Source organism: Oncorhynchus kisutch, linkage group LG28 (genome assembly GCF_002021735.2).
Source record: "Oncorhynchus kisutch isolate 150728-3 linkage group LG28, Okis_V2, whole genome shotgun sequence".
Taxonomy (NCBI): Eukaryota; Metazoa; Chordata; class Actinopteri; order Salmoniformes; family Salmonidae; genus Oncorhynchus; species Oncorhynchus kisutch.
In genome coordinates this window covers 41,683,102-41,755,190 of record NC_034201.2, presented here as the reverse complement: position 1 = coordinate 41,755,190, position 72,089 = coordinate 41,683,102, and the positions used below count along the sequence as shown (strand labels likewise).

General features: G+C 45.1%; 1 protein-coding gene across 4 annotated transcripts; it reads left to right on the top strand.

Annotated features, from left to right (window-relative positions):
* The first annotated feature begins 20,298 nt into the window (after nucleotides 1-20,298).
* LOC109872626 (cytoplasmic polyadenylation element-binding protein 4-like) lies at nucleotides 20,299-61,657 on the top strand. 4 transcript variants are annotated; one of them, XR_004205933.1, is made up of 12 exons: nucleotides 20,299-20,734; nucleotides 22,706-23,860; nucleotides 42,540-42,630; nucleotides 45,474-45,524; nucleotides 47,393-47,416; nucleotides 48,430-48,600; nucleotides 52,569-52,658; nucleotides 52,908-53,026; nucleotides 53,629-53,743; nucleotides 54,100-54,281; nucleotides 55,398-59,954; nucleotides 60,075-61,657. XR_004205933.1 is itself a non-coding variant. In XM_031807646.1 (11 exons), exons 2-11 carry the CDS (start codon nucleotides 22,751-22,753, stop codon nucleotides 55,623-55,625), a joined length of 2,181 nt encoding a protein of 726 aa, XP_031663506.1. In that variant the 5' UTR covers nucleotides 20,299-20,734; nucleotides 22,706-22,750; the 3' UTR covers nucleotides 55,626-61,650. The 4 variants fall into 4 exon arrangements, 2 of the variants coding, with proteins under 2 accessions (XP_031663506.1, XP_031663507.1); XR_004205934.1 differs by having other exon boundaries at nucleotides 55,398-60,161; nucleotides 60,628-61,657; XM_031807646.1 differs by having other exon boundaries at nucleotides 55,398-61,650.
* The last annotated feature ends 10,432 nt before the right edge of the window (nucleotides 61,658-72,089 follow it).

Here is a 72,089-nt window from a genome sequence, read left to right as displayed (position 1 = left end):
GTGTCTGAGTGCAATATGGAGACTCTCCTAGCTGTTATAGTGTGTCTGGGTGCAACATGGAGGCTCTCCTAGCTGTTATAGTGTGTCTGGGTGCAACATGGAGGCTCTCCTAGCTGTTATAGTGTGTCTGGGTGCAATATGGAGACTCTCCTAGCTGTTATAGTGTGTCTGGGTACAACATGGAGTCTAAGGAAAACAGACAACAGGAGCACCATGAACATTAGCAGCTGTACCCACGGCAACACAGGCAATTCTTTGAAGGTACAACACACAGACAAACACACTGATGTCCCCATGGCTCTATAGAGGTACAGGAGAGGGAGGGGGGGGCTATAGAGGAGGAGAAGGAAAGGGGTGGTAAGAAGAGAGAGGAGGAGGAGGGAGGGAGGGAGGGAGGGAGGGAGGGAGGGAGGGAGGGAGGGAGGGAGGGAGGGAGGGAGGGAGGGAGGGAGGGTGGGAGGGAGGGAGGGAGGGAGGGTGGGAGGGAGGGAGGGAGGGAGGTGGGGGCTATAGAGGAGGAGTAGGAAAGGGGTGGTAAGAAGAGAGAGGAGGAGGAGGGAGGGAGGGAGGGAGGGAGGGAGGGAGGGAGGGAGGGAGGGAGGGAGGGAGGGAGGGAGGGAGGGAGGGAGGGAGGGAGGGAGGGTGAGGAGAGGAGAGGAGGGGGGGGCTATAGAGGTACAGGAGAGGGAGGGGGGGCTATAGAGGAGGAGTAGGAAAGGGGTGGTAAGAAGAGAGAGGAGGGAGGGAGGGAGGGAGGGAGGGAGGGAGGGAGGGAGGGAGGGAGGGAGGGAGGGAGGGAGGGAGGGAGGGAGGGAGGGAGGGAGGGAGGGAGGGAGGGGTGAGGAGAGGGAGGGGGAGAGGGAGGAGGAGAGGAAGACGGAGAGGGAAAGGAGGAGGAGAGAGAGGAGGAGGAGGAGATGGAGGAGGATGAGGAGAGGGAGGAGGCGAGGAAGTGGAGGAGGAGGAGGAGGGGAGGTAGAGGAGGAGAAGGAGGAGGAGGAGGAGGAGAAGGAGGAGGGGGGGGTGGAGTGGTGATATAAAGGAGGAGGAGGGGAGGTGGAGGAGAAGGGGAGGAGGAGGAGGAGAGGGAGGAGGAGGAGGAGGGGGTGGAGTGGTGATATAAAGGAGGAGGAGAGGAAGTAGAGGAGGAGGAGGAGAAGGGGAGGAGGAGGAGGAGAGGGAGGAGGAGGAGGAGGGGGGGAGGTGGAGTGGTGATATAAAGGAGGAGGAGAGGAAGTAGAGGAGGAGGAGGAGAAGGGGAGGAGGAGGAGGAGAGGGAGGAGGAGGAGGAGGGGGGAGGTGGAGTGGTGATATAAAGGAGGAGGAGAGGAAGTAGAGGAGGAGGAGGAGAAGGGGAGGAGGAGGAGGAGAGGGAGGAGGAGGAGGAGGAGGGGGGAGGTGGAGTGGTGATATAAAGGAGGAGGATGGGTCAGTTGGGTGACAATAGTATTAGCCTGGTACAGCTGTCAATGGCAAGGAGCAGGTCATGGCTTAACCTTGAGATCCCTGTTGTTTCCACGGTAACGGTAGCTAGAGACTAGCCAGGACTCCTCTCTCTCTCTATCCAGTCACACAGTGCTGAGGTCACTACTTTTGTTGTGAACCAGATGGGCTTTAACACCACTCGACCTGCTCATTGTGTAACCACGCTCTTTAAGGTATGATACGCTGCTGGTGCTGTTACAAGTCACTCCTCACAAAACTGTTGTCAAGATGCCTGTCTTTGCCAGCCATCTTGCCACCCATCACTGTACCATGTATCCCTGCCAACAGAGAGAGGGTGGTGAAATGAAACTCTATCATGCCCTATAGTGGGAAGTCCACAATAGATTCATATAGGGTTCAGAGTAAAGGGTTGGAGAAATACTGTATGTACGAGACAAAACATTGCTGTCCCACATTTCAGCAGGGTTAAGTCGGTGTTGTTCTTTAGAACCTTAACATCCTCATTGTAACCATGGCAGCTATCTACTGTTTTGGGGAGTAAACAGAACAGCTGCGGATGGAATTTCTACAGGCCTGAAAATAGAGAGGGGGGTGCTCATCAAAATCACACCAGCATCAAACAGGACTCTGGGTGGTGGAGGGGGTAGTGTGGTGGGGGACATGAATGGGTGGGGATTGAGAAGGGGGACAGGAGAGGACACGTGGTGTGGTGTGAGTGGGGCGAGGGCCCTGCCGGCAGCGGGCAGGCTAGGCTGTGAATGATGGGGGTTCTGGAACACGCATTCCTGGGGGTTGAGCTGCCTGTCCAGCCTCAGTATGGATTTCATTGTTCCTGGGGGTTGAGCTGCCTGTCCAGCCTCAGTATGGATCTCATTGTTCCTGGGGGTTGAGCTGCCTGTCCAGCCTCAGTATGGATCTCATTGTTCCTGGGGGTTGAGCTGCCTGTCCAGCCTCAGTATGGATCTCATTGTTCCTGGGTGTTGAGCTGCCTGTCCAGCCTCAGTATGGATCTCATTGTTCCTGGGGGCTGAGCTGCCTGTCCAGCCTCAGTATGGATCTCATTGTTCCTGGGGGTTGAGCACACACACCCAACCGAAGGTTGGCCCAACCGAAGCCGAGTGCCCGGGTTGTTCGCTTTCACACCATGTTCAATTAGAACATGCCTTTACTTGATCGTTTTATCGTTAGCGCTGTGGTCACACAAAACAATAGAAATGTTGTCATTATTCCCTTTTCTTCAACCTCATTTGAATTGTAAGAGGTGGCTTAGGGTTGAGGCTTTAGTATACATGCTAAATTAGACCACTTCATCCACTTATGGAAACACAACATCGCTATCAGTAAAGATGACTGGTAATATGGACTACACTGTTATCCTTTCCACCTGCCTCCTCTCCTCTCCTCTCCTCTCCTCTCCTCTCCTCTCCTCTCCTCTCCTCTCCTCTCCTCTCCTCTCCTCTCCTCTCCTCTCCTCTCCTCTCCTCTCCTCTCCTCTCCTCTCCTCTCTTCTCTTCTCTTCTCTTCTCTTCTCTTCTCTCCTCTCCTCTCCTCTCCTCTCCTCCTGCCAGATGTGACCTATCACATGCCCCATCTGTCTATAGCGCATCCATCTCAGAGCACCAGCAGTGGCATCTCTATGACAGGGTCCAGGACACCTCCAACACACACACACACACACCCACGTGCACGCCCACGCGCCCACACACACACACACACTAAATGGATACTGTAGTCTCTTTAGGAACTCATCCTCTGGGTGTGGTGAGACTAAAGAACTTGTAAACCAGTTTAGGCTATCCACAGCATGAGATGCATAGGATTCATGTTATGAGCTTTTCCTGTCTCAAGCGTGTCTGCGTTGCCGTCTCTTGGGCAATACCGGGCAGCTATTTCTAAATCTAGATGTCCATCACTCATTGTAATACTTTATAATCATTCATCTGAATACCCCCCCTATATCTTCTTCTGGCCTGTTGTAGAGATTAATGTCTGGTGCCTTCATGTAGATAGCCGCCTCGCCAGCTGTGGTCCCAATACTCTCCACAGCACAAGATGAGGTCTCTCACTCCCACTGGTGCATCAACATGCCTGTCTTCCCTCTGTGTGAGCATGTTCTCCATCTCTCCTGCCCCACAGTCTTCATGTGTATTCTGTAATGCAATCATCACTGTTGCCATGGAGAGGGAGTACGGGCGGCGGCGACACGCACCATGACCTCGTGAGGAATAGCTTTGTGGAGGAGAAGCACGCTGCCTGACTATGATTCTGCAATGAGTCACCATGAGCAGCCCTTCCCAGAAATACCCTGCACCACTCTGCACTGCCACGTCGCTCCATCACGTTGTCATGGTAATTATTGTTTTCTTAGTCACCATAATGCATTGTTTATGTGGCATGACGAGGGACAGCACTAGAGGACTCTGGGTATAGGGACAGACAGTTTGGTGCACTTCAGTGAGCTGTATTGTAGCCTCACTCAGCTAAAGCTGCTCCATGGCAGGCAGCACACCACACCACATAACTTTGCTGCATACGACCTTCCTTTTAAGTCTGACCTTGTGCTGATGCACTGACAGAGAGAGAAAAGAGAGAGGGGGTGGGGGGGGGGGGTAGCTTTTAGACAGTCAGCTGAATCCAGCCCTGGGAGAAAGCCTGGCTTCTTCCTGTATGGGTAATTCAGTCCTGGGCTTGATACACTACACCAGCAGGCCTCTGCACCCGAAACAAAATGGCCCCGTTGTTGAGACTGTGCAATTTCTTCTCCATAGTGTGATCTATGAGGCAACAGTGGTGTAAAGTACTTAAGTAAAAATACTTAAAAGCACTATTTTTGGGTGGTATCTGTATTTTACTTTACTATTTATATTTTTGACAACTTTTGCATTTACTCCTCTACATTCCTAAAGAAAATTATCTACTTTTTACTCTTTACATTTTCTCTGACACCCTAAGGTACTCGTAACATTTTGAATGCTGAACAGGACAGGAAAATATTCTAATTCACACTTATCAAGAGAACATCCCTGATCATCCCTTCTGCATCTGATCTGGCGGACTCACTAAACACATGCTATGTTTGTAAATTATTTCTGAGTGTTGGAGCGTGCCCCTGACTATCTGTAAATTATTTCTGAGTGTTGGAGCGTGCCCCTGACTATCTGTAAATTATTTCTGAGTGTTGGAGCGTGCCCCTGACTATCTGTAAATTATTTCTGAGTGTTGGAGCGTGCCCCTGACTATCTGTAAATTATTTCTGAGTGTTGGAGCGTGCCCCTGACTATCTGTAAATTATTTCTGAGTGTTGGAGCGTGCCCCTGACTATCTGTAAATTATTTCTGAGTGTTGGAGCGTGCCCCTGACTATCTGTAAATTAAAAAAACAAGAAAATGTTTCTGCTATCTGCTTTGCTTAATAAACGGATTTAAAATGATTTATACTTTTGATACTTACGTATATTTGAGAAATTTTATTCACGTTTGATACTTACGTATATTTTAAACCAAATACTTTTAGACTTTTACACAAGTATCATTTTACTGGGTGACTTTCACTTTTACTTGAATCATTTTATATTAAAGGTATCTTTACTTTTACTCAAGTTTGTCAATTGGGTACTTTTCCCACCCCTGGAAGGCGAAGCAGGGCCTGTGGGGTTAGCAGGGGTCAGGGTGTCAGACAGGAGCCCCACTCTATGCCAGGACAGAGTGCTAATCTGTGCTGTGCTGAGCAGCTCTGTCGGGGGCTAGAGGAGCAGACTGGGACCCTTGTCAGGGCTGTGATGAATGGTCAACATCCCCTGCTCCAGTTGCCCTTTTCCTCCTCTCCACTTCTACAGAGAGCAAAGTTATATACTAAAGGAATTAGAGACAACCAGAGCAGGGCTTCTACTATATGACACAAGGATATCTATGTATTTTTATACATGGGGAAATTAAAACGTGTTTCCTCATTTGTGGACCATAAACGAGACTTGAGAGTGAGATGTAAACGTGGACCTGAATGTGACAGAGCTAATCATCAGGATGGGAGCACATAGGGTCTTGTGTTGTCAACTGTGCTGTTACTGGGGCAGCTTCCTGTTGGGAATTCTGGGAGAGGGGGTGTCCAACCCCCACTTAGATGAGACGAGTGGTGCGGCTGCGACCGAAGTGGAGTGGAACGGCACAGTCATGGCATTCCCACCCATAAAAAGATGATTGCAGGTTGGTGGATACAGCAAGCAGGCGAGAGAGAGAGGGCTGTTTTATAATGATGCTCCCTGGCCTCAATTATAGCATCTGAATTAGACTGCTCATCTATAGCAGCTATATCGAGATGCGTAAATCTTACAGATTAAACTGTATCACCATATGAAAAAAGAACATGCAGCTAAAAAAAAGATGAGCTCTCTTGTCTCCCTCCTCCTCCTCCTCCTCCTCCTCCTCCTCCTCCTCCTCCTCCTCCTCCTCTTCCCTGCAGATGATGTGGAGCCAAAGAGCAGGCAAGCGTTGTGATTTAATTGCACACTAGAGCAACCTCAGAGAATCTTGTATGGTGTGCATGCCAGAAACAGTTGGTGTTGTTTCTGTCTTTAATAAACTAATGGTATGTGGTGTGGTAACGGTACCTTGTTTGAGGCATGCAAGGCTCAGTAGGTCCGTTCCACAAACACATTGGGCCGTCAAACATCAGCTTGAGCTGAAGCCGTATCGTACAAGATTCTGTTTGTCTATTCCGTGTTGGTCTGACTGACTTGATAGTTTTTTACAATGCAGGATGCGGAGGGGGCTGTTCAATTGTGCTGTAAAACACATGACTGTGCATGCTGTGGTGCATTCCCTTTGTACATGACAGACACATTGCATACCAATGATTTTGGGTTATACAGCAAAAACAGGAGGTGGTGGTGGGCTATTCTTTTTTGAAGCGGAGCTCTGCAGCAATGGCAAACCACTTGGCAACACTCTCACTGGACCATGCCATGCATTTCAATGAATTGTAGTGGTGCTGCTGGAAAAGGACATTTGAATGGACACTGGGAGGCATTTAAAAAGTCATCATTATGTCTGTGGCTCTGTGCTGTCTAGCCTACCTGGTGGACAGAGTGTACTGTACTGTATTGTACTGTAGCAGGATGCGGCTGGGCCTGGGCTGGGGCAGGGTTGAGGAGGGCTGGGACAGGGGCAGGGCTGGGCCTGGGCTGGGACAAGGCTGGGCCTGGGCTGGGGGAGAGCTGAGGAGGGCTGGGACAGGGGCAAGGCTGGGCCTGGGTTGGAGCAGAGCTGGGGCAGGGCTGAGGAGGGCTGGGACAGGGGCAGGGCTGGGGCAGGGGCAAGGCTGGGCCTGGGTTGGAGCAGGGCTGGGGCAGGGCTGAGGAGGGCTGGGACAGGGGCAGGGCTGGGGCAGGGCTGAGGAGGGCTGGGACAGGGGCAAGGCTGGGCCTGGGTTGGAGCAGAGCTGGGGCAGGGCTGAGGAGGGCTGGGACAGGGGCAGGGCTGGGGCAGGGGCAAGGCTGGGCCTGGGTTGGAGCAGGGCTGGGGCAGGGCTGAGGAGGGCTGGGGCAGGGGCAAGGCTGGGCCTGGGTTGGAGCAGGGCTGAGGAGGGCTGGGGCAGGGGCAGGGCTGAGGAGGGCTGGGGCAGGGGCAAGGCTGGGGCAGGGCTGAGGAGGGCTGAGGAGGGCTGGGACAGGGGAAAAGCTGGTCCTGGGCTGGGGGAGGGCTGAGGAGGGCTGGAACAGGGGGAAGTCTGGGCCTGGGTTGGGGCAGGGTTGGGGCAGGGCTGAGGAGGGCTGGGTCAGTGGCAAGTCTGGGGCAGGGCAGGGGCAAGGCTGGGCAATGTGTGTTTGCACAGGGCCTGGCTGTTACATTATCCCCACTGGCAGAGTGCCTCACACCTCCTCGCCTCTGTGATGAGTGGGGAGCTGAACTAATTACCTTCCAGCAGAAATTAGATTACGGTGTGTTTGCCGGGCATCCCCTCCGTGAGATAATATCCACATCTGCTCTGGACTGCTCTATCCTGACTTAACCTATGGGGAGCGGGACATGGACAGTTTGTGGAGTAACATCCTCCACTGCAAGCAAGCTAGCACTAAACATTTTTTTGCTTGGAAAGCAGATATGTCTTTTTTATCATCCCCAGTATAACACGTTTTAACGATGCGTTCTAATGTAATTGCTATGTAATATAGTGTCCAATACGATACATTTAATTCCCCGTATCCAGGAGGACTTTCGTACGATAACAACATGCCATCCATAATTTTCAGTCCACATAAAGTGAGTATGTTTTACAGCAGCAATGTAGCCAGGCACCTATCACAAAGGTCAGCATGGCACTGGGCCAAGAAAATGAACCCCCCCCCCCCCCCCATATATTCCAACAGCTTTCTGGATTCTCTCCACCAATGGGAAGACAGGTGAACAGTCTAAGGTGCACTGACCTGGCCTCTTCTAAAGCGGGGTGAGCAGGTTTAAACCGCGATCAATAGCAATCAATGGTCATGTTTTGGCTTGAAATAGAACAGGACAGAGTGTCAAGTAGACTTTGTATTGAGAGCTGTTACAGCATTCCTATCTGATGTGATTAGGAGAAAGATGAGTAATAACTGAAAGGATAATAAGGCTATGGTTGACTTAGCAACCAGCACAGAGAACTGTTGTTTACGTAGAAACACATGCAGTACATATTTAGTTGCGCTCGAGAGATGTCTAACAGATACAGTGTAAATCTGCAGTGCTATCTAGATCAGTGTTTCTCGATCTTGGTTTTTGCCCTAGCACTAACACACTTGATTGAACCAAAGATTGTCTATTATATTGACAAGATAGTCAAGTGGCCGTTCTAACAATGGAAATACATGTCCTCAAAGATGGAAGGCAGGTGGGAGGGGGCAATATCAGATGGGACCATTCTAGCCAATGAGAAGGCGGATATGTGTGTGAACAACAGGCCATGTGCCATTATAGTGTCTGTGACAACATGGGCAGCGCCTTTGAGGCTATCACCATTTGAAAGTAGTACATTTTCTTCTTCATTGGCTGATTGCTCCCAGCTCATAGGAATCCCCACCCAGTTGACTACTTTAAAATGGTGGAAGCCCTCAATGGCAATGTCCATGCTAAAACGGGTTGTATAGCAATGATGAGTCCTCTATCGATCTCTATGACAACAGCTCATATAAAGTCGTTTAAAAAGAAAAAGTTGCCGAAATGCCACGTGCATCCACTTATATCAGTGCATTCATAACAACCTAACCATTAAGCAACTTCTATTTAATCTAATAAGCCTTATGTAGCAAATTAGCAATTTATAAAAACCTCTCGCTTCGCCTCTTCCTCTCTGATGGAACTAATCAACATATCATCAAGCTTGTGTGTTAGATGCTAGGGCAAAAACAATAATGTGTTCCCCTTTGGGTCCCCGGGACCAGGATTGAGAAACTCAGATCTAGACAAAGTAACATGTCTCTGGTATAGAGCGTCTATGTCTGTCTCTGTGTTATCTGATATCCCCTTATAGCTGTGTCTCTGTGTATGTGGCGCTGTGTTGGCCTTGCTCTAGGGAGTGGGCTGTGGCCTTCCACAGATGGCCTGGAGGAGAGCCTGGTGTAAGCTGTCCTCCACGGCTCAGTGCAGCGCCTTTAGCTGCCCACGCCCACGCACTGCTTGAGATGCAACACACTGGGGCTAAGGAGTCGCCATGAGCAGAAGGACAGAGGACGCCTTCTCAATGCCTGGCTGAATCAAAATCAGGTCACGAAAAAAGAAACACTGTGTCTAACCAAGATTCCTTCGTCTTATCTTTTCCACAAAACAATGTTTGATTAGAGTTGCTCCTAATCTGTATATAAAATACAGTAACTTCATAGATGTTTCCGGAAGAAGAAAAAAAGTGCTATTAAAAACATTACACAGACGGCTCCATGAATTAAAAACATTACACAGACGGCTCCATGAATTAAAAACATTACACAGACGGCTCCATGCAGACTGTCATGATTCAATGGACAAACTGCAATGTGTGTGTTTTGTTTCAATGTTTGTGGGAGAGTTGTTAGATAATCCCTGTGAGTTGCTGTGTTAGTGTGCACGTCTAATACATTTTATATGTGTCAATAGAGATCAATGGACAGCGAATGACAGTGATCAATCTGATAAGAGCAGATATTGGCCTGTAGCAGAATGCCCTGCCAGTGACCCAGCCAGACCTGGTGAGTGGAAACTGAAAGAGCGGGTGCCCCTCCACCCTAAACAACTCTTCAATTCCCATGAAAAAGAGAGCGGGAGCGAGAGCTCAATGGATGCAGTGGAGTACAATGGAAGGCAGTATTGATCAAAGCTAGCTACTGGATTGAAGTGAATTCAGTGAATAGAAGGGTCTCAGAGTATTGATGACCAGTATGCCTGTGTATTGTGGGGCTTCAAAGGGGAAGAGGAACACATAAACAGAGGCATCAAAAATGTATTCATAAAATGCATACGTAAAATGTATTCATAAAATGCATACGTAAAATGTATTCACGCATGAATAAGTTGCTTTGTAAAGAAGTGTCTGCTAAATGGCATATATTAAACTTCTCCAAAGTAGAGCAGATGCTGTATATGCTGTAAGACACTGCATCTCAGTGCAGGAGGCTTCACTACAGTCCCTGGTTCGGTATCCAGGCTGTATCACATCCGGCCGTGATTGGGAGTCCCATAGGGCGGGGCACAATTGGCCCAGCGTTGTCCGGGTTCGGCCGGGGTAGGTCGTCATTGTAAATAAGAACTTGTTCTTAACTGACTTGCCTAGTTAAATAAAGGTTCAAAAAAAAAATATTAAATTCTATATCTATATATCTATATATCTACCAAGCCTTTTCTCTCACACCAGTACCTGTATTCTCCATTCCCGTCCCTTTCATGTCGATCCATGGCGTCCCCAAGAGGACAGACAGTACGGGACGTGACACATGAAGGGATGTCCTGTTCCTAATGTTTCTGTGAAGGTAACTGGTAACAGGAGACCAGCAAGGCGTGTTGTCCCAGGGCAGGCAGCACAGGGCTGTGTCTGTCCTGCTTGCCCAGTAAAGGGGGTGGGATGGTGATGTAAATGTTTGATGGGGTTGCAGATTACTGCTCTGATATGCTGCATCATGCCATCTGTCCCCAGCAGAGCCTTGCGTTCTAAAGAGAGGGAGGAGATGGAGAGAGCGAGAGAAACAAACTGAAGGACAGTCATCAGTGTTTCCCTTCCTCTACTCATGGAACCGTTATAATAAGAGGTTCTTCAGAGGGCAGAATAAGTGATGATCAAAGGATATGTTAAATTGTTTCTCGTGGATTTTGTGCAGTATTGATCCTGCACGGTGCAGTGTATAGGTGGGGGTGGGGAGGGGAGAGCTCTCATACATTTACACTGCAGAGTCTCTTCTTTGGTTCTCTCGTTGTTATCTAGGCAGCAGTCACATTGTGCTGTGAGGCTTGGAGCAGAGAGAGAGATTTAAACAGATTGATAATATATGTGTTATACTTCAATCAATGGGACTAACTATCAATCAGGCAGATTGTGAACTCTGCAAACAGAAGTCAATAAACACAACAGTACTCTGGGGCCCTGGGTGGAAATCTCTTACCAAAGCCCTGCCTCCTTCTGGTCCTGATAAAAAAAAGGTCAACAGTCCTCTTCACAACATAACAACACAGTGAGGCTAATCATGATTTTCCCAGAAATGATATATAGAAACCTGAAAATAAAACTGAACAATAACACAGAGATCAATGTCCGTCCGTTTCTACTAACTCTTATGTGTGATGATTCATTCTATAAGCACGGCACACTTGGGAATATTAGTTTGAATCCTACAGTGCCTTGCGAAAGTATTCGGCCCCCTTGAACTTTGCGACCTTTTGCCACATTTCAGGCTTCAAACATAAAGATATAAAACTGTATTTGTTTGTGAAGAATCAACAACAAGTGGGACACAATCATGAAGTGGAACGACATTTATTGGATATTTCAAACTTTTTTAACAAATCAAAAACTGAAAAATTGGGCGTGCAAAATTATTCAGCCCCCTTAAGTTAATACTTTGTAGCGCCACCTTTTGCTGCGATTACAGCTGTAAGTCGCTTGGGGTATGTCTCTATCAGTTTTGCACATCGAGAGACTGACATTCTTTCCCATTCCTCCTTGCAAAACAGCTTGAGCTCAGTGAGGTTGGATGGAGAGCATTTGTGAACAGCAGTTTTCAGTTCTTTCCACAGATTCTCGATTGGATTCAGATCTGGACTTTGACTTGGCCATTCTAACACCTGGATATGTTTATTTTTGAACCATTCCATTGTAGATTTTGCTTTATGTTTTGGATCATTGTCTTGTTGGAAGACAAATCTCCGTCCCAGTCTCAGGTCTTTTGCAGACTCCATCAGGTTTTCTTCCAGAATGGTCCTGTATTTGGCTCCATCCATCTTCCCATCAATTTTAACCATCTTCCCTGTCCCTGCTGAAGAAAAGCAGGCCCAAACCATGATGCTGCCACCACCATGTTTGACAGTGGGGATGGTGTATTCAGGGTGATGAGCTGTGTTGCTTTTATGCCAAACATAACGTTTTGCATTGTTGCCAAAAAGTTCAATTTTGGTTTCATCTGACCAGAGCACCTTCTTCCACATGTTTGGTGTGTCTCCCAGGTGGCTTGTGGCAAACGTTAAACAACACTTTTTATGGATATCTTTAAGAAATTGCTTTCTTCTTGCCACTCTTCCATAAAGGCCAGATTTGTGCAATATACGACTGTTGTCCTATGGACAGAGTCTCCCACCTCAGCTGTAGATCTCTGCAGTTCATCCAGAGTGATCATGGGCGTCTTGGCTGCATCTCTGATCAGTCTTCTCCTTGTATGAGCTGAAAGCTTAGAGGGACGGCCAGGTCTTGGTAGATTTGCAGTGGTCTGATACTCCTTCCATTTCAATATTATCGCTTGCACAGTGCTCCTTGGGATGTTTAAAGCTTGGGAAATCTTTTTATATCCAAATCCGGCTTTAAACTTCTTCACAACAGTATCTCGGACCTGCCTGGTGTGTTCCTTGTTCTTCATGATGCTCTCTGCGCTTTTAACGGACCTCTGAGACTATCACAGTGCAGGTGCATTTAAACGGAGACTTGATTACACACAGGTGGATTGTATTTATCATCATTAGTCATTTAGGTCAACATTGGATCATTCAGAGATCCTCACTGAACTTCTGGAGAGAGTTTGCTGCCCTGAAAGTAAAGGGGCTGAATAATTTTGCACGCCCAATTTTTCAGTTTTTGATTTGTTAAAAAAGTTAGAAATATCCAATAAATGTCGTTCCACTTCATGATTGTGTCCCACGTGTTGTTGATTCTTCACAAAAAAATACAGTTTTATATCTTTATGTTTGAAGCCTGAAATGTGGCAAAAGGTCGCAAAGTTCAAGGGGGCCGAATACTTTCGCAAGGCACTGTACATTAATGCTACTGTACACTTACATTCATGTTTGACCTGGAAGGCTGAAACCCAACCTGGACTAGTCAGATACAGTTTAGCTCATGCAGAGCAAAGCCAGTTTCCCAGACCCAAGTAGGCTACTGTAGACTGAAAGCAGTGAAGAAAAGAATGGGGCCATGCCAAGCCTACGGGAATCCACCTCAGTCATTTTTGGTTCGGTGCTTAAACACATTAAGTTTATGGGGACACCAAAAAACTAACATCTGAAGTAATTAAGTCAGAACTTGAATTAAATCTCGGAAAGAGGCAGTCAAAAATATACATATCTTCCCTCCTCAGGCTTTCAAGTTTTTAATGATGATGATCTCAAGCACTGTTGTTTAGTGTTTAGAGTTTACTGACAGGGACAGCAATTTTTTCACTCTCTCTGAAATGTGGTTTGTGTGCGTCTGTAAGTTGTTGTTCGTATGTGTGATTTAAAACAAATGCTAATAATGACATGTGGCACACTGTTTAGACTGTGGTGTAAAAGACACTTTCACATGGGCAGCCACTGTATCACATCACCCAGACCCGTTTTTGTCAGAGTGGCTGACACATAGACATTACATTGTCCATGGGCTGAAACTGCATCAACTGATAAGGTTCATGTTGAAACTCCATCCTTCACCTGAGGAGAGGTGGAACGGTATACTGTAGGCTACGTCTGCCCCATCAAATACAGCTGAGGACTTTACATTATTGATGAGGCCACACTCCGCATCTCTGCTGGAGCGAAGGATGGCTCAGGTCGGTCTTACTCAGCTCTTCTGCGTCCAAAGCTCCAGGATTTTGGCCGTGTCAGCACTATGTGAACTAGAAGAGAGAGAGAGATAGGTGGAGAGCGAGGAGTGAGGAGATAGAGAGGGGTGAGGAGAGAGACGGGTGAGGAGAGAGAGGAGTGAGGGGAGAGAGAGGAGTGAGAGGGTAGAGGGGAGAGAGAGGTCGTTCTGGGTGGATTGGTAGTGTAAGTGAGCTGATGGTAAGGTAGCCATTTTCATTATTCACCATCGCAGTGAGCTGTGCCACTCGATATGGCCATTGTCAGATGTCCCCTGTCAACGGGCCAAGCTCATCAACTGTGGAGAGCTGCCCAGAAGGAAAGTGGCATCTCAATTGTTACACACACACACACACACACACACACACACACACACACACACACACACACACACACACACACACACACAGCTGGTCCACTGTAATGTATTCTGTACAGTACCCAAAGGACTAATGAAATCACTAAGGTCTCTCTGACATCCACCATTCCTCCCTCAAACGTAGAGATATTCCACTGGCTAGTCCTCTTTGGCTTCATTTGTATTTCATCCCTGGGAAAAACCCACCAGGACAAATACACAGAGAACAATGTGAACAAGCCCTGGCCTACTCTGCTGGAACACAGTTCATGACTATTATATTCCATTCCTTTCAAACAAAGTAGGGCAATACAGAATGGAGCAAGAGTCAAAGCTAGAGAGGCATAATGGAGGTATAGTGGAACGTGCTAGGGTTGGGTGCCTGGCACTTACATAGTGGTGGTGGTGGTAAACAAACATGTATGTTTATACTATATACAACACGTCAAACAGAAATTATGCCTTTGTTGATACTTCTGCCTTGCAGCTCACGAGAGAACTGCTGAGAACACAAGGCCAGGCACCCAGTAGCATGCCCAGTAGCATGCCCAGTAGCATGCCCAGTAGCATGCCCAGTAGCCCAGTAGCATGCCCAGTAGCATGCCCAGTAGCGTGCCCAGTAGCATGCCCAGTAGCATGCCCAGTAGCATGCCCAGTAGCGTGCCCAGTAGCGTGCCCAGTAGCATGCCCAGTAGCATGCCCAGTAGCATGCCCAGTAGCATGCCCAGTAGCGTGCCCAGTAGCATGCCCAGTAGCATGCCCAGTAGTGTGCCCTGACCCTGTATATAGCTTACGTTCTTCTTATTTCTATTTCTCGTGTGTTTTTGTTCTACTTTACTTTATAGTACAACTGATATTGATTACTGCGTTGTCGGGAAAGGAATTTCACTGTACTTGTGCACGTGACAATAACAATACAATGGTATTACACAATATAATGTGGCTTTGTTGTAGTCGTCTATTCACAGCTCTCTAGAAGAAATCAGTAGGGGTAATACATTTTTTAATGGATTTAATGTTTTATTCATAGCCTCGCCGGAACTGTTGCAATATATACACGTAAAAAAAGAGATACAAAACATGTCTGGATATGCGATTGGTTACGGTGGACAAACACTGTAACCAACCAGAAATACAGTAGGACACATATTTTAAAAGCTATTATCATCCGCCACACTGCTTTCTCTCATAAATATGGATGTTATTTCCCTGCTTTGCATTTTAGCATTTATTTCCCTGCTTTTCATGTTAGCATTTATTTCCCTGCTTTGAATGTTAGCATTTATTTCCCTGTTTTGCATGTTAGCATTTATTTCCCTGCTTTGCATTTTAGCATTTATTTCCCTGCTTTGAATGTTAGCATTTATTTCCCTGCTTTGAATGTTAGCATTTATTTCCCTGTTTTGCATGTTAGCATTTATTTCCCTGTTTTGAATGTTAGCATTTATTTCCCTGTTTTGCATGTTAGCATTTATTTCCCTGTTTTGAATGTTAGCATTTATTTCCCTGTTTTGCATGTTAGCATTTATTTCCCTGCTTTGCATGTTAGCATTGAGGGTGCATGGGATGGAAGATGAGTTGGGGGAGAAAAGGTGTTGTCTCTCTCTGTAAATGAAACCAGTAAGATCGGTTATTCTATCCTTCTGTAATCCATTTACCTACACTTCAACATCTCCACCCCACTGTGAGAGAGAAATATGTGTTTCAAATGCTCCTTTCCTCCACCTCTTCCCACTGTTGTCAAGATTAGTGAATTAATATGATGAATGGATGAATCAATATCCCTGGGATCATGTTTTGCTGAATTGGAGAGAAAATGGTAACAATAAGGAAATGTGTATAGGACAGAGAGCTGTGGAGGTGTCTACATTAACAGACACTACGCAATTATTACTGTGTTGCTATCTGTTTCTGGGTCTTTGAACGGGAAAAACTATGGACCATAAATAAACATTTATTCAGTGTAAAAGAGCTGATTCTCAGAACAGCAGCGGCCAGTGAAACAGAATGGTTACGTTTTACTCCTCTACAGAAATCCTGAAATGTTGGCAGAAGTGGATGAGGCCCATTTAAAGAGACATGACATACTGTATGTAATGCCATGTCAGAATGATTGGATTTTTGACTGTTAAATGATTGCTGATGTTGCATTATAACTGTGTAATGTAATCTGTTGCAAACAAATGCCTCATTGTATTTCAATTCAGCCGGCTTGTCAAACACTGCAGTGGCAACACAGGCAGATAATCACACACACATTTGAATTCAATTCAGTCAGAGCTGTTATCAGGAGGTTAAAGGGATATGGCCTGTCTCACTGAGTGAAGTGTGAGGTTAAAGAGAAATGAGAGACTCTCATACTCTAGTATCCATGGCTACCACCCGCATGCAGTTACACACGCTCTAGAACCCCCAGTATACCACACACACACACACACACACACACACACACACACACACACACACACACACACACACACACACACACACACACACACACACACACACACACACACACACACACACACGCACACACACACACACACACACACCTGAAAATAAAATTACAAGTTTAATTGAATGAGCACATTTGTAGACTTTACGTTTCATGAAAAGGCAATGAGAGATTGTCAGTTAGTCGTGACCCGAGCAGCCTAGTGAAAATGATCAGGCAGGAAGAGCTTGATTAGCGGGTGACAGAATAGAAGGCTAGGCAGCAGCTTGGTTTAATGAGATCTCTGTTTGTGGCCACAGCTGTTCAGAGCAGAGGCTCTCTCTCTCTATGCTCCCTGACCCATCATTTCACATCCGCACTGGTAATGAGATTGATCCTGCTGGCCCAAAAATGTTGAGAAGAGAGCAAGCAGGTGCCACCACCAATACCACCGACAGCAGACCTTTCCACCGTTGTCACAATCTGCCCTATCACATATCAATTTCATGCCTTAAGTATTTCCTTAAATATTGACTTTGAAATTAAATCATTTGTCATTTTTGCGGAATAGTGAAATAATGGATGTTGAGATCAAAAACCCAAAAAATCAAAAGCTAAATTATTTTAATTGTAAACAAAAAGAATGATATCAAAAGCAAAACCGCCAAAAATGTGCATGCAAAAAAAATGAAGTGAGATCAAAACAAATTGATTTCAAAACTAATGCTAAAAATATTTTTTTGTTAAATTTTCCAGCAACCAACCCTATTGTATCCATTTTTCCTGTGCTTTTTTTTGCCTGCAGTTACTATTTTTGGTTAGGTTACTCTGATATTAACTTTCACTGTCCGTTTCTTTGCTTTCTCTGCCAGTTTTATCAATTGCGAGTTTTGGCAATTTCTTTCATGAATGCGGGGTTTAGAGGGAGTGGTAGATAATGCGTCTCAATTTATCCACAGGTTTTGGAATGACAAGTCATCCTAACCCAATCCATGAGCAGGATAGACTGAGGAGGGTGGCATTTTTATATTGGCTACAGTACTTAATCGTCTGGGTCAGCACAGAGATGAGGCCGTGTGCAGCCGAAACCACCTCTGAATATTCTTTCTGCTGAAGACAAAGTGAACATTAGCTGGATATAGGGGCAACAAGGGAAGAGCATTGACCGACTTGCCCATGAAACAGCCAGCTAGTCCAGAACATCTTGTTAAGGGTTATTACGAATACAATCATACTGTATATGAATGACTGGTTTGACTGTATGCTTTTCACAAGCCAAGTAATTATTCTGTCCGTAAAGGGCGTAATGTGATTTCAATCTCCTTATGAATATCTCCAGCTAGATAAATAGCTAGCTAAATGGTATATGTAATCCAGAGGACTCGTGTAAGAGTGTTGATGTGTCAAAGTGGATACAGAAGTCCCTGGTCTAAATACATACTGATGCAGCTAGCTAGTTACATTTAACTGGAGACATTTGTCATGGAATTAAAATCACAATAGTCTATTCGTCCATAACAAGCACTATGGTTTACTAAAAATATACAGACAAACCTTTCCCTACGGCTGGTACGGGCTAGCTACAGGCATGCAGAGTCTTGCGATTCATTCCATTTGACTAGCTAGTCAGACAACTACAGTAAGACAACCAACTAAGCTACAAATGGAATAGGAATAGAAAGAAACCACCCTCTGTCTATCCTGCTCATTGATTGGTTTAGGATGAACCGTCACTCCAAAATTAGTGGACCAATGCAGGTGCATTATCTATGCCTCCCTCTAAACCCCGCCTTTACTTTTTTTAAAAAAGTCAAAACTCGCAATTGAAAAAACTAGCAGTGGCTACAACAGATTTTCATGCAAATATTCTAAAATCCACATAAAGAAAATATGCACAAACAGACTTGTTACGGATAAAAATCAGTGTGATGACAAAGTGCACACAACATTTTCTTTTTCACTTAATTTTCAGAATAAAAATCAGTGTTTTCATCACATTTTTAACTCTAGGCCTACAGATAGTTTTATCACAAAAACTGTTGTGTTAAATAGAAAGTGTGCCCACTCTGGTCTTGATACCTGCACTCTAGCCAACAGCTTGCAGATACAGTACAGGTAGGCTGTGAGGGTAGGCTAGTCTACTGTACATGATGAGATTATTATGGATAACGGCAGTCAAGCATCGATCATCATGGCACCAGAATAAGACCCTCCATATTTACTGGGAATTTGCATCAAGCACATTACCATGCACTTTCTCCACCCTGTGAAGTTCATTATTTTATCTGTAGGCTAGCCTAACAAACTACTGTACATGGTTTCCTGAGTCGTAGTGGGAGGACGCTAAGTTTACTTCGATATGATGGTTATTATATAAATATACAGTATACGCATAAAGGTGTTTCCACCAGCATTTCTCGCATAATTTTATTGACAGAAAAAGATTCCACCCATGTCAAATTAACAAATGATCTGTTGGCATTTATAAAATTAAACTGAAACATCCTGTTTCCATGGCAGCTGTTGTGATAATGTTTTGTGAGGTATGACTTTACTTGGATAAAAACTGTGGATGGAACATGGTTAGTGAAAGCAAAGAAACGGATGACAAAAGCAAAGATTAGAGTAACCTAACCAAAGGTAGTAACAGCAGGCAAGAGGGTAATTGAAATGGATTCAATAGGTTATTGGATGTTGGAAAAATTTTAGGCTGCAAAATTTGACTTTTTGGCCTACCCTACCAAATACATATAGAAAACTAAGTTATAGACCTGTCATTCTCATTGAAAGCAAGTATAAGAAACAGTATATCTGTTATATGTGCACTATTTCTATGCTTCCCTTTCTTAAGTTTCATTTTTGCGTCTGTACCTTTTGGTTTTGTACACCGGCTTTAAAAATGATTTGCTTGCAAGGTTTTTAATTGATCTTTTGATATTCTTTTTGCGTACAATTCTACACATTTTTGCTTTTGAACTTTTTTGTTTTTAAGCTCAACATCCATTATTTAATTTTTAAGCTAAAATATTATTTTTACATTTTCAACTGTTTACGATTTATTTTATTTTGAATTCAATACCTAAAGCATGAAATTGACACCATACTATAACCAGCATCTTGCCTTTCAAACCACTGAGAGATTTTCAGGAAGTTGCAGAAGATATTTCCACTACACAAGCTCCCATGCATATCACCTGCAGTAATAGGGCTGCATCCAAGGCACATCACATTATCCTCAGTGTTTGATGGTGAATATGTCTATGAACACTGGAAGGAGCAAGCTCTCTTTTCCATGTTGAACATTGAGCTGTACTGAGGTGTTCATGCTATAGCTAATATATAACCTCTAGCCAAAAACAAACAATAAGAGTTAACTTGACAAGCTATATGCATGAATGTAAGAATAAGGTAGGACTATGTCTATATTACAACTACAACCTGTTAAACGCTATATTTTTGCTCAGAATCCATATCGTTCACATTTTAAACCTTTTGCAGGAGGCTTGACCTCTTAATAACTTACAAACGATAGGGAGGGAATGCAATTTCAGCTGTTTTCTCTGATCTGAGCTATCATGATTCGACCTTACTAGGCGGAGACTTGGCGTAAAGAGGATATACGCATATCACGTTAATTGACCTTAAAGGGCGGGCACATCTTTAAGGTGGGTGAGGCTACTGGTTTGTATGACCAATTATACGCCACTATCTCACGAGGTGTGGGTGACTCCCAGTCATCCGTGGGAAGGTTTTATAAGGGGGCGGAGCTCTACCCGGAAGTGTCTCGCGGCTGAGCACTCTGTCATTTGGCCACGGTCGGTTCTGAGGAGAGGGACAGCAACGGCAAAGAAACGCAGGAACAAGTCAGTTGGATAGAGAGAAGAAAGAAAATAATACAGAAATCCTTTAAGCAACGAAACCGACCGAATAAGCCACTACAGTCAACTAGTATTGAATTCGTTTTAAACATTTAATTCAATGACATATTTTTTATTTTTATACAAGCAAGGTTAGCGGTCCGCGAGAGAGAGCTGTGTCATTGAGCAGGCAGGACACGTCAGGAGACGAGAGAAAAGCTGGTTAGCCATAACTAGCTACTATATGAGCAAAAGCCATAAAAGTACCCTATCGCTTGTCATAAACTTGATTTTCACAATTTTATCAGACACATCGAGATTGCCGATTGACTACAGGACGGATCGAGTCATCGCCTGGATCAAGGGTAACGTTAGCGACCAAAAGGTGAAAAATTGATTTTATTGTCGATGTGTGTGCAACGTCGCTTTAGCCAGATTATTCATACACTACTATAGCTAGCTAGTATCTGTGACTACCGACTTTGTCTTATCTGTTTAAGATTTTGCCTAAAACAATCAAACTGTTGGGGGAAGTGCCTAATACAGATTAAGAGTAAATAAGCCATTATTTTCTGGAATTAAAGGGTCGAATCCAAGCAACGGGATAGGCTTTGACAGCTGTCAGGCAAGCAAGGTCGCCTGTCTGTCATGATTTCGTTCAAATGTATCTAGCTTATGTTAGCTGGCTAGCGTCATTTTCCAAATACTGTTGCATAAGACTATTGCAACTGGCAAGCTAACTTTAGTATGTTATCGACAAAATGCTAGCTAGTTAATTGGCCTTAGACATGTCACCACTGCATTCTCCTGTCGACTGTCCGATATACACTACATTGCCAAAATAGTGGATTCGACTATTTCAGCCACACCCCTTGTTGACAGGGTCATAAAATCGAGCACCCATCCATGCAATCTCCATAGACAAATATTGACAGTATTGTGGCCAGTACTGAAGAGATCAGTGACTTTAAACGTTGCATCGTCATAGAATGACACCTCACCTGCCAGAGTGGCACAGCTCAACTATAAGTGCTGTTATTGTGAAGTGGAAACGACTAGGAGCAACAACGGCTGCAAAGTGGTAGGCCACACAAGCTCACATAACAGGACCGCCAAGTGCTGAAGCATGTAAAAGTAATCTGTCCTCGGTTGCAACACTCACTACTGAGTTCAAAACGGCCTCTGGAAGCAACGACAACACAATAACTGTTCGTTGGGAACTTCTTCATGAAATGGCCATGGCTGAGCGGCCGCACACAAGCCTAAGATCACCATGCGTGCAATGCCAAGCGTCGGCTGGAGTGGTGTAAAGCTTGCTGCCATTGGACCTTGGAGCAGTGGAAACATCTGGAGGTCCGACAGACGAATCTGGGTTTGGCGGATGCCAGGAGAACGCTACCAGTCCTACCTAATGCATAGTGCCAAATGTAAAGTTCGGTGGAGGAGGAATAATGGTCTGGGACTGTTTTTCATGGTTCAGCCTAGGCACTTAGTTCCAGTGACGAGAAATCTTAACTCTATAGTATACAATGACATTCTAGATGATTCTGTCCTTCCAATTTTGTGGCAACAGTTTGGGGAAGGCCCTTTCCTGTTTCAGCATGACAATGCCCCCATGCACAAAGCGAGGTACACACAGAAATAGTTTGTCAAGATCGGTGTGGAAGAACTAATCGCAAAACATCAGTGGCTGAATGGAAGCAAGTCCCCACAGAAATGTTCCAACATCTAGTAGAAAGCCTTCCCAGAAGAGTGGAGGCTGTTATAGCTTAATGCCCAAGATTTTGTAATGAGATGTTTGACGAGCATGTAGTGTAGCTTATCAGAAAACGTTAGCTAACTAGATAGGTAGACTAGTGTAGCATATTCTGTGGTAACGTAAAGATGGTGCTAGCTAACCAACTAGCTAGCATGCAATAAACCATTTAGCTACAACGTACAAGGTGGAACTGATGTGGCATCTGTCACAGTAGCAAGGTTATTATATTGGCAGCTATTCTCGACAGATAGCTTTAACTCATTCCATGAATTTGTGTCCATTAATACCTTAACCATAAGGTGAGAGGAGTTCCTAATGTATCAGTGACCTTAATTCATTAATTAGCTAAGTACAAGGGAGGAGTGTGAACCCGAGGCACTCGGTCCTCTGTGGAATAAAAAAAACATTGTTTTATTTATTTAACCTTTTATTTAACTGAATGAGTTTGCCACATGTGGACTAGCAAGATGGTTACTAGCAGAAAAGGGTCTGACGTAGCTAGCTTTCAAAGTCCATTACACTGGTGACTGCCTGATTCTCAATTACAACCATTGAAATAATAACTGGTGTGTTTTTTGTGTTTGCCCCTCTCTTTAGGACGTAAAGATCACGGGATAGCACATATTGTGTGGGTGAAAACAAATGGGGGATTACGGGTTTGGAGTCTTAGTGCAAAACAACACTGGCAACAAGTCTGCATTCCCAGTTAGAATTCACCCACATCTGCAACCTCCACATCATCATCAGAATGCATCTCCAAGTCCTGCTGCTTTCATAAACAATACCACATCTGGTAATGGCAGTAGCAGTGGGTCGCCTTGGCTTTTTTCAGCCACAGCTGCCCACAGCAGCATGCAAGATGAAATTCTTGGGTCTGAAAAACCCAAAGCCCAGCAACAGGAAATGCAAGAAACGCAAGAAAAGCAGCAACTGTCCCCTGGCCACCAGGAGTCTGTAATCATATCTGAGTTAGAGAAGGCGAGGTCCGAGGAGAACAAGGTGGAGGGCAGCCCCTCAGAGGGTAGCAATGGAAAGGAGAAGCTGCGCCTCGAGTCCCCAGTACTGACAGGCTTCGACTACCAAGAGACATCGGGTCTTGGGGCTCCGGCCCAGTCCAGTACCTCCTCGTCCCTGACCGGCTTCAACAACTGGTCAGCGGCTATTTCCCAGACACCCTCCACCATCATCAACGAGGATGTCAGCTTCTTCAACCCAGCTGCATCTGCTAACAATGGGGCCCTCCTGTTCCAGAATTTCTCCCACCACACCAGCCCAGGCTTTGGGGGAAACTTCTCCCCCCAGATTGGACCCATCTCCCAGCACCATCCCCCACATCCACACTTTCAGCACCCACACAACCAACACCAACAGCACCGCAGGTCCCCGGCCAGCCCCCACCCTCCTCCCTTCCCCCATAGGAATGCTGCGTTCAGCCAGTTGCCGCATTTGTCCAATAATCTGAATAAACCCCCGTCACCTTGGGGTAGCTACCAAAGCCCTTCTCCTTCTCCCTCTTCTACCTCCTGGAGTCCCGGCGGGGGCTATGGTGGCTGGGGAGGCTCCCAGGGGCGTGAGTACCGTCGGGGCCTCAACGGAGGCATGACCCCACTGAACTCAATCTCCCCACTGAAGAAAACATTCCCCAACAACCACGTGCCGTCGCAGAAGTACTCCCGCACCAGCCCTGGGTTCAACCCCAAATCCTGGATGGACGAGAGTGTGAGCAGGAGTGACAACATCTTTCCCTTCCAGGTCAGTCAATAATTCCCACTGGTTTTATACAGTGTCTTCTAACTGTGTACTGATATTAGAGCCATTCAGCGAGACGAAATATAATTGTGTGTACCCAAAGACCTTACTCTGCGTAATGAATTTGTCATGCTATTAGATGTTGGTCCTAATGCTTTAATTGCCAGAGGCCTCTTATGACTAGCGTAGCTGTACCACTGCAGTGATGTGTGCCACGTATATGACATACAGAAGCTATGACAGCATAGAAAATATCAGATCATTTTCTTCATCCAGAGAACACACTGTAGCGAAATAGATGGAACATCAATTACCTATCTTTCCGTGAAAGTGATTTTTAGGATTACAGGGCTATTAATAACCTGAGACTACCGGTCTACACATCCTTTATAATGCCACCTCATTTATAATGCAATTTGAAATTTGATTGATAGCACACAATGAAGATGACTTGTATAACGGTATGATGTGTTGGAAAACTCTGATAGGCTTGATGGAAAGGGCATGGAGATGATTTTATTGATCAAGCACAGGGGTGACAGCGTCTGGGGGGGGGGTAGGGGTTGGGCTAGTATACGTGCTGGAAGGCTTGATTTGAAGGCTCTGTGGACCCCCCCCCCCACCCCCCCAGAAGTGCTGATGCCACATCGACCATGTTAGATATAGCCTGACTGCTATGTTACTGTAGCACACAGCAGTGCTGTGCTCTTGTTGCTCAGGCTAGCTGGATTGTGGCACTCTGACCTCTAAATGCATTGGGGTTGGAGGGTGTGATTGGAGGTTAGCTTCCTGATGCAGGCTGTAATAACTGAAACACATTGTTTTTTAAATAATTAAGAAGCATTTTCTAGTCTACTTCAACGAGGGATGCTGAATATTCTCACATATCGGGTAAGGTTGGCCTGACAGGCAGCTCGAGATGTAGAAGAGTGTTCCATAGAGACTGTCGGAATGAAGTTGTGCTCTTTAAATCCATTGGAAATGAATACTCTGCAACGGTCTCTATATCGAAGGTTTGAGTAGTGAAAGGCTACTGTCGTTTGACTGAACTGATTTATCTGCCGTGGATCAAAATCCAATAGTAGGTTAGGCGTAGCTGTCCGGAACTGCTGTGGAATTATTACACAGATATTACATTGTTATTGTATAATCATGCTTAGTCACGCTAGGATTAATCACATGGGTATTCTATTTTTGTTCTTTAAAAAAAAGATCTGTTCTATGTAACCTAATGATTACTTTTATTATATTGGCTAATTACATTACTACAGTGCCAGTCAAAGGATTGGACACACCTACTCATTCCAGGGTTTTCCTTTATTTCTACTATTTTCTACATTGTAGAATAATAGTGAAGACATCAGCATTATGAAATAACACATGGAATCATGTACTAACCAAAAAAGTGTAGCCACCCTTTGCCTTGATGACAGCTTTTCACAGTCTTGGCATTCTCTCAACCAGCTTCATGAGGTAGTCACCTGGAATGCATTTCAATTAACAGGTGTGCCTTGCTAAAAGTTCATTTGTGGAATTTATTTCCTTACTGCGTTTCAGCCAATCAGTTGTGTTGTGACAAGGTAGGGGTGGTATAAAGACCAAGTCCATTTTATGGCAAGAACCGCACAAATAAGGAAAGAGAAATTACAGTCCATCATTACTTTAAGACATGAAGGTCAGTCAATATTGAACATTTCAAGAACTTTGAAAGTTTCTTCAAGTGCAGTCACAAAAACCATCAAGCGCTATGATGAAACTGGCTCTCATGAGGACCACAGGAAAGGAAGACCCAGAGTTCATTAGAGTTAACTGAACCTCGAGATTGCAGCCCAAATAAATGCTTGACAGAGTTCAAGTAACCGACACATCTCAACATCAACTGTTCAGAAGAGACTGCATGAATCAGGCCTTCATGGTCGGATTGCTACGAAGAAACCACTGCTAAAGGACACCAATAAGAAGAAAAGTCTTACTTGGGCCAAGAAACACGAGAAATGGATATTAGACCGGTGGAAAGCTGATGGGGGTGCTTTGCTGGTGACACTCAGTGATTTGTTTAGAATTCAAGGCACATTTAACCAGCTTGACTACCACAGCATCCCATCTGGTTTCCGCTTAGTGGGACTATCATTTGTTTTTCAACAGGATAATGACCCAAAACACACCTCCAGGCTGTGTAACACGGAACCCAAACTGGCTGCGCGCGTGTGCTATCGTGCATAAATGTATTTTGTTCCCCCACACCAAACGCGATCACGACACACAGGTTAAAATATCAAAACAAACTCTGAACCAATTACATTAATTTGGGGACAGGTCGAAAAGCATTAAACATGTATGTCAATTTAGCTAGGTAGCTTGCACATGCTAGCTAATTTGTCCCATTTAGCTAGCTTGCACATGCTAGCTAATTTGTCCCATTTAGCTAGCTTGCTGTTGCTAGCTAATTTGTCTTGGGATATAAACATTGAGTTGTTATTTTACCTGAAATGCACAAGGTCCTCTACTCCAACAATTAATCCACACACAAAACGGTCAACCAAATCATTTCTAGTCATCTCTCCTCCTTCCAGGCCTTCTCATCTTTGAACTTGTATGGTGATTAGCATCTAAACTTTCATAGTTTTACAACGACTACCAGCAAAACGGTTCGTCTTTCAATCACCCACGTGGGTATAACCAATGAGGAGATGGCATGTGGGTACCTGCTTCTATAAGCCAATGAGGGGATGGGAGAGGCAGGACTTGCACCGTGATCTGCGTCAGAAATAGGAATGACTTCTATTTTAGCCCTTGGCAACGCAGACGCGAGCAGTGTGGGTGAAAAACATGGATTTCTACATTTATTTTACAACGCTCGCGCACGCAACGTGTCTGGTCATCATGTAAGGGCTATTTGACCAAGGAGAGTGATGGAGTGCTGCATCACATGACCTGGCCTCCACAATCACCTGACCACAACACAATTGAGATAGTTTGGGGTGAGTTGGACCTGCAGAGTGAAGGAAAAACAGCCAACAAGTGCTCAGCATATGTGGGAACTCCTTCAAGACTATTGGAAAAGCATTCCTCATGAAGCTGGTTTAGAGAATGCCAAGAGTGCAAAGCTGTCATCAAGGCAAAGGGTGGCTACTTTGAAGAATCTCAAATATAAAATATATTTTGATTTGTTTAACACTTTTTGGTTACTACATGATTTGTGTTATTGTGTTATTTCATAGTTCTGATGTCTTCACTATTCTACAATGTAGAAAATAGTACAAATAAAGAAAAATCCTTGAACGAGTAGGTGTGTCTAATCTTTTGACTGTTACCGTACATAATAAATAGGTTCCCTGTCTCTCTGTCCCTGAATAAGCAATGTTTTCAGCTTAACTTGGACAGTGATAGTGAACACCAGCCCATTGATTGCATGACTTTCTCTTGTGACTGCCAGGCATGTCCAAATGGTTCTACATAGTTTCCATCTCATCACGGAGAGAACAGGTGGGGGGGGTTTGTGGTGTCCCTTTTGGAGTCATTTTTCTTCATATCCATACCTAACCTTATACCTGTTTTGAAGGGTATAATGCTTTTAGGCCAGGGGTCGGCAACCCACAAAAAATGTTTTTGAATTTTGTTTTTTGGTGAAAAAAGACTTCACCATTTAACAGGAATTCAGCAAAAAATAAATTGACTGTAGGAAATCTGTTCCCAAGCATTCCCATGAATACATTTTTATTTATTTAGTCAAGGTATAGAAATTATTTTCATCCCCCCCGACAGACCATCTGGTTTGACAAAACGTCCCGCAGCTGAATCTAGGTGCCTACCCCTGCTGTAGGCTATTTTGCCTCTCGTTATTTAGCATAGCCTACATCCATCAAGCTTGCACAACATTTACATTGCTCAAGTAACATTGTGTAGAAATACCTTACTGTCTACAATACTTCGACTTCATACTGTAGCAGCACCTTTTCATAGAAATCTTGGTTATGTTAGTCAACAGTGGATGCCTGTTTAACTTATTTAAATGAGCTTTTACTGACTGTTTAGGTGTCTGCCTTGGGGAGTTAACACATTAAAGTGATGTGATACTGAGCTCTTAGTTTAATGGTGCTGGAAGTTTCCATAGACCTGCTGTGTCTCAGCCAAGAATATCACATGTTCAGTGTGAAAGTAGAGGCTGTCTGATGGGGGGACTAGAGCACGCGCTCCATGCAAGCCGACACAGGTGAGATGTTGATGATTAACCTGTGTCTCAGGGAGAAAATGAGAAGGAAGATGCTGCTCCCACTTGGGAGAACAAAAACCGGTTTATGAGAAAATGGCGCTAAAAACAAAAGTGTTGCATAGAAAACAGACGGAATTATGGAATCCAGACATTAAAATGGAATTCAACAATATTCAGAAATGTTCATCATAAGTTTATCATAAGACTTGAACTAAATGCATCAGTGATTCTTTTTTTCTTCCTGCAACTTTCTGAAACTAAACAGCAATGTTCTTCTGTGTGTGTGTTTGCTTGTGTGCGCTCGTTGATATCTACACTTTGTGTGGCCGTTAGCGATGATGCTAATGATAACGTTTCCCAAAAAGGTTTTCAATTAAATGCTAATTATAAAGTTTTTTTTAGGCCTACCAGACAGAATATCATGACTGTTTGCATCAATCCAGTGGGCATTTGTTTTGCCAGCTCTGCAATTACATGAGCACTGCAGAAACTTGGCTAACCAAACAATGGCATTAAAGGGTAACTACACCCCAAAATCTTTTTTTCTCCCTCCCCCCCCAGACTTCAAGTGGTCTGATGCGGTTTAAGCATTTTTGTGGACTCATCCAATGTTGTTGTTTTCAGTTTTTTTCAGAGCGATACAATGAATAAATGGGAAAAACAAAATGGAGGTAACACAATCAGGCAAAAAAGACAACATTTTCTAGGGCCATAAAGAAGGACTCTTTATTTAGATGTGATGTTCATCCTGTGATGGCCTTGGGCTGTGCTGCTGCTGATCAGAGCAGGACTGTACTGGGAGACCTAACCTACATTTTTTAAAATTTAGCCATTATTTAACTAGGCAAGTCAGTTAAGAACAAATTATTATTTACAATTATGGCCTACCGGGGTTAACTGCCTTGTTCAGGGGCAGATCGACAGATTTTTACCTTGTCAGCTCGGGGATTTTCGGTTACTGGCCCAACGCTCTAACCACTAGGCTACCTGCTGCCCCAAATGAACAAGGAGGCTGTTTGTTTTTCAGGCTAGGTCTTCTCTCCGTTTGTTTCTGTATTAGAGCAGCTTTTGTCACTGGTTGCAGGTGCCATTGGCAAACAGTCATATGTTTCCTACAGTAGGTCCAGTGTCATCTCTCAGGGATTAGTGACTATGCCTCCCAGAGAGGGATGTTCTGATAATATAAAACATGGACAGGCCCCTGGTCCCTACTATAGGCTTACTGCCTTTGGGTACGGTACTAGAGCTCTGTTCTTAAGCCAAGCTCTCTGCACTGAGGCAGGGCCGGTCTTTCACTTTCTAAACCCCGGGCATCCTCTTAGCTCTGTGTAAGCTGCTCTACACACTTCTGTGACTGGGAGGGGACAGGGCCTACTGCTTGGTAATATGCCTGTGGATCTGGGGTTTGGCAGGCACCCAAAGGGCCACATTTAGCAATATAATGTATGTGGGAAATTGTTAGAGGTAGCCTACGGTTGTGATTTTTCTGGTTAACCTTTTTTAAATGAAGGACATATGTTTGCTTGCATTTATAACTGCTTCAAATCACAGTTGTTGTCATTAGGGCTGGGTGATATATCAAATGAATACAGTAGTATGGTTTAGCACAATATTCCCGTAAACAAAACGGTTTCAATCCACTATTTGTATTTGAGGTTTGTTCCAACTGAATCAGTCATATGGACACACAAAGACAGTGAGACATTATTTTACTGTAATAGAGGAGTAGTTAACCTTTCTAATGAGAACCTTTTTATGTATCAACTCAAATTTCGCACAGAGCAGTCACTACTAAAATGTGGAGTATCAATTAAAATTCATTCTGGAAAATTAATTCTCAGTTTTTCACTAGCAGCATTTGAGGTACCATGTACCACTAGCAGCATTTGAGGTACCATGTACCACCAGCAGCATTTGAGGTACCATGTACCACTAGCAGCATTTGAGGTACCATGTACCACTAGCAGCATTTTAGCCAAAAAATGTTATACTAGCTGTCTAGTCTGTGTTTTAGAAATGTGCAATTAGCATCAAAGATGGGTGCGTTTGTAAATTCACTCTGGCCATCTACTCCAATTTCAGAGCACTCTCGTTTGTGTGCCAGAGTGCAGAATAACTGATGAACGCTCAACACCTGTTGAATATGGCTGGTGTCGGTAAGCGTCAGCAACATTTAAATTGTTGCCAGCAGCCCAGTTAGTCACCAATGCTCTGGCTAACATGAAAACAGCCTAACCACCTCTGCTAGGGCGAGTAAAATCAAATCAAATGTATTTGTCACATACACATGGTTAGCAGATGTTAATGCGAGTGTAGCGAAATGCTTGTGCTTCTAGTTCCGACAATGCAGTAATAACCAACAAGTAATCTAACCTAACAATTCCAAAACTACTACCTTATACACACAAGTGTAAAGGGATAAAGAATATGTACATAAAGATATCTGAATGAGTGATGGTACAGAACGGCATAGGCAAGATGCAGTAGATGGTATCGAGTACAGTATATACATATGAGATGAGTAATGTAGGGTATGTAAACATTATATTAAGTAGCATTGTTTAAAGTGGCTAGTGATATATTTTACATCAATTTCCATCAATTCCCATTATTAAAGTGGCTGGAGTTGAGTCAGTGTGTTGGCAGCAGCCACTCAATGTAAGTGGTGGCTGTTTAACAGTCTGATGGCCTTGAGATAGAAGCTGTTTTTTAGTCTCTCGGTCCCTGCTTTGATGCACCTGTACTGACCTCGCCTTCTGGATGATAGCGGGATGAACAGGCAGTGGCTCGGGTGGTTGTTGTCCTTGATAGGTGTCCTGGAGGGCAGGTAGTTTGCCCCTGGTGATACGTTGTGCAGACCTCACTACCCTCTGGAGAGCCTTACGGTTGTGGGCGGAGCAGTTGCCGTACCAGGCGGTGATACAGCCCGACAGGATGCTCTCGATTGTGCATCTGTAGAAGTTTGTGAGTGCTTTTGGTGACAAGCCGAATTTCTTCAGCCTCCTGAGGTTGAAGAGGTGCTGCTGTGCCTTCTTCACGATGCTGTCTGTGTGGGTGGACCAATTCAGTTTGTCAGTGATGTGTACACCGCGGAACTTAACTTACTACCCTCTCCACTACTGTCCCGTCGATGTGGATAGGGAGGTGCTCCCTCTGTTGTTTCCTGAAGGCCACGATCATCTCCTTTGTTTTGTTGACGCTGAGTGTGAGGTTATTTTCCTGACACCACACTCCGAGGGCCCTCACCTCCTCCCTGTAGGCCGTCTCGTCGTTGTTGGTAATAAAGCCTACCACTGTAGTGTCGTCCGCAAACTTGATGATTGAGTTGGCCACGCAGTCATGGGTGAACAGGGAGTACAGGAGAGAGCTCAGAACGCACCCTTGTGGGGCCCCAGTGTTGAGGATCAGCAGGGTGGAGATGTTGTTACCTACCCTCACCACCTGGGGGCGGCCCGTCAGGATGTCCAGTATCCAGTTGCACAGGGCGGGGTCGAGACCCAGGGTCTCGAGCTTGATGACGAGTTTGGAGGGTACTATGGTGTTAAATGCTGAGCTGTAGTCGAACAGCATTCTCACATAGGTATTCCTCTTGTCCAGATGGGTTAGGGCAGTGTGCAGTGTGGTTGAGATTGCATCGTCTGTGGACCTATTTGGGCGGTAAGCAAATTGGAGTGGGTCTAGGGTGTCAGGTAGGGTGGAGGTGATATGGTCCTTGACTAGTCTCTCAAAGCACTTCATGATGACGGAAGTGAGTGCTACCCGGTAGTGGTTTAGCTCAGTTACCTTAGCTTTCTTGGGAACAGGGACAATGGTGGCCCTCTTAAAGCATGTGGGAACAGCAGACTGGGATAAGGATTGATTGAATATGTCCGTAAACACACCAGCCAGCTGGTCTGCGCATGCTCTGAGGACGCGGCTGGGTATGCCGTCTGGGCCTGCAGCCTTGCGAGGGTTAACACGTTTAAATGTTTTCCTCACGCCGGCTGCAGTGAATGAGAGTCCCCAGGTTTTGGTTCCAGGCCGTGTCAGTGGCACTGTATTGTCCTCAAAGCGGGCAAAAAAGTTATTTAGTCTGCCTGGGAGCAAGACATCCTGGTCAGTGACGGGGCTGGTTTTCTTTTTGTAATCCGTGATTGACTGTAGACCCTGCCACATCCCTCTTGTGTCTGAGCCGTTGAATTGTGACTCTACTTTGTCTCTATACGGACGCTCACCGAATCAGCGTATTCGTCAATGTTGTTGTTGGACGCAATGCGGAACATATCCCAGTCCACGTGATCGAAGCAGTCTTGAAGCGTGGAATCAGATTGGTCGGACCAGCGTTGAACAGACCTGAGCGCGGGAGCTTCTTGTTTTAGTCCCTGTCTGTAGGCAGGAAGCAACAAAATGGAGTCATGGTCAGCTTTTCCGAAAGGAGGGCGGGGGAGGGCCTTATATGCGTCGCGGAAGTTAGAATAGCAATGATCCAAGGTTTTACCAGCCCTGGTTGCGCAATCGATATGCTGATACAATTTAGGGAGTCTTGTTTTCAGATTAGCCTTGTTAAAATCCCCAGCTACGATGAATGCAGCCTCAGGATATGTGGTTTCCAGTTTGCAAAGAGTCAAATAAAGTTGGTTTAGGGCCATCGATGTGTCTGTTTGGGGGGGAATATATACGGCTGTGATTATAATCGTAGAGAATTCCCTTGGTAGATAATTGTTAAGGGAATGCGGACGACATTTGATTGTGAGGAATTCTAAGTCTGCATAGTTTCCTAGGAACGCGAAGCGAGGCGGCCATCTCTGTCGGCGCCGGAAATGTAATGGTCAGAGGGAAATGTTCTAATTTGTGTCGAAGTAGATAGAAAGCTAGCCAATTCGCTTGGGTGCTTGACTGCCGTTGTGAGATCAGAACGCTCGGATCAACCCTACTCCCAGGTCACAGCGTCCAGTGTGCGCTCAGAGCGAAGTGTTCTGAATTTACGAATGGACAATCGGACAACGCTCTGAATTTACGAACACACCCTAAATAAGGAATTGCGAACTCGTTCTCATTCTGAGAAATAAGGTATGCCACTCGATTTCAACTGAACAAAGTGAACAGGCTAGCATACTGTTCAAACGTATGGAAATGGACAGAAGGGTGTGTTCATGACAACGCTTCTACCTTGTTAGCTGGGAAATATGTCCAAGTTGGCTGAACTTGAATTATAAAGATTAGCTGGCTACTCACTAGCAAGTGGGCTTGTGCTTGTGATTGTTTTCTATGAACAAATCAAAATGTATTAGTCACATGCGCCGAATACAACAGGTGTAGGTAGACCTTACAGTGAAATGCTTACTTACGAGCCCCTACCAAACAATGCAGTTAAAAAAATATATGGATAAGATATAAAAGTAACAAGTAATTAAAGAGCAGCAGTGAAATAACAATAGTGAGACTATATACAGGGGGTACCGGTACAGAGTCAATGTGTGGGGGCACCGGTTAGTTGAGGTAATATATGTAGGTAGAGTTATTAAAGTGACTATGCATAGATGATAGCAACAGAGTAGCAGCGGTGTAAAAGACTGGGGGAATGCAATGCAATGCAAATAGTCTGGGTAGCCATTTGATTAGGTGTTCAGGAGTCTTATGGCTTGGGGGTAGAAGCTGTTTAGAAGCCTCTTGGAACTAGACATGGCGCTCCGGTACCGCTTGCCGTTTGGTAGCAGAGAGAACAGTCTATGACTAGGGTGGTTGGAGTCTATGACAATTTTCAGGGCCTTCCTCTGACACCACCTGGTATAGAAGTCCTGGATGGCAGGAAGCTTGGCCCCAGTGATGTACTGGGCCATTCGTTCTACCCTCTGCAGTGCCTTGTGGTCGGAGGCCGAGCAGTTGCAATACCAGGCAGTGACGCAAACCAGTAAGGATGCTCTCGATGGTGCGGTTTGGGGCATGTAAAATGTCTTCCTTCTGCTCTGGTACCACTTTACATTTTAAGGGATGCTTTGGGATTTTGGCAATATGGCCCTTTATCTATTTCCCCAGAGTCTGATGAACTAGTGGAAACCACTCATCTCTGTGTCCAGTATGGAGGAAGTTGGAGGTAGTTTTGCGAGCCAATGCTAACTAGCATAAGCACAATGACTGAAGTCTATGGGTATCTGCTAGCATGCTTTTTGCTTGCGAAACTACGTCTAACTTCCTTCATAGTGGACACAGAGTCAAAAATGGTATCCACTTGTTCATCGGACTCTGGGGAAGTAGATAAAGGTTCTCATTGCCAAAATCCCAACGTATTCCTTTAAGACCATGAAAGTAGCCTATGACATCTGTTGGTTCATGATACGGCAGGATGTCTTATCAAAACAGAAAATATCAACCCCAAAAGTCTCATGTTCACATCACTGTGTGTATCAGTTGATGGTGTACTAATGGGAAGATGTTTTGGGATGTGTAGACTGACTGTTTGACTGACTAATGTGCTGAGGTTAGTATCAGACAGGGCTATACACTGACCTTTTTTACAAGGAGCACATGTGCTCCTAAGATGAAAGATTTAGGCACACAGAAAGAAGGAGCACAATGAAAAATATTTGAGATATTAAAGCTATAATCCTTCAATTTTCTAGCCGCACTGGTGCTCTTAAATATAAATTATGGGTCACACAGCAAAAGATTTGGGTGCATATGCAAGTAAAATGGTCGCACTGTAGAGCCCTGTCAGATGTAGTCTTTTGTTCTATGGTTATAGTAACAAGCCTCATTCATTCATTCTCATTTAGCCCCCCATTTACGGCCAGCACACTTTCCCAGCTATTAAAATTTAGAGGGCATTAGCCAATTAGTCACGATCCTGATGGCGGTAAATGCCCCTTGAATAATGAAAGAATTGACCATCAGTGACAAGTGCACGACCGTGTTCTTATGTTCTCTAACCTTCTACCCTTGAATGGAGTTATGAAACAGGACGCGTACTGTGTGTTTTAACGAGCGGGAGAATGGGGGGGACGTGTCAGAAGTGTCACAGGCGTTTTAACTCCCAGTCTCTGATTAGGATCTGTTGCTGTTTTTAATGACTTTATCACCAAAGTAGATCTGTCTCCCCTGGGGAACCAGTCTGCACCCCTTGCTACCCCTCCCTCCCTAACCATGCTCTGGGGCTGGCTTCATGGGTTTGTGGGTGTTTTAATGTGGAAGCTTTGAAATACCTTGTCCAGCAACACAAAAATCAAGTGTCAAAGCTAAGCCTCCTTCCCTAGCTCCCTCCCTCCTTCCCTAGATCCCTCCCCCTTCCCTAGCTCTCTCCCCCTTCCCTAGCTCTCTCCCCCTTCCCTAGCTCTCTCCCCCTTCCCTAGCTCTCTCCCCCTTCCCTAGCTCTCTCCCCCTTCCCTAGCGCTCTCCCCCTTCCCCTAGATCCCTTCCCCTAGATCCCTCCCCCTTCCCCTAGATCCTTCCCCTAGATCCCTCCCCCTTCCCCTAGATCCCTCCCCCTTCCCCTAGATCCCTCCCCCTTCCCCTAGATCCCTCCCCCTTCCCCTAGATCCCTCCCCCTTCCCCTAGATCCCTCCCCCTTCCCCTAGATCCCTCCCCCTTCCCCTAGCTCTCTCCCCCCTCCCCTAGCTCTCTCCCCCTTCCCTAGCTCTCTCCCCCTTCCCCTAGATCCCTCCCCCTTCCCCTAGATCCCTCCCCCTTCCCCTAGCTCTCTCCCCCCTCCCCTAGCTCTCTCCCCCCTCCCCTAGCTCTCTCCCCCCTCCCCTAGCTCCCTCCCCCTTCCCTTTCCATTATTTTAGCCGTGACATTGTAGATTAATGTTGTGGCAGAAACCCATGTTTCATCAAGGCCTGTTTTAGCAGTGTTCTTCACGTTGGATAGTTTGGCCTTAGCTTCTAGCTATACTCCCAAACACAGGCTCTCTGCCTGGACCAAGTTGAAATACAAAATACTCCAGTTTGGTATTTCCGACTGTTTCTCGCTATTCTTTTGTCTCTTTATCAGGTGAAAAGAATTTTTCCTCATAGTTAGGGAATTATTTCATTACATTCCTATGTGCCACTCGCCTATTATTTAGCCTAAGCTTGACTTTAAAAAAAATTTTCCTTAAAGATTATTGTTGAGCTTGGTAAGGAAAATTATTTTTGGACCCGCCCACCTTTGTGTGTGTACTTTGGAGGTGAACCAAACTTGTCATGTGAGGCTGTGAGAAGGAAAGAGTTGAGCCTGCCTGTCCTTCAGTTCAACTGGCAATGCCGTACTCTTAAGGGCTATGTGTCTGTGTGCCTACGTACGTAGCCTTGTCCTGTAGAACCCATCTGCCACCATGACGACGCACAAGTATGGCTGCTGTTGCTATGCATCTGAATGGATTGGCAACCGCAGCGATTAAAGGGATATTGCAAGATTATGGCAATTGTGCTATTCTACTTACCCAGAGTCAAATTAACTCATGGTACCATTTTTATGTCTCTATGTGCAGTTTGAAGGAAGATAGAGGTAGTTTTGTGAGCCAATGCTAACTAGCGTTAGCGCAATAACTGGAAGTCTACAGGTACAGTAGCATACGCTAGGATCTGACTCTGGCTAAGTAGAACAGCAGCACAATTGTCATAATCTCGCAGTATCCCTTTAATCTCTACGGTTGCCAATCCATTCAGATGCATAACTACTGCAACAGCAGCCATACTTGTGTGTCGTCATGATGCCGAACGGCATCTCATTACCTAGTACTTCACGAGGACCCTTTCTGCTTCGCCTCTTAGGATAGGGTTATGTGCACACTGTTTTTTTGTTGAGTATTTATTTTGTAATTAATTAAGAGTGTTTTTGTGTTAATCTCCTATTTGACTTCAAGTAGTTCATCTCTCAGTGGATTGTAGAAAATACATTCTAGGCTACTGCATCCCCAGCCTACTGGTGATTTGTGTGGTTGTCACTCCTAAGGTCATGGTTGTTAATTCCGTTAGTTTACTGCTCCATGGCCACCATTTTAACGCTTGTTTCCATTCCCACTGCTTAGCATTAGGGCTGGTCGACATGGCCACAATATCGTATCACAGTATTCAAATCGTTGACTGTTTTATGTTTTTGAATAGTACAAGTTAAATGCTTTATGAGTATTGTGTGACCCTACATACATTCTAAGTGATTTCAATGGGTCTCTCTCCATTCTGATTGTTTTATACTGGTTATTAAACTTCAACCCAAAATAATTGTCTGCATTTTCATCAATCTCATTTGTGATCCTTTCCTCACTGCCACGTAGAACTGCACGATATGGGCAAAAAAATCAAGGCCTTATTTTTAACAAAATGTTGCAATTACGATTTGACTTGAGATTTATTCGGATTCTATCGTTAGATAATAGTAGTTGAATACAGTGTTTTGATATGACAACGGATTAACATACCAGGGAGAAGTTATTGCGGCAGGGTAGGAACCAAAGTGTTGGTGAGTGTTTCCTAGGGGACCTTATAATCTTTGGCTACATTAAATATGTAGCTAACATATGCTTTGCCTATTCCTCTTTGATTTAGAAGACACTGTTTCACAAGCAGCATGCTGATTTAGGCCTATACCATCACTGTTATCAGGCTGTAGTTAGTTGCGTTTTCTATCACTCGGTACATTTATTAGCTAGCTCGGTAGCCAGCTAACTAGCAATTAGCATTATTTGCTAACATGACTTAGCCACAACTTGCTAAGAAAATACAAATGACCTGTTTGCAAATGTAAGAAACACAAGCTAATAGTGTAGTTATAGAACACTTGTGGATTATATTAAGAAGCAAAGTTAAAACAGCATGGTAGTCATCAATGTTGTTGCATGTGCTGCATTGACCATGCAGACTGACCGCAAGTGTCTTGTGGTCGAGCAACAAAAACATGCACTCTGTGAGTAAACAGGGGCCGGGGCTAGGTCTGGAGAGAGATGACTCAAGTAGCGGAGTAAACTATAAAAATGTACGTTACACACAGCTTATCACATTTAACAAAACAAACATTCAAATATCATTATATAAGGTATAGTAAAACCCCAAACCGGTCTGTGCATCAATACTGGTATATCGTTTTTTTCCCAACAACAAGCAGGACTCACACGATATTCTCCAAACACCCCACAGGTCAGACATCCCAATTATTTGCAAAAGGAAGCGACGCAGAGGATGAAGAGCCGGATGCCTCGTCCAGACCCGCAGAAGGCGAGTAGGAAAGCTGCCGTTACAGTCAATATTACTGGCCAACGTGCAATCATTGGACAATAAACTAGACGAGGTACGATCACGAATATCCTACCAACGGGACATCAAAAACTGTAATATCCTATGTTTCACGGAATCGTGGCTGAATGACGACATGGATATTCAGCTAGCGGGATACACACTGCACCGTCAGGTTAGAACAGCACACTCCGGTAAGACGAGGGGGGGCGGTCTGTGCATATTTGTAAACAACAGCTGGTGCATGAAATCTAAGGAAGTCTCTAGATTTTGCTCGCATGAAGTTGAGTATATTGTGATAAATTGCAGGCCACACTACTTGCCTAGAGAGTTCTATACTTTTCATGGCTGTTTATTTACCACCACAAACAGACTGGCACTAAGACCGCACTCAGTCAGCTGTATAAGGAAATAAGCAAACAGGAAACCGCTCACCCAGAGGCGGCGCTCCTAGTGGCCGGAGACTTTAATGCAGGGAAACTTAAATCAGTTCTACCAAATTTCTATCAACATGTTAGATGTGCAACCAGAGGGAAAACATTTCTAGATCACCTGTACTCCACACACAGAGACGCGTACAAAGCTCTCCCTCGCCCTCCATTTGGTAAATCCGACCACAACTCTATCCTCCTGATTCCTGCTTACAAGCAAAAATTGAATCACCAGTGACACGGTCTATAAAACAATGGTCAGATGAAGCAGATGCTAAACTACACGATTGCTTTGCTATCACAGACTGGAACATGTTCCGGGATTCTTCCGATGACATTGAGGAATACACCACATCAGTCACTGGCTTTATCAATAAGTGCATCGAGGATGTCGGAAGCGTACAAGAAATCCCGCTATGCCCTGCGACAAACCATCAAACAGGCAAAGCGTCAATACAGGGTTAAGTTGAATCATACTACACCAGCTCCGACGCTTGTCGGATGTGGCAAGGTTTGCAAACTATTACAGACTACAAAGGGAAGCTCAGACGCGAGCTGCCCAGTGACACGAGCCTACCAGGCGAGCTAAATCACTTCTATGCTCACTTCGAGGCAAGCAACTGAGGTATGCATGAGAGCTTCAGCTGTTCCGGACGACTGTGCGATCACGCTCTCCGTAACCGACGTGAGTAAGACCTTTAAACAGGTCAACATACACAAGGCTGTGGGGCCAGACAGATTACCAGGATGTGTGCTCCGGGCATGTGCTGACCAACTGGCATGTGTCTTCACTGACATTTTTAACATGTCCCTGATTGAGTCTATAATACCAACATCTTTCATGCAGACCACCATAGTCCCTGTGCCCAAGAACACAAAGGCAACCTGCCTAAATGACTACAGACCCGTAGCACTTCACATCAACACCATTATCCCAGAAACCCTAGACTCACTCCAATTTGCACCGCACAAACAGATCTACAGATGATGCAATCTCTATTGCACTCCACACTGCCCTTTCCCACCTGGACAAAAGGAACACCTATGTGAGAATGCTATTCATTGACTACAGCTCAGCATTCAACAACATAGTACCCTCAAAGATCATCACTAGGCTAAGGAACCTGGGACTAAACACCTCCCTCCGCAACTGGATCCTGGACTCCCTGACAGGCCGCCCTCAGGTGGTGAAGGTAGGTAGCAACACATCTGCCACACTGGGGCAGCCGGGTAGCCTAGTGGTTAGAACATTGGACTAGTAACCGAAAGGTAAAAATAAATCCTCAACACTGGAGCTCCCCAGGGGTCCGTGCTCATTCCCCTCCTGTACTCCCTGTTCATCCACAACTGCATGGCCAGGCACAACTCCAACACCGTCATTAAGTTTGCAGACGACACAACAGTGATCACCGACAACGACGAGACAGCCTATAGGGAGGTCAGAGACCTGGCCGGGTGGTGCCAGAATAACAACCTATCCCTCAACGTAACCAAGGCCAAGGAGATGATTGTGGACTACAGGAAAAGGAGCACGGAGCACACCCCCATTCTCATCGATGGGGCTGTAGTGGAGCAGGTTGAGAGCTTCAAATTCCTTGGTGTCCACATCACCAACAAACTAGAATGGTCCAAACACATCAACAAAAAACTAGAATGGTCCAAACACACCAAGACAGTTGTGAAGAGGGCACGACACAGCCTATTCCCCCTCAGGAAACTAAAAAGATTTGGCATTGGTCCTGAGATCCTCAAAAGTTTCTTCAGCTGCAACATCGAGAGCATCCTGACCGGTTGCATAACTGCCTGGTACGGCAATTGCTCGGCCTCCGACCGCAAGGCACTACAGAGGGTAGTGCTTACGGCCCAGTACATCACTGGGGCAAAGCTGCCTGACATGCAGGACCTCTACACTATTGGTTAGAGCCTGTAAGTAAGCATCTCACTGTAAGGTGTTGACAAATAAACGTTGATTTGATAGGATGTATGATGCAACCACATGAGACTTCACACTAATATGTTTTTGGATTTGTCAAACTTGGACTCTGGCCTAGTTGAAGTGCTTCTTTAGTTCTTTGACAGGCAGCCAGATCTTGCCTGGGCTGAAAGATGCTGTCAATGGTGAATCATTTCCAGGTCTTGTGCAACAAGCCTCTCATTATTACCAAGTAGGACTTGTATTGTGTGTTGGCTGGCCTCTGGTATGCCATTCTGTGGAGGGTTTCAACTAGGTATGTAACATGGAAACATTTTCTTAACATTTTAAACTGGCTTTTTTCTGTTAAAACTATATAAGTATTTCAGAATCTAGACATACTCCTTATAGTAACATATGAAGTATTACACCAAGATGATGTCTGTCATGTACGGTTCACAGATCATAAGGTCTTACAGGAGGCATGTGTAGGTCTAAAATGGCCACTTTCATCATGATTTTCTCAAACATGGTTTGTGATACAAACCATTTAGCCTGGAAGTTGATAGTCTTTGTGCATACTATCATATAGACGGTTAGTTTGAAGTACTGTCATCCTGACAGATGCAGGATTTTTGGGTCCGATACCAATTCGTTTTTTTTTTATTAATACAAAAAAAAGGTTTTAATGTGGACAAATTACTGATATACGGTGCATTTGGAAAGTATTCAGACCCCTTGACTGTTTCCACATTTTGTTACAATACAGCCTTATTCTAAAATAGATAAAACATGTTTTTTTTCCATCATCAATTTACTCACAAGACCCCATTTGGGGAGTTTCTCCCGTTCTTCTCTGCAGATCCTCTCAAGCTCTGTCAGGTTGGATGGGGAGCGTTGCTGCACAGCTATTTTCAGGTCTCTCAAGAGATGCTCGATCGGGTTCAAGTTCGGGTTCTGGCTGGGCGACTCAAGGACGTTCAGAGACTTGTCTCGAAGCCACTCCTGCCCTGTCTTGGCTGTGTGCGTAGGGTCGTTGTTCTGTTGGCAGGTGAACCTTCGCCCCCAGTCTGAGGTCCTGAGCACTCAAGGATCTCTCTGTACTTTGCTCCGTTCATCTTTCCCTCGATCCTAACTAGTCTCCTAGTCTCCCAGTCCCTGCCGCTGAAAATATCCCCACACCATTCTTCACCTTAGGGATGGTGCCAGGTTTCCTCCAGAGGTGACGCTTGGAATTCAGGCCAAGGAGTCAGACCAGAGAATCTTGTCATTATGGGGTGTTGTGTGTAGATTGATTGAGAATATATTTTTAAATCCATTTTGGAAGAAGGCTGTAACGTAACAATGCGGTCTGAATATTTTCTGACTGTATTGTATCTGCCGATACATCTTTTTTTTTAGATACATCGTTTTTTTTCTCACTCAAATTACGCTCCAAAGGATTAACATATACTCTAAATTATGATTTCTTACCTAATATTAAAGTATTAAATTATTTAGCAGCATTTTTTTTGTGGTTTACATAACCACAAAAGCAACTACATCCTCTATAAATACAGTACACAGTATACTGAACAAAAATATAAATGCAACATGCAACAATTTCATAGATTTAATTATTTTTTGGCCCTAATCTATGGATTTCACATGACTGGGAATGCAGACATGCATCTGTAAGTCATAGATACCTTAACACATCAATGGACCTCAGGATCTCGTCATGGTATCTCTGTGCATTCAAGTTGCCATCGATAAAATGCAATTGTGTTCGTTGCCCGAAGCTTATGCCTGCCCATACCATAACCCCACTGCCAACATGGGGCACTCTATAATATTATAGATGATCTCTCCCCCCCCCCCCTAAAAATAAAAATAAATGTAACATTTAAGCAGTGGCAGCTCCATACTTTCAAAGCAGCCCTCTCATCTCTCTTTTACACAGGAGCGCACCAGATCCTTTGATGGCTTCAACATGCATTCCCTGGAGAACTCTCTCATTGACATCATGAGGGCCGAGCAAGATACCCTGAAAGGTAAGATAACAATCACAAAACCACCAGGATTGCATGTCTGGTCACAACATTGATGCTAGCGGCCATATCTAAAAACCTTTTGTCCTTCAAATCTGATGCAAGGTCATCTAGGACGGGCGTCTGTCTGCTGCCCCACAGCCATGTCCGACGACTGCTGATTTGAGCTTTCCTTTCAGTGGGACTAGAGTGGACTAGAAAGTGAAGAGTGGAGGCTTATGTAGGCTAGGCTATTCTACAGACAGTGCAAATGGAAATATTGCTGCAAGCAGCAATGAACGGGGTTCACAGGATGACAGAAAGGACACAAGCAGTTGGATAACAAAGCAAGCATTATATCATGTATCAGTGAAATCATTACCATGTTTATCTCTCAACACCACAAGGATGACGGAAGTGGAGTTTAGTCTAGTTGGTCTTTGGTAGCCTAGCGGATAAGAGCGTTGGGTCATTGACCAAAAGGTTGCTGGTTTGAATCCCCGAGACGACTAGGTGAATAATCTGTTGACGTGCCCTTGAACAAGGCACTTAACTCTCATTGCTCTTGTAAATCACTCTGGATAAGAGCGTCTGCTAAATGACAAATGTAAAATATAGTGCTATAGGTTGGTAGCGTGGCCGCCTTTGAATGCAGCAACTAATCGTTGTCAAATTCATTAGAGGCTAATTCATTGAGTATTACTCCAGATTTGGTATAATCTGATTTATGGTTCATGAGAAGATTCTGAAGTATTTTTGGCCTATTTTAGCCTATTAGTGTATGTGCTAATATGCATTCACTTAGTCCAAAGACCAAATTTGCAGTGACTCTTAGATTTAGTCCATGAAGATTTTTTTTAAGCATTAGTGGTACACAATCAAAAAAGTGAATTGTTAAGCGTTTCCAATTTTTTTTAACGATATCAATGCCAAACTTAACATGGTCATGGTAATGTCTTTGACCTTAAAGTTTCAAGTTGGTAGGCCATTGATTAGTGGATTTGCAAAGGTTTTAAATGGACATGGGAAATCTGATTTATCAATAACTCAAACAAAGTTAGATGTACCCTGGGTCTACATACTGGTTTTATTTGGACTTATTGTTCATAAGTATTTCAAACGTTTTCAAAAATGTCAAAGATGGAGCTAAATCTACTTTATGGTGGTGGCGTGGGAGGTGTTACTTGTCCCTTTTTAGAGTTTTCATAGCTGCCGTTTGTGAAGGGTTTGTTGATTGGATGGTATTATGGGGAATGTAAATACAACGCTCGCAGCAGTCTCTATCTGTTGTCCATCTGGTTTGTGATGCAAACGTCCCAAACCAGAAAGTTCCTGTTGTCAGTCAGGAAGACCTATTGTACTACTACTCCAACTGGTGTTTGTCTGGGGAAGGATTAATTAGAGGGAGTAGCCTGGGTGGCGTTTCTATTTAACTGCCCCCATAGCTTGTGTATGCATTTATTCGTTTTACACCTCTGTATTCAGCTGTTAAACCACAGTGAAACACAACTTTAGCGAACATCTGAGAGGCGAAGAGCCTGAAGTGATGAGTTGTTGTTCTGTCTAGTTTGAGCTGATTTAGTGCCTTGACGCTCCCAGTGCCTCGTGCCAGCTACAGAGGGTTAGAGATGCAGAGTAAAACATCATTATGAGGCATCATTCCATCTCGCCACTGTCTCCAGGGTAACGTGTTTCTACATTACAAAGATCCACACAGATGAAGGGTTTACTCCTCCCACGTTGTGCTGTTCCTACTGGGGTGAGCTCTAAGGGTACCAAGCAGCACCCCTACCCCTAATTGAAAATAATGACCTGACCCTCAAACATGAACCCCGCTGCTCTGCAGAACAGATGAAAAGGGAGGAGGGGGAAATCGACTGTAGAAGTGGCTTTGAATCGATTCCAGCAGTGTCCTCTGTTGACTGGAAAGAGTACTCTGTGTCACCACTGACTACTGAGCCGGTCCACCACCCTGCTCTCTCCTCCTCTCTCCTCCTCTCTCCTCCTCTCTCCTCTCTCTCCTCCTCTCTCCTCTCTCTCTCTCCTCTCTCTCTCTCCTCCTCTCTCCTCCTCTCTCCTCCTCTCTCTCCTCCTCTCTCCTCTCTCTCTCTCTCTCTCTCTCTCTCTCTCTCTCCTTTCTCTCTCTCTCTCTCCTTTCTCTCTCTCTCTCTCTCTCTCTCTCCTCTCTCTCTCTCTCTCTCCTCCTCTCTCCTCTCTCTCTCTCTCTCTCTCTCTCTCTCCTCTCTCTCTCTCTCTCTCCTCCTCTCTCCTCTCTCTCCTCCTCTCTCCTCTCTCTCTCTCTCTCTCTCTCTCTCTCTCTCTCTCTCTCTCTCTCTCTCTCTCTCTCCTCCTCTCTCCTCTCTCTTTCTGATTTAATAGGTGGGGGAGGGGCTTGGAGAATTTGTGTGATGGAATATACCAATCACTGAACACTCTACCAACCCTCTCCTCGGGGGGCCCCCCCAAATGTTTCACATTTTTGTTTCAACCCTAAACTGGCACACCTGATTCAATTAGTAAAAGGCTTGATGATTAGTTGACTAATTGAATCAGGAGTGCCAGTTTCTTTTTTAAATAAAAATGTGAAACGTCTGGTGGGTGGCCCGATGAAAGGTCTGGGAAAACCCTACACTAGTCCACTCCAGTCACAATGGGTTTACTATTAGTTTTCCTCTCATCCCCTCCACCAAGGCACCCCAGCATGGCACAGTTCAACTCTCAAGTACATTTGGCAGGAGGTCGGTAGGAACAGAGAATGTGCCAGCGAGCAGGCGGCTGAGAGTTAATGATGTGGGCTAATGTAACCAGGGCTTGTTTTGTGTGTTTGGTTGTGACAATCTCTTAACGGTGTACACTCCGCTCTCTAGGTCGCCTAGGATTCACCCATCCAGGGGGAGAAAGTCCTCTGCCCATAAATGGTACGTATAAAGGGTTTGTTAACACTAGGGGAGAAAGTCTGCATGCTCAACCCATGCTAATGGATGGAAGGTGAATCAAACCATTTGGTAACATAGTCGACAAGATTCGCAGCACCATGTTTGTACTTAACATGCTCTTGAGGCATCAGTGTTGATTTCCTTCTGTGTTCCACTATTCTTATTCCATTAGTTCTTTAATGGTTTATGTGGATTTCCTTCTCTGTGTTCCACTATTCTTATTCCATTAGTTCTTTAATGGTTTATGTGGAATTCCTTCTCTGTGTTCCACTATTCTTATTCCATTAGTTCTTTAATGGTTTATGTGAATTTCCTTCTCTGTGTTCCATTAGTTCTTTAATGGTTTATGTGGATTTATTAAATAAGGATTTAGTAATATAGATTCATTATTTCATTTGAAATTGCATAGCTAAACACGTTTTAACGTTGTGTAATCCCTCACCTAAGGCAGTGTATCTATCCCATTTGCATTCAGTCGGCAGATCTCTTTTGCCTGTGCAGTGAAGGAACTAAGCTCCTAGTATTTGTGACATTTCCTGTTATAGTTCTTTATATTGAATCAGTGCATGATTCACTTCTTTCCTCTATGCAGACACGAATACCGTAGGCTAGTTGTAGCTACAAAGGTAGACTGAATCTAATCTCTTTAGCTACAGCTTCCTCAACTGCAGTTTGATATGCATAAGCCGAAATGCAACTGAAAGCTCAGTGATCCAACATGGACTCTCTCCTTGAGCCTCATAGTGTTATATTGGTCCAACATGGTGATCCACCGTCGACTCTCTCCTTGAGCCTCATAGTGTTATATTGGTTCAACATGGTGATCCACCGTGGACTCTCTCCTTGAGCCTCATAGTGTTATATTGGTTCAACATGGTGATCCACCGTGGACTCTCTCCTTGAGCCTCATAGTGTTATATTGGTCCAAAATGGTGATCCACCGTGGACTCTCTCCTTGAGCCTCATAGTGTTATATTGGTTCAACATGGTGATCCACCGTGGACTCTCTCCTTGAGCCTCATAGTGTTATATTGGTTCAACATGGTGATCCACCGTGGACTCTCTCCTTGAGCCTCATAGTGTTATATTGGTTCAACATGGTGATCCACCGTGGACTCTCTCCTTGAGCCTCATAGTGTTATATTGGTCCAACATGGTGAACCACCGTGGACTCTCTCCCTGAGCCTCATAGTGTTATATTGGTCCAACATGGTGAACCACCGTGGACTCTCTCCTTGAGCCTCATAGTGTTATATTGGTCCAACATGGTGAACCACCATGGACTCTCTCCTTGATCCTCATAGTGTTATATTGGTCCAACAGGACAGATGGTGGTTCTGCATGGATGCCGTTCAGAGGGTACTACCAGTCTTAGAGAGGCAGTCACACCAGCTGATCGTTACTCTGTAGAGCACACACCAGAGAGTGTGTATAACCACCCTCCACTGACCTCCTAAAAACCTTCTCTGTATCTGGCCTAGGAAGGGAGAGTGTGTCTGCGATTCTCATGAGTATGCCCGCATACGTCTATAGACGTGACTGCACAGGAAAACAAGTTTTAATGTCACATGCACAAGTACAGTGAAATGCCTTTCTTGACAGCTCACCAATGGAGTAATCAATAACAATCATAACAACAAGATATAAGAAAAACCCACAATAATAAACTGTGAAATCATGGGTGAATGTTCAATACAAGCTCATCTGTCTGCCACGTATCCTGGAGCACTGAGGAGGCAACATAGACCCAATCACATGGAGAAGGAGAGGGCATATGTTGTGAATGAAAGAATGGATAATATCTGTCATTCCTGGTCACTGTTGGTGTTATTTTGGTATTTTACATGCAGCAAGGAATTATGGGAGGAGACGAGGTAAACTGAATTTTATTTTATTTTCCCCCTCAAACTGGCGTAGAAAGACCCGGTCTTTTGCGTCCATGTCCAGTATTTCTGAACGGGGACAGTATGTGTTTGCATGTAGATGTTGTGGTTTGTTGTTGGTCTATTTGTTTGATCTGGCATGTTGTTTTGGGGGTTTTCAGCTCTAAGAGCTTTTGTTTGTGGTGTTGTGGTCGCATGCGCACGCACACGTACACACACACACGTACACACACACACGTACACACACAGTGTACAGACTCAGGGCTAACTCTTTTACATAATTGGTCATAAAGCTGCTCGTCTCTGTTTTGTGACACTTGGTCAGGAATATGGCTGGGGTGGCTTAACCTCCAGGACATAGGGCGGGAACAATATTCAGCCTATGCTGCTGCCATAGGCTTAGCTGTGTGTGTGTGTGCGTGAGTAGCCAAGTGAGCTGATATGGGGATGGCTGGTGGAGGAGGGAGAGAGCGGTATCCCTGGCTCAGTCCCTCTCAAACAGCACAGCAGGGCTGCTTGTAGAAGACCTTAATGTAGCACTGTCTCTGGCAGTCAATGAGTCAGGTGAATTACTGTAAAATAGACACATTGTTATAGCTAGTATTGCTTGACAATACAATACTTAACCATGTAATAGCATTCATGTTGATACACCTAAGTAATAAATTAAAAAGTATCCATTGTGTTATATCTTTATGCAATCTGTCATTGACTGACTTGTCTCCTCTCTCTCTCTCCTCGTCCCCTCCTCTCTCTCTCGTCCCCTCTTCCCTCCTTTCTCTCTCTCTTGTCCCCTCCTCTCTCTCTCTCTCTCTCCTCGTCCCCTCCTCTCTCTCTCTCTCGTCCCCTCCTCTCTCTCTCTCTCCCTCGTCCCCTCCTCTCTCTCTCTCTCTCCTCGTCCCCTCCTCTCTCTCTCTCTCTCTCTCCTCGTCCCCTCTTCCCTCCTTTCTCTCTCTTCTCGTCCCCTCTTCCCTCCTTTCACCTCTCTCACTCCCTCTCCTCAGGTCACTCTTCCCTGTTCCCCATGGAGGATGGTTTCCCTGACGACGAGCGTGGTGAGCAGAGCCTGCCTGGCCTTGGCTCGCCCCACTGTTTCCCCCACCAGAATGGGGAGCGCGTTGAGCGTTACTCCCGCAAGGTCTTTGTCGGTGGCCTCCCGCCAGATATTGATGAAGGTAACCTTTACAACACTGCAGACCACGTTCACACAGGCGGAGGTGCTGTGACCACGCTATGGTGATGCTTTGACTGGGCTGAACACCTGGTTGATCAGGTGGAGGTCTACAATGTGGATATCTTCATGGCCAGTAATCACAGGTTTACATGACTGATGTTGAAGACCAGTCCCTCTGTGACCAATTTCGGCCGTAGACTTTCACCAAGCAGCACTGCTCTACCATAGCAAGTCTTGTGTTATTTAGTTTCCGTTTCCTGAGGGCTTTGGCTCACGAATAGGCATAGTTCTAGTACATTCTGTTATAAGTAGTGTAGGACATCTCTCAGGTGTGATCAGTGTTGCTGGCAGAAGACTAGAGAACAGCTGAGGCTACCATCTGCTCTGCTTTAATCTCCATGTTTAATGTTACCAGGGACTCCCTCTGGTAGAGCCCACTAATGTTACCAGGGACTCCCTCTGGTAGAGCCCACTAATGTACCAGGGACTCCCTCTGGTAGAGCCCACTAATGTTACCAGGGACTCCCTCTGGTAGAGCCCACTAATGTTACCAGGGACTCCCTCTGGTAGAGCCCACTAATGTACCAGGGACTCCCTCTGGTAGAGCCCACTAATGTACCAGGGACTCCCTCTGGTAGAGCCCACTAATGTTACCAGGGACTCCCTCTGGTAGAGCCCACTAATGTTACCAGGGACTCCCTCTGGTAGAGCCCACTAATGTTACCAGGGACTCCCTCTGGTAGAGCCCACTAATGTTACCAGGGACTCCCTCTGGTAGAGCCCACTAATGTTACCAGGGACTCCCTCTGGTAGAGCCCACTAATGTTACCAGGGACTCCCTCTGGTAGAGCCCACTAATGTTACCAGGGACTCCCTCTGGTAGAGCCCACTAATGTTACCAGGGACTCCCCCTGGTAGAGCCCACTAATGTTACCAGGGACTCCCTCTGGTAGAGCCCACTAATGTTACCAGGGACTCCCTCTGGTAGAGCCCACTAATGTTACCAGGGACTCCCTCTGGTAGAGCCCACTAATGTTACCAGGGACTCCCTCTGGTAGAGCCCACTAATGTACCAGGGACTCCCTCTGGTAGAGCCCACTAATGTTACCAGGGACTCCCCCTGGTAGAGCCCACTAATGTTACCAGGGACTCCCTCTGGTAGAGCCCACTAATGTACCAGGGACTCCCTCTGGTAGAGCCCACTAATGTTACCAGGGACTCTCTCTGGTAGAGCCCACTAATGTTACCAGGGACTCCCTCTGGTAGAGGCCACTAATGTTACCAGGGACTCCCTCTGGTAGAGGCCACTAATGTTACCACGGACTCCCTCTGGTAGAGGCCACTAATGTTACCAGGGACTCCCTCTGGTAGAGGCCACTAATGTTACCAGGGACTCCCTCTGGTAGAGCCCACTAATGTACCAGGGACTCCCTCTGGTAGAGCCCACTAATGTTACCAGGGACTCCCTCTGGTAGAGCCCACTAATGTTACCAGGGACTCCCTCTGGTAGAGCCCACTAATGTTACCGGGGACTCCCTCTGGTAGAGCCCACTAATGTTACCAGGGACTCCCTCTGGTAGAGCCCACTAATGTTACCAGGGACTCCCTCTGGTAGAGCCCACTAATGTTACCAGGGACTCCCTCTGGTAGAGCCCACTAATGTTACCAGGGACTCCCTCTGGTAGAGCCCACTAATGTTACCAGGGACTCCCTCTGGTAGAGCCCACTAATGTTACCAGGGACTCCCTCTGGTAGAGCCCACTAATGTTACCAGGGACTCCCTCTGGTAGAGCCCACTAATGTTACCAGGGACTCCCTCTGGTAGGTAGAGCCCACTAATGTTACCAGGGACTCTCTCTGGTAGAGGCCACTGATGTTACCAGGGACTCCCTCTGGTAGAGGCCACTAATGTTACCAGGGACTCCCTCTGGTAGAGCCCACTAATGTTACCAGGGACTCCCTCTGGTAGAGCCCACTAATGTTACCAGGGACTCCCTCTGGTAGAGCCCACTAATGTACCAGGGACTCCCTCTGGTAGAGCCCACTAATGTACCAGGGACTCCCTCTGGTAGAGCCCACTAATGTTACCAGGGACTCCCTCTGGTAGAGCCCACTAATGTTACCAGGGACTCCCTCTGGTAGAGCCCACTAATGTTACCAGGGACTCCCTCTGGTAGAGCCCACTAATGTTACCAGGGACTCCCTCTGGTAGAGCCCACTAATGTTACCAGGGACTCCCTCTGGTAGAGCCCACTAATGTTACCAGGGACTCCCTCTGGTAGAGCCCACTAATGTTACCAGGGACTCCCTCTGGTAGAGCCCACTAATGTTACCAGGGACTCCCTCTGGTAGAGCCCACTAATGTTACCAGGGACTCCCTCTGGTAGAGCCCACTAATGTTACCAGGGACTCCCTCTGGTAGAGCCCACTAATGTTACCAGGGACTCCCTCTGGTAGAGCCCACTAATGTTACCAGGGACTCCCTCTGGTAGAGCCCACTAATGTTACCAGGGACTCCCTCTGGTAGAGCCCACTAATGTTACCAGGGACTCCCTCTGGTAGAGCCCACTAATGTTACCAGGGACTCCCTCTGGTAGAGCCCACTAATGTTACCAGGGACTCCCTCTGGTAGAGCCCACTAATGTTACCAGGGACTCCCTCTGGTAGAGCCCACTAATGTTACCACGGACTCCCTCTGGTAGAGCCCACTAATGTACCAGGGACTCCCTCTGGTAGAGCCCACTAATGTTACCACGGACTCCCTCTGGTAGAGCCCACTAATGTACCAGGGACTCCCTCTGGTAGAGGCCACTAATGTTACCAGGGACTCCCTCTGGTAGAGCCCACTAATGTACCAGGGACTCCCTCTGGTAGAGCCCACTAATGTACCAGGGACTCTCTCTGGTAGAGCCCACTAATGTTACCAGGGACTCCCTCTGGTAGAGCCCACTAATGTACCAGGGACTCCCTCTGGTAGAGCCCACTAATGTTACCAGGGACTCCCTCTGGTAGAGCCCACTAATGTTACCAGGGACTCCCTCTGGTAGAGCCCACTAATGTTACCAGGGACTCCCTCTGGTAGAGCCCACTAATGTTACCAGGGACTCCCTCTGGTAGAGCCCACTAATGTTAACAGGGACTCCCTCTGGTAGAGCCCACTAATGTTACCAGGGACTCCCTCTGGTAGAGCCCACTAATGTTACCAGGGACTCCCTCTGGTAGAGCCCACTAATGTTACCAGGGACTCTCTCTGGTAGAGCCCACTAATGTTACCAGGGACTCTCTCTGGTAGAGCCCACTAATGTTACCAGGGACTCCCTCTGGTAGAGCCCACTAATGTTACCAGGGACTCTCTCTGGTAGAGCCCACTAATGTTACCAGGGACTCTCTCTGGTAGAGCCCACTAATGTTACCAGGGACTCCCTCTGGTAGAGCCCACTAATGTTACCAGGGACTCTCTCTGGTAGAGCCCACTAATGTTACCAGGGACTCTCTCTGGTAGAGCCCACTAATGTTACCAGGGACTCCCTCTGGTAGAGCCCACTAATGTTACCAGGGACTCTCTCTGGTAGAGCCCACTAATGTTACCAGGGACTCCCTCTGGTAGAGCCCACTAATGTTACCAGGGACTCCCTCTGGTAGAGCCCACTAATGTTACCAGGGACTCCCTCTGGTAGAGCCCACTAATGTTACCAGGGACTCTCTCTGGTAGAGCCCACTAATGTTACCAGGGACTCCCTCTGGTAGAGCCCACTAATGTTACCAGGGACTCCCTCTGGTAGAGCCCACTAATGTTACCAGGGACTCCCTCTGGTAGAGCCCACTAATGTTACCAGGGACTCCCTCTGGTAGAGCCCACTAATGTTACCAGGGACTCTAAGAATAGTCATCTGATGACACACACCTTATCACAGTACAACTGATGTGAGGCAATTGTTGAATGTTTTTTGTTTGCTTTTTCACTTTTAGATGAAATAACTGCAAGTTTCCGTCGCTTTGGACACCTCTTTGTGGACTGGCCTCACAAGGCAGAGAGCAAATCTTACTTCCCCCCGAAAGGTGAGTCACGTGACAAGTCTGCCCTTTTGTCAGCCACATGCAGCATTACCATCAAAATGGGTTATCAGAGTTTATTATTGAAGTCTTAATAGTTTGTTAAAAACAAAGTTGTGAGCAGAGCGGTCATAACATTGGCAGTCATTTCCAGCAACAGACAGCGAATGAAACGGTAGAGATCAGAGTTAAGTAGTGGTCTCTGTGACATGGTTCTGTGCAGGCGGTTTAAGTGGTGTCTGTTTTGTCCTGTAGGTTATGCCTTCCTGCTGTTCCAGGATGAGAGCTCTGTGCAGGCCCTGATTGAAGCCTGTATTGAAGAGGACGGCAAGCTCTACCTGTGTGTGTCTAGCCCCACCATCAAAGACAAGCCGGTGAGTGGATTGTGCCATCACCATCATCCATCTGCTCCCTTCTTTAACTCTTATTATGAAAGAGCTCAAGATGCAGCAGGGGTGTATTCATTACGGCGATTATGTTGTGAAACATTTAGTCTGTTGCAAAACGTTTCGCAACAAACGGTTTACTTCCAAAAGGGGAAATGCAAACGAGAGTTTCTATTGGACACATTTGGGTAGGTCACTCTCCGTTTTGTTACATTTGATTCCGTTTGGTTCTTAAACGGTAAGGTGTTTCTGTAATTAATACACCCTAGAATTGTACTGCTTCATGTTTGATTGTGAGACCATTCGATTAGTGGCAGACCAAGTAAATACGCATGCAGCTGCCCTCCCTATAGAATTGGCTTTGCATCGTTACAGGCATAACATGGCCAACATCGAGACATAACATGGCCGACATCGAGACATAACATGGCCGACATCGAGACATAACATGGCCGGCATCGAGACATAACATGGCCGACATCGAGACATAACATGGCCGACATTGCCGACGTCGAGAGGTGACGCGGCCGACGTCGAGACGCGGCCGACACGGAGACACGGCGTGTAACATGTCTCTCTGTGTGTGACAGGTCCAGATCCGTCCCTGGAACCTGAACGACAGTGACTTTGTGATGGACGGCTCCCAGCCTCTGGACCCCAGGAAGACCATCTTTGTGGGTGGGGTGCCACGCCCTCTCCGTGCAGGTAACCTTTTGAACCTAGTCAGCTAAAGCACCGTTTCCATTGGCACTTTAGTCCTAGTCTGCATCCCAAATGGCATTCTATCCCCTATATTGGGCACTACTTTTGACAAGGGCCCATAGGACATTTGGGACACAGACCTGTATCCTCGACGGCGTATTAAAACCTGTTAGATTAGTGCTGCCTTTCATCACATCAGCATGTACAGTATGTAATGGAGGAGAAGGGAATTGGTAGCAACTCATAATGAAAATGGAAGCTATTTGGAACATGATGACCAAGCTGCGAGTGTTACATGAAGTGTACAAGGCTGCACCCTGGCATTGTGCCACCTGCAACCTGTTTCCCTCCGTCCACAGTGGAGCTGGCTATGATCATGGACAGGCTGTATGGAGGCGTGTGCTATGCAGGCATCGACACAGACCCGGAGCTCAAGTACCCCAAGGGAGCAGGGCGGGTCGCCTTCTCCAATCAGCAGAGCTACATCGCTGCTATCAGCGCTCGTTTTGTCCAGCTGCAGCATGGAGAAATCGACAAACGGGTTAGTGAAGGCCCTCTCTTTCTCAGGCTAATACAGCATTACACAAATACGCAGAAATGTTGTACCAAACACATAAAAGCCTCCTATCTCCTGTCTTGTACATTTTTAAAAGGACAATTTGTTATTTATTGTAATGGTTTTATAGATGAAGGTAAAACATTTTGGGGTATTTTGACTGGGTCATACGAGGACAGATAAGAAATTACTGTCGCGCAGACATTTAACCAGCTGCCACCTGCAGAAGAATTATGCTAATTCACTCAGCCAAAATCAGTCCAACTTGAATAATTGATAATGAACGTACCAACCAATCACGTCTCTACTTTGATTCTGACTTTAGAATGTTTATTGGAGACCATTGTCCTAATTGGAATGTAATTGTCAATGCAATTATGTGTTTTGTTAAATCTTTAGATACAGTACGTTAATTAATGTAAGATGTATTCATCCTAGCTCTATTCTTTACTGCATGTCTGATAGATGGTTTTCTTTCTCCCCGTCTCTCTCTGGGTCCTCCCCCCCGTCTCTCTCTGGGTCCTCCCCCCATCTCTCTCTGGGTCCTCCCCCCCGTCTCTCTCTGGGTCCTCCCCCCGTCTCTCTCTGGGTCCTCCCCCCCGTCTCTCTCTGGGTCCTCCCCCCCGTCTCTCTCTGGGTCCTCTCCCCGTCTCTCTCTGGGTCCTCCCCCCGTCTCTCTCTGGGTCCTCTCCCCGTCTCTCTCTGGGTCCTCCCCCCGTCTCTCTCTGGGTCCTCTCCCCGTCTCTCTCTGGGTCCTCCCCCCCGTCTCTCTCTGGGTCCTCCCCCCCGTCTCTCTCTGGGTCCTCCCCCCCGTCTCTCTCTGGGTCCTCCCCCCCGTCTCTCTCTGGGTCCTCCCCCCCGTCTCTCTCTGGGTCCTCCCCCCCGTCTCTCTCTGGGTCCTCCCCCCCGTCTCTCTCTGGGTCCTCCCCCCCGTCTCTCTCTGGGTCCTCCCCCCCGTCTCTCTCTGGGTCCTCCCCCCCGTCTCTCTCTGGGTCCTCCCCCCCGTCTCTCTCTGGGTCCTCCCCCCCGTCTCTCTCTGGGTCCTCCCCCCCGTCTCTCTCTGGGTCCTCCCCCCGGTCTCTCTCTCTGTCTGCCCCCCAGGTGGAAGTGAAGCCATACGTCTTGGACGACCAGTTGTGTGATGAGTGTCAGGGAACTCGGTGCGGGGGCAAGTTTGCCCCTTTCTTCTGCGCCAATGTCACCTGTCTCCAGTATTACTGTGAATACTGCTGGGCGGCCATCCACTCACGCGCTGGTCGGGAGTTCCACAAGCCACTGGTCAAGGAGGGAGGGGACCGGCCTAGGCACATCTCCTTCCGCTGGAACTGAGAGGCAGGGGGGAGTAGGAGTCGCAAAATCATTGTACAAATAAATGCACTTTTCTGTTGCTGGTTCCTTTTTAACTCTAATTTGGGAGAAAAAAAAAGTTTAATTTTAAATTAATATTTTTTTTTAAAGATGAGGAGATATGTCAAGAAAGGAAAAGAATGTGTATCCCATGTGAAATCCCATTCTCTCGACTTTCTCCAGTTGCTTTTATCTTTTATTAGAGCAGAATTTGAAAAGATTAGGCTTTCAATTGTCACCTTTACTATCCAATTGACGTGTCATTGACCATCAACTTCAAAGCAGTATGTTCAGTTCAGATGTTCATCCAATAGGCTCCAGAGCAGATGTTCATCCAATAGGCTCCAGAGCAGATGTTCATCCAATAGGCTCCAGAGCAGATGTTCATCCAATAGGCTCCAGAGCAGATGTTCATCCAATAGGCTCCAGAGCAGATGTTCATCCAATAGGCTCCAGAGCAGATGTTCATCCAATAGGCTCCAGAGCAGATGTTCATCCAATAGGCTCCAGAGCAGATGTTCATCCAATAGGCTCCAGAGCAGATGTTCATCCAATAGGCTCCAGAGCAGATGTTCATCCAATAGGCTCCAGAGCAGATGTTCATCCAATAGGCTCCAGAGCAGATGTTCATCCAATAGGCTCCAGAGCAGATGTTCATCCAATAGGCTCCAGAGCAGATGTTCATCCAATAGGCTCCAGAGCAGATGTTCATCCAATAGGCTCCAGAGCAGATGTTCATCCAATAGGCTCCAGAGCAGATGTTCATCCAATAGGCTCCAGAGCAGATGTTCATCCAATAGGCTCCAGAGCAGATGTTCATCCAATAGGCTCCAGAGCAGATGTTCATCCAATAGGCTCCAGAGCAGATGTTCATCCAATAGGCTCCAGAGCAGATGTTCATCCAATAGGCTCCAGAGCAGATGTTCATCCAATAGGCTCCAGAGCAGATGTTCATCCAATAGGCTCCAGAGCAGATGTTCATCCAATAGGCTCCAGAGCAGATGTTCATCCAATAGGCTCCAGAGCAGATGTTCATCCAATAGGCTCCAGAGCAGATGTTCATCCAATAGGCTCCAGAGCAGATGTTCATCCAATAGGCTCCAGAGCAGATGTTCATCCAATAGGCTCCAGAGCAGATGTTCATAGCAAAGGTGTTGCTAAAGAAGAGTGCACTTATTTCTTTATTTTAGAGTGCAGAATATAAAGTCTCAGTAGTTAACCAAAGCTTAATCTCAATTGGTTTGAAAAAGAAACGAGTACAGAAACGTGGATTATTTCCCAGATCAGATGTTTGAATATTTTCTTTTTGAGACCATGCTAATATTTGATGTTACTTGACAAGATCCATTTCACAACAGGCGTTCTGGTTTGATCTCTATTTTGACATGCAAAAACTAATACCTCAAGCTTAGCTGCTAATGTGACGAATAAGTTAAAGAAAGTAAGCTGGTATCCCTCTTCCCTTAGGACCACAATCAAAGGGAAACGGCGTCAGCAAAAAGACACATTTTTATAGACGCTGCTTTGTCACTTCTTTATTTTTGTAATCTGACCCAAGGTTGTACTAAGAATGAACAGAGCATTTTATTGGGGAATGTATGGCATTGGAGGTCCCTGAGACCCTCAGCGCTGACCCGTATAGAGATAAGTGACCCCCCCCCCCCCCTCTGTGTCTGAGGCCATGCTAGCTAGGAGAGGAGAGGCTAGTGCCTAGTTGTCATCAGGGCTGCACGTGAGCAGAAAGCCCTGTTTTTCGTGTATTATTATTATTGCGTTGGTGCAAATCTCCCAATCCTTTATTCACAACCGTATTCTGTTTTTAACCCCCCTCAAAAAGAGAATTGAATTACAAAAGCCAGGCTTGTCATCAACACATTTCCATCTAGAGGAGGATGCAGTTATTAGACCTGCAGACCTCTCTTCCTGTGCCAGCCCAGCTAACTCAGCCAGTGTTCTAAGCATAAATGAAGATAGTCCATGCGATGTGCTCTACTACGTACGTCCCACAATGCAGTTCACTCACTCAAACAAGACTGCAATAAAGAGGTTATACCTAGATGCTTTAGGGAACCAAAGTCGCCTGTGCAGTAGTGCAGTAATACAGTATTTCATTTCAGTTTTTCTGAGTTCATTATTCTTTTCCTATTTTTCTTACGAAGACCAGATGGACTACAGCAAACCAAAGATTGGCCTTGAATAGATAACAGTGCAGTCAAAATCCAGGAAAACACTAGTGAAAACAACTGGACTTATTCAGTTTACAGACACCCAGGCTTTTTCACCAGTCAATCCTCTCATTTCCAAAGGTCAAAATAGAGACGTTTGTTGCTAGGCAGTTGTGTAACGTGAATAGGTCTGCAACAGGTTTGGGGAAATGAACACAAAAAGCTAAACAAAGGCTCACATTTGGATTGGTTATTATAGTCATACAGTATCTGAACCTACTAGCGTTTTAATATGTCAGGGAGGGAGTGCTGAAATAGAATTTAACACACTAGTGAAAACCGTATCCTTGTGTTTGCTTGCTGGTGTTCTACTGCACCATGACTTTAGCTTGCTGGTGTTCTACTGCACCATGACTTTAGCTTGCTGGTGTTCTACTGCACCATGACTTTAGCTTGCTGGTGTTCTACTGCACCATGACTTTAGCTTGCTGGTGTTCTACTGCACCATGACTTTAGCTTGCTGGTGTTCTACTGCACCAGTTCTGCACCAGGCATTTAGCTTGGCGGTGTTCTACTGCACCAGTTCTGCACCAGGACTTTAGCTTGCTGGTGTTCTACTGCACCAGTTCTGCACCATGACTTTAGCTTGCTGGTTTTCTACTGCACCAGTTCTGCACCAGGACTTTAGCTTGCTGGTGTTCTACTGCACCAGTTCTGCACCAGGACTTTAGCTTGCTGGTGTTCTACTGCACCAGTTCTGCACCAGGACTTTAGCTTGCTGGTGTTCTACTGCACCAGGACTTTAGCTTGCTGGTGTTCTACTGCACCAGTTCTGCACCATGACTTTAGCTTGCTGGTTTTCTACTGCACCAGTTCTGCACCAGGACTTTAGCTTGCTGGTGTTCTACTGCACCAGTTCTGCACCAGGACTTTAGCTTGCTGGTGTTCTACTGCACCAGGACTTTAGCTTGCTGGTGTTCTACTGCACCAGTTCTGCACCATGACTTTAGCTTGCTGGTGTTCTACTGCACCAGGACTTTAGCTTGCTGGTGTTCTACTGCACCAGTTCTGCACCATGACTTTAGCTTGCTGGTGTTCTACTGCACCAGTTCTGCACCAGGACTTTAGGTTGCTGGTGTTCTTCTGCACCAGGACTTTAGCTTGCTGGTGTTCTTCTGCACCAGGACTTTAGCTTGCCAGTGTTCTACTGCACCAGTTCTGCACCAGGACTTTAGCTTGCTGGTGTCCTACTGCACCAGTTCTGCACCAGGACTTTAGCTTGCTGGTGCTCTACTGCACCAGTTCTGCACCAGGACTTTAGCTTGCTGGTGTTCTACTGCACCAGGTCTGCACCAGGACTTTAGCTTGCTGATGTTTTACTGCACCATGACTTTAGCTTGCTGGTGTTCTTCTGCACCATGACTTTAGCTTGCTGGTGTTCTTCTGCACCATGACTTTAGGTTGCTGGTGTTCTTCTGCACCATGACTTTAGCTTGCTGATGTTTTACTGCACCATGACTTTAGCTTGCTGATGTTTTACTGCACCATGACTTTAGGTTGCTGGTGTTCTTCTGCACCATGACTTTAGCTTGCTGGTGTTCTACTGCACCATGACTTTAGCTTGCTGGTGTTCTTCTGCACCATGACTTTAGCTTGCTGGTGTTCTACTGCACCAGTTCTGCACCAGGACTTTAGCTTGCTGGTGTTCTTCTGCACCATGACTTTAGCTTGCTGGTGTTCTTCTGCACCAGTTCTGCACCAGGACTTTAGCTTGCTGGTGTTCTTCTGCACCAGTTCTGCACCAGGACTTTAGCTTGCTGGTGTTCTTCTGCACCATGACTTTAGCTTGCTGGTGTTCTTCTGCACCATGACTTTAGCTTGCTGGTGTGGTGGATAAACATTTTAGGAGTTAAACACTTTTTGAAGAATTTGCTGTTAATGAGAGAAAAAAAGATTATTTTATACATGGCCTGCTGATTTTTGGTACAGTGTTTTCTAGCTAAATTATTTTGTCATGCACATATAAACATTTTATGCACTACTTTTCTAAATATTTTTTTTTCTTCCCAACAGTCATTTTAGGCACATTTTTCACAAATGGGGAAAACTCCTTTTTGCAATACCTCAATTTTTCACATTGTGAAAGGTAGCTTTTGTACTTTTGTTACTGAGAGATCTGCATATATGGACATTTTTCATTTAACGAAAAAAAATGTAGTGATTTCGATATATATTATTTTCAGTTATGCTTTTTTCTACATTTCAGTGCTGAGGAATCTTCACAACCAAGTAGCGTACGTGCATTGACGCGACTTCCGAAACGGCAGAGGAACGATCAGTGTACTGCTTAAAGGTCTTAGATCTTATACACTAGATGTTTCACAAAAATCAGATCTTAACAGCATGGCGAGGACAAAGTTGTCATTTAAAATTTTAATGTTATTGTTTAAAAAAAATGGCTATCCTAGTTGGGGAAAATGGTAACTTCTCTTTTTGGTTTCCTCTCCATAGCTGGAATATAACTATTATAAGGATAATGCAAATTATGGTTCATGCTTCGGCTGAATCTCGTATCACAAGAATGGATGTTTGGTGTTTAGATATTTTAACATTTGAAAATATATATTCTTGAACTTGCCAACTAGCTCCTATTGTAATCCTTAGCATGCATGACGAAAAAAAGATAAGTACATGAATTAGCTATTGAATTTGATTGTTGTGGTTGTGCACCAGATGTTTCTCAACTTTAATTTGTTAAGGACACCCCCACACCTCACTTCTCTCCCATGTGTTGATATCTTTGCCTTCTCCATACTCAGACCTCTGCAGGATGCAAGGAAAAAAAGATGAGAAAATAAGAAAAGAAAACTCTAAAATCTATTTTAGCAGTGGAGGACTTGAGCATCTTATAGGACACTGTTGAAAAGACTTGTTAACTCATCTCCACTGTCTGTTGAGGTAATTCAACCGTTTTGGAAGAAGGGGAACTTTAAGACTTGAATGTGGTAAATGTTGCAAGTTAACTTCGAGTTGTTATGTGCAATACATTTTATTTTATTTTTTTCCAGATAAAGACTCTTTGCAATGTAATTCTTTAATGCCATTTTTAATTGCAGACATTTAAAGAAGACGTTAATATGTTTTTCCAGTCATTTTCTACTGTTATTGTAATCCTTTTCATGCTGGTGTTTGTAAAAAAAGAAAAAGAAATCAAACTATTTGTACTAATATAAATAATTGAAGTTATTTTTAAAACATTAAAGGTTTTGTGCTCATTTGTTTATTTCAAGCTACTGTGATTGGTTGCATTGTAATTATTAGGTCAATAATGTATTTAGCTGTTTATTGGTATATTTTTAATTGGGATGTATAATTTTTTATAATTTTGATCAGATTTTTGTTATATTTTTGAGGTGAAGCTTTTAAAGTGTCTAGTTTTTACTAATTGCTATATTGTGCTCCACAATATATGATTAACATTTTCTGAAGGAAAATAAATATTTAAATATTTGTCTGTTAATGATGTTACTTAATGGCAAAATTTCAATAGTTTTTAACTGTATGGGAAGGTTGTTGTATTTATTAATAGCATTTTTTACTTAAGATATCACCTTAATTTCTATTGTCATTTCACTTTATAAGTTCCTATTTTTGTATTTTCCTTTCTAATTAAGTTATGTAATACAAAATGTCCATATTTCTAGGAGTTGGTCTGTAGCAGTGCTAGTGAAACGAAAAATACAATTCTGTTATTTAATTGTTTGCAGCCAACTATTTATAACAGTGCATCATTTTGAAATATTTGTAATGTGAAATGTTGAATGAATAAAACTTAACTGTGATAAGGCCCATTGTCTGTTTATTTTGGTGTGGATTGTAAGAGTCCGTTTTCAGTAGCGGTCTATCAGTTGCTTCTTTCATAAAGCTAGGCAGCAGCCATTGTTGGGCCCTGGCTCATAAAACCTCCAAATTAATTCAGATATCTTTACTACATACAAGCAAATAAGGTCACAATGAGTTCTGTACGTTAGGCTGTGTGTGAAAGAGCGTGAGACAGGGAGTTGAAATGCTGACCACAAGCAGCTTTCGATAATGTCAGTATCAAAGTAACCATTTATATTTTATGAGCATTTATTTTGCAACCATTGATTATTTCCTTGTCCAGACTACGAAGTCATTGTGTTTGTATGCCAGCTGTTACTCTGATCTTTTCAAAGACTTAGAATGTCACTATAATGCTATGGTCATCCTTGTGTATCCTTGGTCATCCTACACAAGCCATAGCTGATGAAGCCAGTCAATGTAAAATAGATGCATCATGCATGCCAGGTTATTGATAATACTGCAGCAATTCCATTGGATAATGAGGTGTGATTAGTGTGTCTACAAACACAGGAAGTAATCACCTTCCTCAGACTCAGCAGCTCCACCTGCCTGCTGACTGGTACATTACCAATATAAAGTATGAAACCTTGTTGCACTACTTAGAATCCACTTTTCTGTGGTCTTCTAATAATCTGTCCAACCTGAAAAGAAAACCATTAGCTCACTACCTTTGGGACCTTGCGTGCCTTAGGTAGCAGCACTCACATTGCATGAGTAGGCTAAAGTGTAATCCCATACCATATTCCTTCAATGTAGGCAAAACCATCTCATCCTAGTAGAGGAGTGTGGGGTATGTTGAGACATTTCTTTACATTCAGCATCACTACGTCAAGGGGAATATAGTATTCTAACAAAGATATCTACATATATTCAGAATGTTGTGTATTCCTGGATGTAATCAGAATTAATGTAAACATAAAGGTTCTTCCAACCTTTTTTTTTTTTGTGTACATAATGTTGCTGCTACCATCTCTTATGACCGAAAATAACTTCTGGACATCAGAAAAGTGATTACTCACCGCGGACTAGAATAAACTTTTTCCTTTAACGAGTCTGATGAGAAGGATATCCTGCTTTCACTGGAACAGGCCCAGATCCACACCTTTTGCGTGAAGAAAAGGGGACGCAGATCGGGATCCTTCTGAGAATCCGGAGGTGAGTGAATAAACTCCCAATGCCTTTCATTCTCCTTGCTAACGTGCAATCGTTAGAAAATACAATTGTTGACTACTATTAAGATTATACTACCAACGGGACATTAAAAACTGTAACATCTTATGTTTCACTGACACATGGCTGAACGAAGAAACTGACAATATAGAGCTGGCGGGATTTTCCATGCACAGGCAGAACAGAGACGCTACCAATAACATCTGGTGTGCGACGTCTAATATTAAAGAAGTCTCAAGGTATTGCACGCCTGAGGTAGAGTACCTTATGATGTCGACCACGCTATTTACCAAGAGAGTTCTCATCTGTATTATTCGTGACCATCTATTTACCACCACAAAGCGAAGCTGGCACTAAGACAGCTCTCAACCAACTCTATAAGGCCATAAGCAAAGAAGAAAATGCTCACTCAGAAGCGGCGCTCCTAGTGGCTGGGTACTTTAACGCAGGCAAACTTAAATCAGTTTTACCAAATTTTTACCAGCATGTCACATGTGCAACCAGGGAAAAAAAAATCCTAGACCACATTTACTCCACACACAGAGACATACAAAGCTCTCCCCCGTCCTCCATTCGGCAAATTTGACCAAAATTCTATCCTCCTGATTCCTGCTTACAAGCAAAAACTAAATCAGGAAATACACGTGACTCACTCAATACGGAAGTTGTCAGATGAAGCAGATGCTATGCTACAGGACTATTTTGCTAGCATAGACTGGAATATGTTCTGGGATTCATCCAATGGCATTGAGGAATACACCACCTCAGTTATCGGCTTCATCAATAAGTGCATCGATGACCTCGTCCCCACAGTGACTGTACGTACATATCCCAACCAGAAGCCATAGATTACAGGCAACATCCGCATCGAGCTAAAGCCTAGAGCTGACGCTTTCAAGGAGCGGGAGACTAATCCGGATGCTTATAAGAAATCCCGCTATGCCCTCAGACGAACCATCAAACAAGCAAAGCGTCAATATAAGATTAAGATAGAATCCTACTACATCGGCTATGACGCTTGTCGGATATGGCAGGGCTTGAAAACTATTACTAACTACAGAGGGAAACTCAGACGCGAGCTGCCCAGTGACGCGAGCCTACCAGCCAAGCTAAATGCCTTGTATGCTTGCTTCGAGGCAAGCCACCCTGAAGCATGCACGAGAGCAGCAGCTGTTCTGGATGACCGTGTGATAACGCTCTAGGTAGCCGATGTGAACGAAACCTTTAAACAAATCAACATTCACAAAGCCGCTGGGTCAGACGGAATACCAGGACATGTACTCAAAGCACACATTTTCAACCTCTCCCTGACCGAGTCTGTAATACCTACATGTTTCAAATAGACCACCATAGTCCCTGTGCCCAAGGAAGAGAAGGTAACCTGCCTAAAGGATTACCACCCAGTTGCACTCACACCGGTAGCCAGGAAGTGCTTTTAAAGGTTGGTCATGGTTCACATCAGCAGGATCCTCCTGGACATGCTAGACCCACTCCAATTCGCATACCGCCCAAACAGATCCACAGATGACGCAATCTCAATCGCACGCCACACCGCCCTTTCCCACCTGGACTAAAGGAACACCTATGTGAGGATGCAACTGCATCCTGGACTTCCTAACAGGCCGCCCCCAGGTGGTAAGAGCAGGCAACAACACGTCTTCCATGCTGATCCTCAACACTGGGGCCCCTCAGGGGTGTGTACTTAGTCCCCTCTTGTAGTCTCTGTTCACCCACGACTGCATGGCCAAACACGACTCCAACACCATCATTAAGTTTGCTGACGACACAACAGTGGTAGGCCTGATCACCGACAACGATGAGACGGCCTATAGGGAGGAAGTCAGAGAACTTGCAATGTGGTGCCAGGACAACAACCTCTCCCTCAATGTGAGCAAGACAAAGAAGCTGATCATGGACTACAGGAAAAGGCGGGCCGAAAAAGCCCCCATTAACATCAACGGGGCTGTAGCGGAGCGGGTCGAGAGTTTCAAGTTCCTTGGTGTCTACATCACCATCATGGTCCAAACATACCAAGACAGTCGTGAAGAGGGCACAACAAAAACCTTTTCCCCCTCAGGAGACTGAAATGATTTGGCATGGGTCCCCAGATCCTCAATAGGTTCTACAGCTGCACCATCGAGAGCATCCTGACCGGTTGCATCACCGCCTGGTATGGCAACTGCTCGGCATCTGACCTTAAGGTGCTACAGAGGGTAGTGCGAACGGCCCAGTACATCACTGTGGCCAAGCGTCCTGCCATCCAGGACCTATATAATAGGCGGTGTCAGAGGAAAGCCCAGTCTAGGACCACATGGCTCCTCAATAGCTTCCACCCACAAGCCATTAGACTGCTGAACAATTCAGAAAAATCACCACCGGACAATGTACATTGACCCCCTCCCTCTTCTACACTGCTGCTACTTGCTGTTTGTTATCTATGCATAGTCACTTCGCCCCCACCTACATGTACAGGTTACCTAGCCTGTTCCCCTGCACACTGACTCGGTACCGGTGCCTCGTTATTGTTATTCTGACTGTATTACTTTTGATTATTACTTTTTATTTAGTCTACTTGGTAAATATGTTCTTCCTCTTGAACTGCACTGTTGGTTAAGGGCTTGTAAGTAAACATTTCACGGTAAAGTCTAAATATGTTGTATTCGGCACATGTGGCAAATAACATTTGATTTGGTTTAATTTTATCACTTACCCTTCCATTTCTTGACCAATTGTCCAGGACAAGGATGTTGTTTTGATGTGCCCATTCGTAGGCAAGATCTCTGGATTCGAGGCTACTAAAGCCCATGAAACTGGTCTGTAAGATTCTTGATATGTTAATCAAGCTGAGACTCCATGTCATCAGATAGGACCTGGTGTGTCTCTGCTACTCTGTCATAGCCTCTCTTTATCAAGCTGAGACTCCATGTCATCAGATAAGACCTGGTGTGTCTCTGCTACTCTATCATAGCCTCTCTTTATCAAGCTGAGACTCCATGTCATCAGATAGGACCTGGTGTGTCTCTGCTACTCTATCATAGCCTATCTTTATCAAGCTCAGACTCCATGTCATCAGATAAGACCTGGTGTGTCTCTGCTATTCTATCATAGCCTCCCTTTATCAAGCTCAGACTCCATGTCATCAGATAAGACCTGGTGTGTCTCTGCTACTCTGTCATAGCCTGTCTTTATCAAGCTGAGACTCCATGTCATCAGATAAGACCTGGTGTGTCTCTGCTACTCTGTCATAGCCTGTCTTTATCAAGCTGAGACTCCATGTCATCAGATAAGACCTGGTGTGTCTCTGCTACTCTGTCATAGCCTGTCTTTATCAAGCTGAGACTCCATGTCATCAGATAAGACCTGGTGTGTCTCTGCTACTCTGTCATAGCCTCTCTTTATCAAGCTGAGACTCCATGTCATCAGATAAGACCTGGTGTGTCTCTGCTACTCTATCATAGCCTCTCTTTATCAAGCTGAGACTCCATGTCATCAGATAGGACCTGGTGTGTCTCTGCTACTCTGTCATAGCCTCTCTTTATCAAACTCAGACTCCATGTCATCAGATAAGACCTGGTGTGTCTCTGTTACTCTGTCATAGCCTGTCTTTATCAAGCTGAGACTCCATGTCATCAGATAGGACCTGGTGTGTCTCTGCTACTCTGTCATAGCCTCCCTTTCACACAGATACATGTTAATAGTATTTTTTGTTAATGTACCTCTTCAGTGTCATTCAGTCTATTCTTTCATCCCTTGCTGCTGTTCATATGGACTTCATCCCTTCTCTCACTTCCTTGTCTTCTTTCTCAAGAACCTCAAGGGGGGGGGGGGGGCTAGACCCCTGCTTGTTTTACTTTTAATACACGATGTAACAATACAAATGCACTATGACATATTACATTTAGTCTGTTTTATGGTTAATATGCATAGCATTTTTGCAATCATCACTTGAATGGGGTATGGTGGTGATTGGCTCAATTTAACCCAAGGCAAACATTTTGACTATATGAGCCCACACAGCTACAAAGATGTACTGTCATGTAGTTTTAGGATCTCATATTGTAGCTTTCAGAGACCCCAGCAGATGCATTAAAGTCTTAAAACAATCTACCTTGGTTTAGAAACAAGCATCATGAAACCTTTAACACAATAAATTCATTTGACTTTGTGAAAATCTTTTTTTTTTAACCTAACTTGCTTACCACTTTTTTGTATGTGGTTTCTTCATTTACAGACTCCATGAAATGATGACCTCTTTTTGTGTATGATTTCCTAGAAACAAGGGGTGGCTCAACTAACCCAACTCTCCCCTAGTGTTTTTCTTCAATGTAGACAAAATCATCTGATATCTAATTACCTTGCTGTCATCCAAATAAGTCATGCAAGAGAAAAAGTTTTGGATGGCATTGCGTGGCTATCCCGCTGCAGGAAGTGTGCATAGAATATTAGTGACACAAGGCTTGGATGAAAGACCCAGATGACATAACGCCTGTCTATCTCACAGGGGAGACAAAGGTTCTGCTGAGCCAATCCATTCTGCTACCGGATGCCTGCTTCTCTCTCTCTCTCTCTCTGCCTCTGTCGCAGTCAGTAACAAGGTCACAGAGAAATGGACCAGTCTGTAAACACAGCTAGGTCATGGTGTCTGGTAAAATGCATAGGAAGGCAAGGCCTCTGCCCTGGGCATGTTGTCTCAGTTAGAGCATTGATAAGAATCAGTACTCTAGGACAGGAATTGTACATCTTAGGTTATTGAACACTGTGTGTATCATGTCTATCTGATCAGTCCTAAACTGGTGAAGAATTCAGTGCATTGGAAGTATTCAGACCGCTGGGCTTTTTACACATTTTCTTTTGTTACAGTCTTTTTCTAAATGTATTCTGGATTAAATATTTTTTGCCCCTCATCAATCTACACACAATACCCCATAATGACAAAGCAAAAACAGGTTTAGACATTTTTGCATATTATTTTTTTTTTTAAACTGAAATTTCACATTTACATAAGTATTCCCGACACTTTACTCAGTATTTTGTTGAAGCACCTTTGGCAGCGATGACAGCATAGAGTTTTGACGCTACAAGCTTGGCACACCTGTATTTGGGGAGTTTCTCCCATTCTTCCCTGCAGATCATCTCAAGCTCTGTCAGGTTGGATGGGGAGCGCCGCTGTACAACTATTTTCAGGTCTTTCCAGAGATGTTTGATCGGGCTCTGGCTGGGCCACTAAAGGACATTCAGAGATTTGTCCCGAAACCACTCCTGCGTTGTCTTGGATGTGTGCTTAGGGTCGTTGTCCTGTTGGAAGGTGAACCTTCACCCCAGTCTGAGGTCCTGAGCGCTCTGGAGCAGGTTTCCATCAGGGATCTCTCTGTACTTTGCTCCGTTCATCTTTTCCTCGATCCTGACTAGTCTCCCAGTCACAGTCCCTGTCACTGACAAACATCCCCACAGCATGATGCTGCCACCCCCATGCTTAACCATAGGGATGGTGTAAGGTTTCCTCCAGACATGACGCTTGGCATTCAGGCCAAAGACTTCAATCTTAGTTTCATCTGTCCAGAGAATCTTGTTTCTTATGATCTGAAAGTCCTTTAGGTGCCTTTTTGCAAACTCCAAGTGGGCTGTCATGTGCCTTTTACTGAGGAGTGGCTTCCGTCTGGCCAATCTACTATAAAGGCCTGATTGGTGGAGTGCTGCAGAGATGGGAGAACCTTCCAGAAGGACAACCATCTCCACTAAGGAAGTCTGGAGATCTGTCAGAGTGAACATTGGGTCCTCTGATTGCTCAGTTTGGCTGTGCAGCCAGCTCTCGAAAGAGTCTTGGTGGTTACAAACTTATTCTATTTAAGAATGATACCCTTCCCCAGATCTGTGCCTCGACACAATCCTGTCTTGGAGCTCTACGGATAATTCTTTCGACCTTATGGCTTGGTTTTTGCTCTGACATGCAGTGTCAACTGTGGGACCTTATGTAGTCCTTTTTCCTATACCCAAGAAGGTAAAGATAACTGAACTAAATGACTATTGTCCCGTAGCACTCATATCTGTCATCATGAGTGGCTTTGAGAGACTAGTCAAGGTTCATATCACCTCCACCTTACCTGCCACCCTAGACCACTTCAGTTTGCATACCGCCCCAGCAGGTCCACAGACGATGCAGTTGCCATCACACTGCACACTGCCCTATACCATCTAGAAAAGAGAAATACCAATGCAAGAATGCTGTTCATTGACTACAGCTCAGCATTCAACACCATAGTACCCTACAAGCTCATCATTAAGCTTGAGGCCCTGGGTCTCAACACCGCCCTGTGCATTTGGGTCCTGGACTTTCTGACGGGCCGCACCCAGGTGGTGAAGTTAGGAAACAACATCTTCACTTTTCTGATCATCAACACTGGGGCCCCACAAGGGTGCGTGCTCAACCCTCTCCTGTACTCCCTGTTTACCCATGACTGTGTGGCCATGCACGCCTCCAACTCAATCATCAAGTGTGATGATGACACAACAGTAGTGGGCTTGATTACCAACAATGACGAGACAGCCTACAGGGAGGAGGCGAGGGCACTCAGAGTGTGATGTTAGGAAAACAACCTCTCACTCAGGAGATGATCGTGGACTTCAGAGGGAGCACCCCCCTATCCACATCGACTGGACAGTAGTGGGGAAGGTGGAAAGTTAAGTTCATCAGCGTACACATCACGGACAAACTGAAATGGTACACCCACACAGACAGTGTGGTGAAGAAGGTGGAACAGCGCCACTCCAACCTCAGGAGGCTGAAGAAATTTGGCTTGTCACCTAAAACTCTCACAAACTTTTACAGATGCACAATTGAGAGCATCCTGTCGGGCTGTATCCCCGCCTGGTACGGCAACTGCACCGCCCTTAATCGTAAGGCTCTCCAGAGGGTTGTGCGGTCTGCACAACGCATCACCAGGGGCAAACTACCTGCCCTCCAGGACAACTATAGCACCCGATGTCACAGGAAGGCCAAAAAGATAATCAAGGACAACAACCACCTGAGCCACAGCCTGTTCACCCCGCTACCATCCAGAAGGCAAGGTCAGTACAGGTGCGTCAAAGCTGGTCACTTTACTGCTGGGGCGGCAGGTAGCCCCGTGGTTAGAGCATTGGGTCAGTAACTGAAAGGTTTCTGGATTGAATTCCCGAGCTGACACGGTAAAAATCTGTCGTTCTGAACAAGGCAGTTACCCCACTGTTCCGTGGGAGACTGTCATTGTTAATAAGAATTTGTTCTTAACTGACTAGTTAAATAAATGTAAATAAATATTAATAAATGGATCACTATTCACTTTAAATAATGCCACTTTAATAATGTTTATATATCTTATATTACTCATCTCATCTTATACATGTCTAAAAATCTGTTTTTGCTTTGTCATTTTGGGGTCCTTGATGAGGGAAATACAGTGGCTTACGAAAGTATTCACCCCCTTGGTATTTTTCCTATTTTGTTGTTTTACAACCTTGAATTAAAATAGATTTTTGGGGGGTTTGTTTCATTTGATTTATACAACATGCCTACCACTTTGAAGATGCAAAATATTTTTTCTTGTGAAACAAACAAGAAATCAGAAAACTCGAGCGTGCATAACTATTCACCCCCCCAAAGCCAATACTTTGTAAAGCCACCTTTTGCAGCAATTACAGCTACAAGTCTCTTGGGGTATGTCTCTATAAGCTTGGCACATCTAGCCACTGGGATTCTTGCCCATTTTTCAAGGAAAAACTGCTCCAGCTCCTTCAAGTAGGATGGGTTCCGCTGTTGTACAGCAATCTTTAAGTCATACCATAGATTCTCGACTGGATTGAAGTCTCGGCTTTTGACTAGGCCATTCCAAGACATTTAATTTTTTTCCCTTAAACCACTCAAGTTTTTCTTCAGCAGTATGCTTAGGGTCATTGTCCTGCTGGAAGGTGAACCTCCGTCCCAGTCTCAAATCACTGGAAGACTGAAACAGGTTTCCCTCAAGAATTTCCCTTTATTTCCCTGTACACTTAGCGCCATCCATCATTCCTTCAATTCGGACACGTTTCCCAGTCCCTGCCGATGAAAAACAACCCCACAGCATGATGCTGCCACCACCATGCTTCACTGTGGGGATGGTGTTCTCGGGGTGATGTGAGGTGTTGGGTTTGTGCCAGACATAGCGTTTTCACTGATGGCCAAAAAGCTCAATTCTAGTCTCATCTGAGCAGAGTACCTTCTTCCATATGTTTGGGGAGTCTCCCACATGCCTTTTGGCGAACACCAAACGTATTTGCTTATTTTCTTCTTGAAGCAATGGCTTTTTTTTCTGGCCACTCTTCCGTAAAGCCCAGCTCTGTGGAGTGTACGACTTAAAGTGGTCCTATGGACAGATACTCCAATCTCCGTCTTTGTTGCCTCTCTGATTAATGCCCTCCTTGCCTGGTCCGTGAGTTTTGGTGGGAGGCCCTCTCTTGGCAGGTTTGTTGTAGTGCCATATTCTTTCTATTTTTTAATAATTGATTTCATGGCACTCTGTGGGATGCTCAAAGTTTCAGATATTTTTTTATAACCCACCCTGATCTGTACTTATCAACAACTTTGTCCCTGTCCTGTTTGGAGAGCTCCTTGGTCTTCATGGTGCCGCTTGCTTGGTGGTGCCTCTTGCTTAGTGGTGTTGCAGACTCTGGGGCCTTTCAGCACAGGTGTATATATACTGAGATCATGTGACAGGTCATGTGACACTTAGATTGCACACAGGTGGACTTTATTTAACTAAGTATGTGCCTCCTGAAGGTAATTGGTTGCACCAGATCTTATTTAGGGGCTTCATAGCAAAGGAGGTGAATACATATGCACCATCACTTTTCTGTTTTTTTCCCCCTTCAGATTCCTTTTTAAGGAATTCCATTACAAGAAATAAAAATACAAATAAATATAAATTACAGGTTGTAACGCAACGAAATAGTCAAAATGCCAAGGGGAATAAATACTTTTGCAAGGCACTGTACTTTCCGAATGCACTGTACATACAGACAGAAAAAACATACGCTAACATTTTCTATTATTTCAATTATTTAAGTTATTTAAGTTATAATATATATCATGATCAGGCAAGACAAGATATAAGTTCCTTTAAACCTGTCTTATGCAATGTTCATATGATATCTGAGTGAGAGTGACTAAATCAATGGGGGACCCCTGGAGGTGATGGTGCCTAGGTAGCTTGGGTGC

Excerpts from the sequence above, each read along its gene's own strand:
- LOC109872626 (XM_031807646.1), top strand. The coding sequence starts at position 22,751 with ATGGGGGATTACGGGTTTGGAGTCTTAGTGCAAAACAACACTGGCAAC. Across the intron at positions 45,525-47,392 it reads AAGTCCTCTGCCCATAAATG|CAAGGAATTATGGGAGGAGA; the intron begins GTACGTATAAAG and ends TTTTACATGCAG. Across the intron at positions 53,744-54,099 it reads GCCACGCCCTCTCCGTGCAG|TGGAGCTGGCTATGATCATG; the intron begins GTAACCTTTTGA and ends CTCCGTCCACAG.